General features: G+C 40.0%; 1 protein-coding gene across 2 annotated transcripts; it reads right to left on the bottom strand.

Annotated features, from left to right (window-relative positions):
* Positions 1-31,267: 31,267 nt before the first annotated feature.
* Positions 31,268-33,127, bottom strand: LOC110785804 (14-3-3 protein 4-like). 2 transcript variants are annotated; one of them, XM_056830608.1, is made up of 4 exons: positions 32,971-33,127; positions 32,624-32,702; positions 32,324-32,514; positions 31,268-31,527 (listed from the first exon to the last, which is right to left on the bottom strand). In XM_056830608.1, coding segments are annotated over exons 1-4 (339 nt in total). In that variant the 5' UTR covers positions 32,973-33,127; the 3' UTR covers positions 31,268-31,460. The 2 variants fall into 2 exon arrangements, with proteins under 2 accessions (XP_056686586.1, XP_056686587.1); XM_056830609.1 differs by having other exon boundaries at positions 31,268-31,548; positions 32,392-32,514.
* Positions 33,128-56,525: the final 23,398 nt, after the last annotated feature.

Genomic DNA, 56,525 nt, shown 5'->3' with positions numbered 1-56,525 from the left:
ATCTCAAGACGGATCTGAACGTGTCGGTGAACCAAATAGAGGAACGACAGTTGGAGTTCTTTGTTCGTGTTCGTGAATCGTCGAACTAGGGAAAACACGCTTTGAATGTAATCCTTAATCTGTACTTTATACATGCTTCCTGACTTTGGGGATTGTTCCGCTATGTTGAGTAATGTCTTTATAGACACTAATGTTTGATGTTCAATACCTATATAAATCGTATAAGGAATAGAATTCAACCAAGATAGACACATAGATATATTGAGGAATGAAAACTATGAAGACTTTGGAAGTGCTTCAAGAACATACGACTTACAGGTTAGCTACGACGAATTAAAATTCCCAAGTATGGTTTGAGGCCATCAGAAACATAAGTATGGTTCGAGGCCATATAAAATGGTTTGAGGCCATTTTATCCGAAATATCTTCATCTTAAAGAATCAAATCTATGATTTGGTTGATTTGCACAAAGGGTTCACTCCCATTAGTTGCAAACATGTTTTCTAAATATACAACGTTGATTTGCATAAAGGGTTCACTCCCATTAGTTGCAAACATGTTTTCAAAACATACAAAGATGATATTGTATACACATACAAAAGAAAAGATATATTGGTGGTTAAAGAGTATAAACAACTTCACGGCGTCGATAATGTTGAAATCTTTTTCACCAAGTCGGAATGCTTGAACTATTTTGGATAAATCTAGCAATCATTTGAAGGAAATAATGCCCTTGGTCCAAGTATGCATATAATACTAAGTCTAATAAATGCGGTTCAGTATTAATTAACAAGTTAATAATTCAGTGAGATCAAGTGAGCTGAATGCCTAGCTAGAGGCCGCTTCAGTTCAAGTGGAATTAATTATATTAATCCAGAACTTACTCTTGACTGAACCCGTAGGGTCACACAAATAGTACGTAAACGGATCAAGTATTTAATGGAATTAAATACTCCATCTATGGATATTCGGAATCGACGGATCTTGGTTTCAGTGGGAGCTGAGATCGTCACAAGCAAGAAATGAATACTCCGGAAACGATGATATTGCCGGAAACGGAAATATGGATCGTATCGGAAATATAAATATTATCCAAGTCGTAGATGTTGCCGGAAACGGAAACATGGTACGTATCGGAAAATATTATCGGAAATGGAAATATTGCCGGAATCGGAAATATTGCCGGAAACGGAAATATTGTCAGAATCGGAAATATTATCGGAATCGGAAATTAATTCCGAAATCGGAAATATTAAATATTGGTCGTATCGGAAATGAATTCCGGAACCGGGAATTTAATCGGAAGCGCATCGTACGAATTAGCATCGGACGAGGCTTGCTAGACGAAGGCCCAACACGAAGCCAGGCCCACGCCCAGCAAGCCGAGCGCCCAACATGAAGGCCACAAGCCTCGCCAGACCCAGCGCAAGGCCAGGCCCAGCAAGGCTGCTGGTGCGCGCGCTGAGCGTGTTCGTGGGCTGCGAGGCAGCGCTCATGCGTGTGGGCCGCAAGGCCTGCGCGGTGCGTGCTTCCCTCGTGGTTGTGCGACGTTCGTGTTCGTAACGAATCCTAATCCTATCGGAATTCGTGCATTGATTAAATCCTAATCCTAAAAGATTAAATTTATTATTTAGAGTTCTAATAGGATTCTAATTAATAAATCCATATCCTAGTAGGATTATAATTCCTTTCCATAAACTCTATAAATAGGTGCCTAGGGTCACATATTTACATCGAGATTTGAAGTATTCAAAAGGTAAGATTTTCAAGCAAAAATCAGCCAAACACTTGCAACCCATATTAGCCAAAATTCCTAGTAACCTTAAGGGCGATTCTAGTTGGTCAAGCTTAAGGCGGATCCGGACGTGCTGTGGACTATCTACGGAGGGACGACACTTGGAGTCCTAAAGACTTGTTCTTGTTCGGTTCGGGCGCAGCTAGGGAGGGCACGCTACAAAGTGTATGCATCTAAATTATGCTATATGATTATGTGTAAATAATATGTTTCCTGGCTTTATGGTTTTTCCGCATGATTTATGTTTATTCATATGTATCATAACCTAACAGTGGTATCACGAGCCTCTTATTATTTTCATAATCTAAATTGCATGAACATGGTTAAATTTTACAAATTTGCAAAGAATTAAAGGGGTGATTATTTTTGTAATTAATTGCAAATTGCGTTTATTTAATTATATGTACGCAGTTTTTCGGAAGTTTCTTTGTAACTCATCCAACTCGAGTGATTTTTGTGTCAATTCCGCATGTAAAAGGCATTCTAAAATTTTGACAAAAATAGTAATTTTCGGCCGAACCCAGAATTACCAAATTCGAAGTCTAACTATGACTTTTCGAAGGTTTTAGTTTTTCGAACGCAAAAGTTTGTAAATTTAAGGTGTTAAATTAAGTAATTGCGTTTCTTGTTGATAAATCTTGAGTTTTTGATTGACCTACAGTATATGTTTAACAATTATGAATGCCTAGACTTGTTAATTATACAACCTAATTTGTAATTTTGATTAATTTGTTGAAATTCGAATAATTTAGAATTGATTTGATTTTCATAATTAATTAATAATTTAATTAGGTATCCATGATTAAAATCCACCGTAAAAATTGTTAATTTATGTTAAATTTTTAATTTTTATGACCTAGATTTGAATCCATGTTAATCGGAAATTAATTGATTAATAAATTTTCGATTTTTCGCCCTAAAATTATGAAATTAATATGTTTTATTAATTTGTCATTAATTTTAAATTAAAAATTTTAAAATTTTATGAAAACGCTCATGAATGTTGCACGCACAAAGCAATGGAAGTTACGTGTTACCCTTAAGGGGTGTTGTATAGTTGTGAGGGGGTCGAAAAAGCACGAGGCTAATGCGTGACCTCGTCCCTCGTGGGCGTGATGTTTCTTTTTGTCAAATCAAGTGTAATTGGATTTCCTGTGAGTTTACACCCAATTGACTAGTAATATAGGAGTCGCCATTCAGTTTTTAACGACAATGAGAAAAACTGACAAAACCCGGTTATCGTGACATAAAGGGAGCGCAATTATGTTTGACCACGACGGCCATAGGTTCCCTTGTGATCCCTGGTGTGGAGATCGCTCAACGTACACCCGCAGGGTAGAGATTGAGGGTTCGGGGGACTGTAACTACCGAGAGGAGTACTCGCTCTTCGATAACTCCAGAGGCAAGATATCCTTACTAGCTCAGCATAAATAATTGAAGGGACATGCGTTAACTATTAAACTAATCTGAATTGGTTTTAACAATATGCAACACATAATACTAGATCGATCGTGATTATCTTGTTTAGATTGATTTAAGGGACCTAGCATGATAGTTCAATTTCCCAAGATATTATCTTTGTTAGGCGTGATAGAACAATCAGATTAATAGTTAAAATTTTTATAAAAGGGCGAGGAAAGCGATTAAATCATGCGGAGGGACACATTACGACGCACCCTTGAGAGGTGCGTCATGGTTCTCTGAAAACTAACCACTTTAGCTTTGCTATTTCTCCTTTTATTTAACGAATCTCAAGTTTCCGGGCTTAATCCTTCAGCTACAAGGGACAGGATACGTTATGTTCGATTTTTGGATCGATTGCGACAGAACGCGGGATCAATTTCGCAGCGTGAGGCTTAGGCTTAGGGGTTGGAGTCAATACTCAGAATATGAGTTGTGTGTGTCCTTTTCACGTCGAATTTGGGGCTGTATTTATAGGGAAGAGTTCGTGGAAAGATAGAATTTTAGAGCACTAATCCAAGAAGAATTAGGAGAGAACACGTACCCGGGTAATTTCAGCGCCCAGGGCTGGGCGCCGAAGATTTCGGCGCCCAGAGCCAGGCGTTGAAAATAGGGTCTGGGCCGTATTTCCTTGTCAGATTCGGACTCGTGGAATACGGAGTCTTTGAGACTTATCCGAGTTTTTTATTGCGTATTAACTTTATGACGGAATGCGTCTGGGCCCGTTACGAACTCTAGGTTCGTTAGGATTTTAATTAATACGTAACTCTTATTTTCGAATTATACTAGGAATAGGATTCCTCTTGCAAATTCTATCTCTTTTAGGATTTATGTCGGAGTGCAACACCGAATTCTGACAGGTTTCTATCTTTTATGTCTTTCCACTTTTAGCAACTGCCCGTTACGGCAGTTACTATTTTTAGCAGGTTTCTATAAATAGCAGTTTTGGTCGAAATGAAAAGGGTGATTGAGATTCGTTATTTTATAGGAGATGCGTTGCCAAGTGGAGAGTTATGTTCTCATCATCGAACCTTCCCTTTCGGGAATGGGGACAAAAGTAGGTGTCTACAGTTAGCCCCCACTTTGACTGAGTCTCGGGATGAGACGATGGTCAAAGTACTAGACGGAGTGCGTCACACAAGCCGTAGTGTATGTGACTTGTTTTGCGAGGGTCTCACGAGCCCTCGAGTGATAACATTTGACTTAAGGGTCATCACTGGAAGTGTCGACATATCCCTCACGTGTCATTGGGATTTGTCAACGAATAGTATAGAAACTCCCTCACTTTGTCATTGGAAGTATCCAAAGATGTGTAGAAACTCCCTCACTTTGTCATTGGAAGTAGCTACAGATGTTTTCGAAATCAAAGCTATAAAGTGTAATTGGGCCTGGCCAAGCCCAATCACGAGGTAAAAATGTTTTTAAAGATTCTCATTTTCAGGGTTAGCTAAACGAGAAAACCCCCTTGTTTTTATGGGACGTAAAACGAAGGAAAATCCAGCACATTGTTTTTTTTTGAAAAACGAAAAACCAATCCTTTAATTTTGGAAAAAAGGGAAAACCGAAAAAAGTTATCGCTACGGCGACTAAGGACCTGCGCGGTTAGTGGCGCAAACCCCGCCGGCTAAAGATGGCGAGCATGTCCGCTGAGGGCGGACGCCCCGTCCGATAGAAGTGGACGAATCTGTTTTGAAATTTGAAAATAAGGACCTACGCGGTTTGTGACGTAGACCCCGCCGGCTGAAGATGGCGAGCCTGTCCGCTAAGGGTGGACACCCCATCCGATAGGAGTGGACGAATCTATTTTGAAATTTGTTTGTGTTGTTTTGAAAATAAGGACCTACGCGGTTTGTGACGTAGACCCCGCCGGCTGAAGATGGCGAGCCTGCCTTTTGTTTTTGAAGATTTTTTCGAAAACTGAGGACCTGCGTGATTAGTAACGCAGACCCCACCCGCTGAAGGTGGGCGAGCCCTGTCCGCTGAGGGTGGACGTCCCTGAATTCGTTTTTTTCAATTTGGAACTCGCATGGTTCGTGACGCGATCTTGCCTGCTGAAGATGGGCAAGTTCCTATTTTTTTGTTCATCGTGATTTCTTTTGAGAATTTCTTTTCATATTCACTCTCGCAGGAGCGAATTCTTTCGAGGGATGCTCGGACTTAGTTGCAACCTGAATGTGGGTTGACAACGGGCTTAGACGGACCTTTGTCTCGGGGTCATCTCATTTTGTGGTTTTGAGCTAGTCTTTACGGCTCGATTTTGCCACCACTTGGTCTTTGATCAGAGGACCGTGTACAAGTATCAACGGCGATCTTTACTCTGAGATCGAAATCCGTTTCTTTTTTTTTCTTGAGATTATCCAAACATGGGACTGTGTATAGCGTAGTCCGGGAATATGATTTTAACTTCGCACATCTTCATGGGAGTATATATTTTCTTTCGAGCCCCCAAGCGCTCGGGCTTGACGGTCATTTCTTGCCAAGAGAGGTACGTATTTTATAACGTCCTTTAATCATGTTTGGGATCGTGCATGTATGTGCGAGCGACCTTTATAGTGGTATGCTATTTTGACGAAGTCGTGGAGTGCGACTTCGTTTTACGGGCGAAAACGTTTATTTTTCAATAATATCAGGCTTAGTTTGGCCTGGATTAATCTTTTGACAAACAAACATTTTTTATTTGAGAAACCAACGACTTAATAATATCTTTTGGTGTTTCGAAGAATGACCTTGATATTTATTTTGCTTATATTTGTTTTGAAAAAATGTACACATATATTCCTTGAGACGAGTCTAAGTTTCGACAAGTTTTAATATTCATTTTCACTATTTGGGTGCTAAAGGTGCTTTTGGGCTTGATCTTGATTTCAATAGGGCCTCGTGTCTACCAACACGGTTTTAAGTCCTTTCTTGTTCCACGTTTTGTGAGATCCGGGCCTTGGGCTGCATTTTCGGCGCCCAAGGCTAGGCGTTAATCATTTAGGCGCCCAGCCGTGGGCGCTGAAAGTTTTATCCTGGCAATTTTTGGTTTTCGGATTTCTTAACGCGTTTCCGAATGGGATCAGGATGTCACTTGATGTCTTCAGCTATATACAGGGTTTAGATACGTCCTTCTTTCCCATCACTCTCAATCTTCTTCTCTCTTGAGGTTGCTTAGCTTTAATTCTTCCTTTCTTTTGTCATGTCGATTCCTCCCTTCTCCTTCCAACGAGCTGTTAGGCGTTGGCTAAGAGCCCTTACTCCTACAGAAAAGGCTTTGTTGAAAGAATACCACTTAGAGGCACTTTTCGGCTTACAATAAATTAATATTGATTATAACTTTCTGTATGCAGCCCTGAGCTTTTGGGATTCTGATCACCATGTTTTTGTGTTTCGGGGCAATGAAATATGTCCTTTGCTAGATGAATTTGCTGCGATCCTTGGTTATCCTACTAATGCTACTCCTGCCACCCCTGGCACCATTGAAGAGGGTAAAACAACCATAGGGGGTTTCCTAGGACTAGATGAAGGAAATAATGCCCTTGGTCCAAGTATGCATTCAATGATAAGTCTAATAAATGCGGTTCAGTATTAATTAACAAGTTAATAATTCAGTGAGATCAAGTGAGCTGAATGCCTAGCTAGAGGCCGCTTCAGTTCAAGTGGAATTAATGATATTAATTCACAACTTACTCTTGACTGAACCCGTAGGGTCACACAAATAGTACGTAAACGGATCAAGTATTTAATGGCATTAAATACTCCATCTATGGATATTCGGAATCGACGGATCTTGGTTTCAGTGGGAGCTGAGATCGTCACAGGCAAGAAATGAATACTCCGGAAACGATGATATTGCCGGAAACGGAAATATGGATCGTATCGGAAATATAAATATTATCCAAGTCGTAGATGTTGCCGGAAACGGAAACATGGTACATATCGGGAAATATTATTGGAAATAGAAATATTGCCGGAATCGGAAATATTGCCGGAAACGGAAATATTGTCTGAATCGGAAATATTATCGGAATCGGAAAATAATTCCGGAAACGGAAATATTAAATATTTGTTCGAAACGGAAATTAATTCCGGAATCGGAAATGTTAAATATTGTTCGTATCGGAAATGAATTCCGGAATCGGAAAATTAATCGGAAGCGCGTCGTACGAATTAGCATCGGACGAGCTTGCTAGACGAAGGCCCAACACGAAGCCAGGCCCACGTCCAGCAAGGGAAACGCGCGCCACAACACGCCAGCCCAAGGCTGCGCCAGGCCCACCGCAAGGCAGGCCCAGCGCGCGCCCAAGGCTGCGGCAGTCGTGGGCTGCGATGCTCGGGCTGTGCGCGCGCGCGCATGGCGCCCCTCGTGGGCTGCTGTGCGTGCGTGGGTGTTTGTGTTCACATACGAAACCTAAAACGTACAGGATTCGTTTAATGATTAAATTCCTAATTCTATTTGATAAATTAATTAAATAAGAGTTTCATTAGGATTCTAATTTAATTAATTCGTATCCTAATAGGATTCCAATTCTCTTTCCATACCCCTATAAATATGTGGCCTGGGTTCACAATTTATAACGAGTTTTCAAGTATTCAAAGTGAGTTTTTTGAGAGAAAAATTCAGTCACATTCCTTGCTCAAAAGTGCCGAAACTTTTAGTACCTTAAGGGCGATTCTAGTTGGTCAATCTTAAGGCGGATCCGGACGTGCTGTGGACTATCTACGGAGGGACGACACTTGGAGTCCTAAAGACTTGTTCTTGTTCGGTTCGGGCGCAGCTAGGGAAGGCACGCAACAAAGAGTATGCATCTAAACTATGCTATATGATTATGTGTAAATAATATGTATTCCTGGCTAAATGGTTTTTCCGCATGATTTATGAATTGTCATATGTATCATATCCTAACAGTGGTATCAGAGCCTCTTATTATTTTCATAATCTAAATTGCATGAACATGGTTAAATATTACAAATTTGCAAGAATTAAAAGGGGTGATTAATTTTCGTAATTGTTAATTAATTGCAAATTGCGTTTATTTAATTATACGCACGCAGTTTTTCGGCAGTTTCTTCGTTACTCATCCGAATCGAGTGATTTTTGTGTCAATTCCGCATGTAAAAGGCATTCTAAAATTTTGACAAAAATAGTCTTTTTCTGCCGAACCCAGAATTCTCAAATTCGAAGCCTAACTATGACTTTTCGAAGGTTTTAGTTTTTCGAATGCAAAATTTCGTAAATTTAAGATGTTAAACTAAATATTTGCGATTCTTGTTGATAAATCTTGAATTTTTGATTGACCTACTGTATATGTTTAACAAGTTTGAATGCCTAGCCGTGTTAATTATGCAATCTAATTTGTATTTATGATTAATTTGTTGAAAATTAGAATAATTTAGAATTAATTTGATTTTCATAATTAATTATAATTTAATTAGATACCTATGATTAAAAACCACCATAAAAATTGTAAATTTATGATAAATTTTAAATTTTTATGACCTAGACTTGAATCCATGTTAATCGGAAATCAATTTTCGATTTTTCGCCCTAAAATTATGAAATTAATATTAATTTATTAATTTGTCATTAATTTTAAATATAAATTTTTTAAATTTTATGCGATTCGTTCATATAACTTGCACGCACAAAGCAATGGACGCTACGTGTTACCCTTAAGGGGTGTTGTATAGTGCGGGCATGCGACGACGAGCAAGGGAGCTCGTCGCCCATGCGGCACGAATGCAATGAGCAAGGGCATGGTGCACGAGCACAAGGCAGCAGCCCTGCCTTGTGTCGTGGGCTACGAGCAATGGACGAATGGGCATGGGCGAAGGCAAGGCACGGCAGTCGCGTGTGGGCAGCAAGCGAGCTGCGCCACAACGCGCACTGCCTCGCGCAAGCTCGCGTGCCACGAGTGCTGCGCCCAGCGTCGATGCCTCGCGCAGCGAGCGCTGGCTCGCACAAGCGAGCACAGGCGAGCGCGCGCAGCGAGCGCTGGCGAGCGCGCACAGCGAGCGCTGGCGAGCGCGCACATCGAGCGCTGGCGAACGCGCACAGCGAGCGATGGCTCGCGTGCATCGAGCGCTGGCGCGCGCGCAGCGAGCACCAACTCGCGCGATTGCTTGCGAAGGGTAGAAGCAGCAGCTATGCAACGCAACGCATGGGCTGCGCGCACATGGCCAGCGATGGCTGTGTGCGTGTGGCCCATGGGCGTGCGATGCGTAGGGTGTTTGCGTTGCGATTAGATCGTTTTGAATGTTTAATTTGAAATTTCCAGCTTACGTAATTTCAATTAATTTTAAAATTAATAATTTAAATGATTTTCTTGGATTTTAATTTTGAATATTGTAATTATAATAAATTTTATTTATTCTAATTATTTTACTAAAATTAAAATCATGAATTAATTTAAATACGACTGAAATTAAATTAAACTTTTTGGATTCAATTATAAATTTATATGAGCTTTAAATTTTAATTAAATTTGTATGTTTCCGGTTAGACTAGAAATACATTTTTATGTTTAAAATTAGTAAAGCATATAAATTTATTGGTTTGAGTGGGAGCCCCTTTTAGTCATAAACTCTTGATTAGGTCTACAAATCCTTAAGGTTAAAACAACTTGATTAATTAGAATTAATAAGGACTGAATAATTGGTAGATTATTGGTGCCCTTGATTAATTGTTGCAAATGTTTACGTGATGCATAATGTGTTTTACTAACCAGCTATGTGGGCCATTCATGATAATGAATGGGTGAATGGTATATATTGTATATGTACTGTTTTGCAGGTTATGAAGTGACTAGTATGGCCCAAATAGGATAGAAAATATGGTCTGCGTACCATTAATTTGAATGTAATTGGTCTAAAGTACCAAAGTTGTTTTTCAATTCAAATATGGTCTGCGTACCATCAAATAGTTGTAATTAGTTTTAATTATAGCTTATCCTATTTGAAGAAAATGGTGCCTCCCACGGAGATTTTCAAGACGGACTTTGAAGTTAAAGCTTCAAGATGAAGTCGGGCCATACTAGATCACATTTATCTTATGCATGTTTTAAAATATGTCTTAAAATGCATGAGATCATAAGCTTGATTATGTTGCATGATTAAGGATTTTAGTTCACTTAAAATCTAACCAACATAGTAAGAGCCTTAAGTTCCAAACTTAAAAATTGAGTTAATAGGTGCCATGCCAAAATATACACTTGCTTGGATATCCTTTACATCAATCTAGTAATAGTTTTCGCTCAGCGAGGTGTTACTTATTGGTCCTAAAGGGGCAAGGTACACAAATAATTGTGAGTACATGTTAGTTTTGGTGAAACTCAACGATATAAGTAAGGAGTCCTTTTATGTCGTGGCAAAATCGATAGGTTTACCTAATAAGTTCTTAGACGTACCTATCAACCAAGAATAGTTTCTAGACTATTAGCAAAAGGCTTTTGCTTACCTAAGATGTTTTAGGATTAAGTCGACAAACTGTGCTTAGTTCTTCAATGATTTTAGGATCTTGGAATCATTTTATTCACACCTGCCGGAACACATAACTTGAATAAAATGCTTAATAAACATTGAATTATGCATGTATGCTAGAATTTAAGTTTATTAAGAGAAACTGTGAATGGTTATTTATTTGTTTATTCTTTTCAATTGTAGTTTTTAATATGGCAAACAACAATTCATTCAACATTCGATCAATTCTCGAAAAGGAGAAGTTGAACGGGAAAAACTTCCTTGACTGGAAAAGGAACTTGCAAATAGTTCTTATGCAGGAAGAAAAGGAGTATGTCCTAGAAGAGGCGATGCCCGAAGCCGCAGGCGACGGGGTCACTCAGGAAGTCCTCAATCGTTGGATTGATGCCAACAAGGATGTGAAATGTCTAATGCTCGCCACCATGAGTGCGGATCTGCAGAAAACGTTCATCAACTCAGATGCTTTCACAATCATCAGTGAGTTGAAGAACATGTTCCAAGATCTGGCTCGAGTCGAAAGATTCGAGACTCATAGGCAAATTCTTGAGACCAAGCTTAAGAAAGGCGAGCCCGTAAGTCCACATGTTCTCAAAATGATTGGACTCATTGAGAATATGAGTCGGAAGGATCAGCAATTTTCTCAGGAAATGGCTATAGACACCATCCTCCATTCTCTTCATAGCGGGTATGATCAGTTCAAACTGAACTACAGTATGAATAGTCTGGACAAAACGCTCACTGAGCTTCACGGTATGCTGAAGACCGCTGAAAAGACGCTCAAAAGTGACAAGCAGGATGTGCTTATGGTGCGTGGGGGCAAGTTCAAGAAATCTGGAAAGAAGAGGAATGCTAAGAAAGGTGGCAACAAGGCCAGCCCAACTAAGCAAACTGGCGCCAAATTTGTAAAGAGGAAGGTCAGTCAACCCACTTCTGAATCCGAATGCTTCTACTGCAAGAAGAAGGGGCATTGGAAGAGAGATTGCTTGAAGCTAAAGGAAGATCAGAAGAACGGAACAGTCGTTCCATCTTCAGGTATTTTCGTTATAGACTGTATACTTGCTAATTCAACTTCTTGGGTATTAGATACAGGTTGTGGCTCACACTTATGTTCCAATCCACAGGGACTAAGAAGAAGTAGAAAGTTAAGCAAGGGTGAAGTCGACCTACGAGTGGGAAATGGAGCACGGATTGCTGCATTAGCTGTAGGAACTTACTATTTGTCGTTGCCCTCCGGGCTAGTTTTGGAACTGGAAGAATGTTTCCATGTTCCAAGTCTTACTAAAAACATCATTTCAGTTTCTTGCTTAGATGCTAAGGGATTTTCCTTTTTAATAAAAGACAATAGTTGTTCGTTTTATTTTAAAGAGATGTTTTATGGATCTGCTAGATTAGTCAATGGACTTTATTTATTAGATCACGACAAACAAGTATATAACATAAATACCAAAAAGGCCAAAAAGGATGATTCAGATCTCACCTATTTGTGGCATTGTCGATTAGGCCATATAAACTTGAAACGCTTAGAAAGACTTCAAAAGGAAGGAATTCTAGAACCATTTGACTTAGAGGATTATGGTAAATGCGAATCATGTTTACTTGGCAAAATGACAAAGCAACCTTTCTCTAAAGTTGGAGAAAGAGCAAATGAACTATTGGGTTTAATCCATACAGATGTATGTGGACCAATGAGTACAAATGCTAGAGGTGGTTTCAGCTACTTTATCACTTTCACTGATGACTTCAGTAGATATGGTTATGTCTACCTAATGAAGCATAAGTCTGAATCCTTTGACAAATTCAAAGAATTTCAGAGTGAAGTAGAGAATCAATTAGGCAAGAAGATTAAGGCACTGCGGTCTGATAGAGGCGGTGAATATCTGAGCTATGAATTTGATGACCATCTGAAAGAATGTGGAATTCTATCAGAATTGACTCCTCCTGGAACACCACAATGGAACGGTGTGTCAGAACGGAGGAACAGAACCTTGCTAGACATGGTCAGGTCAATGATGGGTCAGGCCAAACTTCCATTAGAATTTTGGGGACATGCACTAAATACAGCTGCACTCACTATAAATAGAGCTCCGTCTAAAGCTGTCGAAAAGACTCCATACGAATTATGGTTTGGAAAGCCTCCAAATGTGTCTTTTCTTAAGATTTGGGGATGTGAAGTATACGTCAAACGATTAATTTCAGACAAACTTCATCCAAAATCTGACAAATGTATCCTTGTGGGCTATCCAAAGGAAACAAAGGGGTATTACTTCTACAATACATCTGAGAACAAGGTGTTTGTTGCTCGAGATGGTGTCTTTTTGGAGAAAGATCACATTTCCAAAATGACAAGTGGGAGAAAAGTAGACCTCGAAGAAATTCGAGTCGAACAACAAACTCTAGAGAATGCTCAAGATGACATTCAGGATGAAACTCAGAGATCTTTAGAAGAATCTGGTGAGAATCATGGTCAAACTAGAAATGTTACCCCGCGTAGATCGCAAAGATATAGATCTCAACCGGAAAGGTACTTAGGTATTTTGACGAACGAGAGCTATGACGTTCTATTACTTGAAAGTGATGAACCTGCGACTTACAAACAAGCTATGACGAGCCCTAGCTCCAAGCAATGGCAAGAAGCCATGCAATCTGAATTAGACTCCATGTCTGAAAACCAAGTATGGGATTTGGTCGATTTGCCAGATGGTTACCAAGCCATTAGGAAGAAAATGGGTTTTCAAACTGAAAAAGGACAAGGATTGGAAACTTGAAGTTTTCAAAGCTAGATTGGTTGCAAAAGGTTACAGGCAAGTCCACGGTGTGGATTACGATGAAACCTTTTCACCAGTTGCAATGCTAAAGTCTATTCGGATAATGTTAGCAATCGCTGCATATTACGATTACGAAATATGACAGATGGATGTCAAAACTGCTTTCTTAAACGGCGTTTTAACAGAAACTGTGTTTATGACACAGCCTGAAGGTTTTGAGGATCCAAAGAATGCTAAAAAGTTATGCAAGCTAAAGAAGTCAATCTACGGATTGAAGCAGGCATCCAGGAGCTGGAATATACGTTTTGATGAAGCAGTCAGTGACTTTGGTTTCATCAAGAACGCAGACGAATCTTGTGTATACAAGAAGGTCAGTGGGAGAAAAATTGCTTTCCTAGTATTATATGTCGACGACATATTACTTATCGGAAATGACATTCCTATGTTGAACTCTGTCAAGATTTGGCTTGGGAAATGTTTTTCAATGAAAGATCTAGGAGAAGCACAGTACATATTGGGCATCAAGATTTACAGAGATAGATCTAAAAGGATGATTGGACTTAGTCAAAGCACTTATATCAATAAGGTGCTTGATAGGTTCAAGATGGCGGACTCCAAGCGAGGCTACCTACCCATGTCTCATGGAATGACTCTAAGCAAGACTCAGTGCCCAAAAACACTTGATGAGCGTAGACGAATGAATGGGATTCCATATGCATCATTGATTGGTTCAATAATGTATGCTATGATATGTACACGCCCGGATGTTGCGTATGCACTCAGTGCTACGAGCAGATACCAGTCAGACCCAGGGGAGGCGCATTGGACTGCTGCCAAGAATATTCTGAAGTACCTGAAAAGGCACAAAGATGACTTCCTGGTCTATGGTGGAGATGATGAATTAATTGTTAAAGGCTATACGGACGCAAGTTTCCAAACCGACAAAGATGATTTCAGATCACAGTCTGGGTTTGTCTTCTGCCTCAACAGAGGAGCAGTAAGCTGGAAAAGTGCTAAGCAAAGCACCATTGCGGATTCTACAACTGAAGCGGAGTACATTGCTGCACATGAAGCAGCAAAGGAAGCTATATGACTAAGGAAGTTCATAGGTGAACTTGGTGTAGTCCCCTCCATTAAAGGACCAATAGCCCTGTATTGTGATAATAACGGAGCCATTGCACAGGCAAAGGAGCCTAGACACCACCAGAGAGTCAAGCATGTACTTCGTAGATTTCACCTTCTACGAGAGTTTGTTGAAAGAAAAGAAGTCGAGATAAGCAAAATTGGAACTGATGACAACATATCAGATCCATTGACTAAACCTCTGCAGCAGGCGAAGCACAACTCGCACACTGCAGCTATGGGAATCAAGCATATTGGAGAATGGCTTTGATGTCTCTGTTTAATGTTTTAAAGTTTTAGAGTTTAAATCTTTGTAAAACATTATTGGTTAATCATTCACAATAAATGAAAAGAATTCATTTTTCTATTTAATTTATGGTTTATTAAATGATGAGTCCCTTCAATTTGACGATATATTCAAGATAGACTGTCAGGACCAGTCCTGTGACTAAGAAATGTCTATCAAGTGAACTTGAATGTCAAAGGTTGAAAATGGTCCCTAGTCGGAGTTTTCTATAAAATTGGACGCATAGAAAACGTTAGACGATTAGAATGCAAGATGACTAGTAGTTCTGTTTCTTGAACTATGTGGACATGGCAATGTCATAATCATTTGCATAGATACTTACTTTGGGAAGACTAGTATCGGACAAGACCTATGAAACTTTACTGTAAGAGATGAAAATCTGTCATAAGTAAATTTCATTAAAATTATTAGACACTAAATCCTCAATACCTGAGTGATTTGAGATTACTTGTTTGAGAACTGGTTGCTTTGACGTTCACCAACCGTCGCACCGTAAAAGGAGGCTATAAAGGCAACGCTCAGGTAATCACCTATCAAACGAAGTCTAATCTCAAGATCGCAAGATTGGGATTGTCCTCCCATAAATCGGGATGAGATGCTTAAAAGTTGTACAAGGCCACTCGGAGAGCTAGAAACTGTGAAATGCATGGCCGTGCTCGGATGAATCATAGGCTATGATTATCTGTTTATTTGATCAGTTGAACTCTGAAACCGAGGAACACCTCTGGACATAATAAGGATGACAACTCTTACCTTATGTTCAAGAGCAAGCATCGAGCGACAAAGGAATTAGGAAATGCACACTTGTCCCTAAGGACAAGTGGGAGACTGAAGGAAATAATGCCCTTGGTCCAAGTATGCATTCAATGATAAGTCTAATAAATGCGGTTCAGTATTAATTAACAAGTTAATAATTCAGTGAGATCAAGTGAGCTGAATGCCTAGCTAGAGGCCGCTTCAGTTCAAGTGGAATTAATGATATTAATCCACAGCTTACTCTTGACTGAACCCGTAGGGTCACACAAATAGTACGTAAACGGATCAAGTATTTAATGGCATTAAATACTCCATCTATGGATATTCGGAATCGACGGATCTTGGTTTCAGTGGGAGCTGAGATCGTCACAGGCAAGAAATGAATACTCCGGAAACGATGATATTGCCGGAAACGGAAATATGGATCGTATCGGAAATATAAATATTATCCAAGTCGTAGATGTTGCCGGAAACGAAAACATGGTACATATCGGGAAATATTATTGGAAATAGAAATATTGCCGGAATCGGAAATATTGCCGGAAACGGAAATATTGTCTGAATCGGAAATATTATCGGAATCGGAAAATAATTCCGGAAACGGAAATATTAAATATTTGTTCGAAACGGAAATTAATTCCGGAATCGGAAATGTTAAATATTGTTCGTATCGGAAATGAATTCCGGAATCGGAAAATTAATCGGAAGCGCGTCGTACGAATTAGCATCGGACGAGCTTGCTAGACGAAGGCCCAGCACGAAGCCAGGCCCACGTCCAGCAAGGGAAACGCGCGCCACAACACGCCAGCCCAAGGCTGCGCCAGGCCCACCGCAAGGCAGGCCCAGCGCGCGCCCAAGGCTGCGGCAGTCGTGGGCTGCGATGCTCGGGTTGTGCGCGCGCGCGCATGGCGCCCCTCGTGGGCTGCTGTGCGTGCGTGGGTGTTTGTGTTCACATACGAAACCTAAAACGTACAGGGTTCGTTTAATGATTAAATTCCTAATTCTATTTGATAAATTAATTAAATAAGAGTTTCATTAGGATTCTAATTTAATTAATTCGTATCCTAATAGGATTCCAATTCTCTTTCCATACCCCTATAAATATGTGGCCTGGGTTCACAATTTATAACGAGTTTTCAAGTATTCAAAGTGAGTTTTTTGAGAGAAAAATTCAGTCACATTCCTTGCTCAAAAGTGCCGAAACTTTTAGTACCTTAAGGGCGATTCTAGTTGGTCAATCTTAAGGCGGATCCGGACGTGCTGTGGACTATCTACGGAGGGACGACACTTGGAGTCCTAAAGACTTGTTCTTGTTTGGTTCGGGCGCAGCTAGGGAAGGCACGCAACAAAGAGTATGCATCTAAACTATGCTATATGATTATGTGTAAATAATATGTATTCCTGGCTAAATGGTTTTTCCGCATGATTTATGAATTGTCATATGTATCATAACCTAACACTAGATGCTAACATGCTCGCTGAGATTGTTGTGGGTGATGAGGTTAATTTGGCAAAGCTTGTAAAACATCACTTAAGACCTAGTAAAAATATGACCGAACAGAAATTGAACATTCGGGCCCTTGTGTTTTGCTTGTTGAATCATTATTTGCTGTCGAATAACAATGGCGAGTTCGGTGACATAAGGTTGATCTCCTTGATTAGCCAGATGGAAAGTTGCTATTCTATTATGCCGTTGGTTGTTGCCGAGACTTTGCTGAGTGCGGATGAGTTGAAGAAGAATGCCAAATCTGAATATTTTAAGGGGAGCCCCCTATTGCTGCAGGTAATCGATCTTTCTTTTGCGCACACATATTTTTTATATTTTTTCGTTCGTCCTGCCTGGAGCTGATTTTCAGCGCCCAGGGCTGGGCGTTAGAGTTTTTGGCGCCTGGTCCTGGGCGTTGAAACTGCGCCCCAGGTTTCGTTTGTTTGTTCATTATTTTTTGATCTGATCGTACCTGTTCCTTTTGCAGATTTGGCTCATGGAACGACTTAGGCTTTTAGAAACTCCTGTCGATCCTAAACATTATCGCCCTATAGCCTTGGGTAACTGAAAGTATTTGCACCGAGGCCAGGACGAGGCCGAGTGGGCCTCCTTTTTCACTCATGGTATTTGTTCTATTAAGTGGGTGGTACCGTGGTGGGGTTTGACTACTATGACGGGGGGTTCTGATGTGTCAGTTTATGTTTCTTTGTTGGGGCTATCTCGGCCCATCTATATCTTTCCTTACCGAGTCATGCGTCAATACGGCTTAAGGCAGACTATCCCATTTTCTGATACAGTACCACCTAAAGTAGCGGCCTTTTCACAAGCACGGGTTCAAGCACGGGCTAAGTATTATGATGGTCTCCCGCGTTGAGCCGTGGCTACAAATGGCTTTGTGGGTCTTTCTGAAAACTACAAGTTGTGGATGAGTTCCGATGATAAAACTGTGAGGACCGAGGCTCGAAATGGGGAGCCGACTGAGCTTTTGATACCTCGTATTCGGGTTAGGTATGAGGGCCGTGATTCTGCCAATCCTCGCACCCATGGTATTAAGACTGTGAAAGCTCGTCCTGATCGAAAGCGAAAGGAAGTTCCTCCCCGTTCCAGTTCTAGGCCTAAGAAGATGCCTAGCATGAAGGGGCCTGCCGTTGCTAAAAGAAATGCAAGCTCTCGCGGAGATCGTCGCCGGAACAATGTATGGGTTAGGAAAGCTCAGCTGCTAGTAGAACCAGTGACTAATCCAGTTGATGTTGATAATCCTTCCCCCACCATTGTTTGTGCCCTTGAGGCTGAGCGGGCTATAACTGTTCAAACTGAGAATGTTTCTGAAGCCTTGGAATCTTTGGAAGTTAGTGTCCAGGAGCCGGTTCTTATGGAGATTGATATAGGGGCAGCGCAGAAACCTGTGGGGGTGGACCCCGCGAATATTTCCCTCTACAAGACTTTATTTGATGATTCGGAAGAACTAGAGTAGTGTAGTTCTTGCTAGGGTGTAGGTGCCCTTTATTTATTTCAGTTGTGTTTGTTTTTTATTCCTTAGCACTTTTGTTTTCCTTCTTATCATTTTTTAATAAAGGCGTGTTTTATTCTTACTTTCATTTTTTGCTTCTCCTCTTTTTTCATTTTTTATATATTTGCTCATGTCTACCACTTTTGCACAACGTATATATTTTTTACCTGATTGGACCGAATCCACAAATAGGATTGCCTACGTATCTTTGTTAAATAATTTTAACTTAGAATCAGGTCACGCGTAGTTCTAGCTAGAATAAATTCTAGGATGCCGAATTTTAATAGATATGCTCTGAGGTGGAAACATACTATTTGATCGGTGAAATGAGTGAAGTTTTATCATTATTTTAATCTGCAGTTTTTGCCGTGAGCCGTGTATCTGCACATAAAAAACGAAATTCCATGTGTTTTTTTGTTTTTTTTGTACGGCTATTTTTGTATGCATATCTGAATACGTGCTGTACCCCCCAAGTGTTCGTTATTTTTCCGTTATGTGCGGATAAAATGACGGGCACTTCTGGGCAAAATTTAGCAGGCAGAGGGTTTCAACGCCCAGGCTGGGGCGTCAAAGATTTCGGCGCCCAGCCCTGGGCGTTGAAAATGATTTCTGGGCGGTCTTTTTTCGACGCTTTGCTTCACATGTTCTTGCATTTATTTCTTTTCTCTTTTTTTTTGTTTTACTTTTTTACTCGTATTGAAATCAATTTTGACGCTATTTCGGAGGCTTTTTTGACTGTTAGCGTGAGTCGCATTTTTGCCCGGATTAATTTTTTCTATTCATGACTCGAAACGGTTTTGAGAATGGGGTTAGTGTGCGGAAGATATAAAGATCTTTGTGTAGGCTTTTTGAGTGGGGCGAGGTGCGTGTTGACGTGGGGGCGGTGTTTATTTTTTTATGATTTTTTTTTGAGCAACATTTGCATTGTTTGGATTTGATTTCCTTTTTGATTTTTTTGGGTTGCATGGGTTAGACCCTTATGTTTTGGCAATATGATAGTGTAACGCCCGACCTCTAATTCAATAATTAAAGCATAATTAGCAGCGGAATTAACCGAATTGGTCGGGACATTACCAGCCGTAACTTCCTTTTCGGAAATTATAAGGCAAACATCAATCATAAGCCTTTAAATACTCCAAAATATATATAATAATCATTTATATTACCAAAATGAAAGTACATATCTTACTAAAAAGTCTTTAATTAAAATTTTTAAACTATTAGAACCGTAAACATAAACTAGGTGGATAATATTAAAGTGAAACTCCTCGCCACTACTCGTGTCCATCATCCCCCGCAGTACCTAAAACGGAAAACAAAACGGTGAGCCGAAGACTCAGTAACGAACTATTCTAGCAGCGTAAATTCATTTCAATTCATTTTATTTAATAACACAGGGAGAATAGAATAATTAAACATTTAATAAAACATCATAATCAATTCATTCATAAACTTTGCAATTTAACATGCTAGTTGTCGGCAAGTACGAACCGTGAAGGAATTCTCCACTGGGCCTGGGCCCATATATTAGAGCCTGGGCTCATCATCGTAACATGGGCCTAGGCCCTGAGCCTGGGCTCATAATGAAGGAAATAATGCCCTTGGTCCAAGTATGCATTCTATGTTAAGTCTAATAAATGCGGTTCAGTATTAATTAACAAGTTAATAATTCAGTGAGATCAAGTGAGCTGAATGCCTAGCTAGAGGCCGCTTCAGTTCAAGTGGAATTAATGATATTAATCCACAGCTTACTCTTGACTGAACCCGTAGGGTCACACAAATAGTACGTAAACGGATCAAGTATTTAATGGCATTAAATACTCCATCTATGAATATTCGGAACCGACGGATCTTGGTTTCAGTGGGAGCTAAGATCGTCACAGGCAAGAAATGAATACTCCGGAAACGATGATATTGCCGGAAACGGAAATATGGATCGTATCGGAAATATGAATATTATCCAAGTCGTAGATGTTGCCGGAAACGGAAACATGGTACGTATCGGAAAATATTATTGGAAATGGAAATATTACCAGAATCGGAAATATTGCCGGAAACGGAAATATTGTCAGAATCGGAAATATTACCGGAATCGGAAAATAATTCCGGAAACGGAAATATTAAATATTTGTTCGAAACGGAAATTAATTCCGGAATCGGAAATATTAAATATTGTTCGTATCGGAAATAAATTCCGGAACTGGAAATTTAATCGGAAGCGTATCGTACGAATTAGCATCGGACGAGGCCTGCCGGACGAAGGCCCAGCACGAAGCCGGGCCATCGCCCAGCAAGCACGCGCGCGCCACAAGCCCAGCCAAGGCAGCGCCCAGGCCTACCACAAGGCAGGCCCAGCGCGCGCCAAGGCCACCGTTGCGTGGGCCGCGCTGCGTGGGCTGCTGCTCGCACGCGCATGGGCAGCCCTTGTGGCTGCCGTGTGTGTGTGAGTTTGTGCTCATGCGTGATTCCTAAATCTACAAGAGTCAGTGTATGATTAAATTTCTATTCCTAATTGGATAAATTAATTAAATAGAATTCATGTAGGATTCTAATTTCAATTAATTCGTATCCTACTAGGATTACGATTCCTTTTCCATAACTCTATAAATAAAGGCCTAGGGGTCATAATTTATACACAAGTTTCAAAGTATTCAAAAGTGAGTTTTTTGAGAGAAAATTAAAACACACATCTTGCTCATAAAGTGCCGAAATTTTTTAGTACCTTAAGGGCGATTCTAGTTGGTCAATCTTAAGGCGGATCCGGACGTGCTGTGGACTATCTACGGAGGGACGACACTTGGAGTCCTAAAGACTTGTTCTTGTTCGGTTCGGGCGCAGCTAGGGAGGGCACGCAACAAAGAGTATGCATCTAAATTATGCTATATGATTATGTGTAAATAATATGTTGTCCTGGGTTAATGGTTGTTTCCGCATGATCTATGTAATGTCATATGTATCATAACCTAACAGTGGTATCAGAGCCCCTTATTATTTTCATAATCTAAATTGCATGAACATGGTTAAATATTACAAATTTGCAAGAATTAAAAGGGGTGATTAATTTTCGTAATTGTTAATTAATTGCAAATTGCGTTTATTTAATTATACGTACGCAGTTTTTCGGCAGTTTCTTCGTTACTCATCCGAATTGAGTGATTTTTGTGTCAATTCCGCATGTAAAAGGCATTCTAAAATTTTGACAAAAAAAGTATTTTTCTGCCGAACCCAGAATTCTCAAATTCGAAGCCTAACTATGACTTTTCGAAGGTTTTAGTTTTTCGAATGCAAAATTTCGTAAATTTAAGATGTTAAATTAAATATTTGCGATTCTTGTTGATAAATCTTGAATTTTTGATTGACCTACTGCATATGTTTAACAAGTTTGAATGCCTAGTCTTGTTAATTATGCAATCTAATTTGTAATTATGATTAATTTGTTGAAAATTAGAATAATTTAGAATTAATTTGATTTTCATAATTAATTGTAATTTAATTAGAAACCTATGATTAAAAACCACCATAAAAATTGTAAATTTACGATAAATTTTAAATTTTTATGACCTAGACTTGAATCCATAACAATCGGAAATCAATTGGATAATAAATTTTCGATTTTTCGCCCTAAAATTATGAAATTAATAATATTTATTAATTTGTCATTAATTTTAAATATAAATTTTAAATTTTTATGCGATTCGTTCATATAACTTGCACGCACGAAGTAATGGACGCTTCGTGTTACCCTTAAGGGGTGTTGTATAATGCGGGCATGCGACGACGAGCAAGGGAGCTCGTCGCCCGTGCGGCACGAATGCAATGAGCAAGGGCGTAGTGCACGAGCACAAGGCAGCAGCCCTGCCTTGTGTCGTGTGCCACGAGCAATGAACGAATGGGCATGGGCGAAGGGCGAGCCAAGGCAGTCGCGTGTGGGCAGCAAGCGAGCTGCGCCACAGCGCGCGCTGCCTCGCACAAAAGCGCGCAGCCTCGCGCGCAGCGAGCGCAAGCTCGCGTGCCACGAGCGCTGCGCCCAGCATCACTCGCGCGCACAGCGCGCGATGTCGCGCGCCCAGCGAGCGATGTCGCGCGCCAGCGAGCGATGGCTCGCGCCAGCGAGCGATGGCTCGCGCGCACAGCGAGCGATGGCTCGCGCGCACAGCGAGCGATGTCGCGCGCCCAGCGAGCGATGTCGCGCGCCCAGCGAGCGATGGCTCGCGCGCCCAGCGAGCGATGTCGCGCGCCCAGCGAGCGATGTCGCGCGCGCGCACTGCGAGCGATAGCTCGCGTGCGATGAGCGCTGGCGCGCGCAGCGAGCACGATGTGTGCGGAGGCTTGCGATAGGGAAGCAGCAGCTATGCGACGAGCGCATGGGCTGCGCGCACATGGCCAGCAATGGCTGTGTGCGTACGGTCCATGGGCGTGCAACGCGTAGGGTGTTTGCGTTACGATTAGATCGTTTTGAATGTTTAATTTGAAAATTTCAGTTCACGTAATTTTAATTAATTTTAAAATTAATAATTTGAATTATTTTCTTGGATTTTAATTTTGAATATTATAATTATAATAAATGTTATTTATTCTAATTATTTTACTAAAATTAAAATCATGAATTAATTTAAATACGACTGAAATTAAATTAAATTTTTGGATTCAATTATAAATTGATATGAGCTTTAAATTTTAATTAAATTTGTATGTTTCCGGTTGGACTAGAAATACATTTTATGTTTAAAATTGGTAAAGCATATGAATTTATTGGTTTAAGTGGGAGCGCTTTTTAGTCATAAACTCTTGATTAGGTCTACAAATCCTTAAGGTTAAAACAACTTGATTAGAATTAATAAGGACTGAATAATTGGTAGATTATTGGTGCCCTTGATTAATTGCTGCAAATGTTTACGTGATGCATAATGTGTTTTACTAACCAGCTATGTGGGCCATTCATGATAATGAATGGGTGAATGGTATATATTGTATATGTACTGTTTTGCAGGTTATGAAGTGACTAGTATGGCCCAAATAGGATAGAAAATATGGTCTGCGTACCATTAATTTGAATGTAATTGGTCTAAAGTACCAAAGTTATTTTTCAATTCAAATATGGTCTGCGAACCATCAAATAGTTGTAATTAGTTATGGCTTATCCTATTTGAAGAAAAATGGTGCCTCCCACGGAGATTTTCAAGACGGACTTTGAAGTCAAAGCTTCAAGATGAAGTCGGGCCATACTAGATCACAAATATCTTATGCATGTTTTAAGTTATTTATTGCTTTAAATATGTCTTAAAATGCATGAGATCAAAAGCTTGATTATGTTGCATGATTAAGGATTTTAGTTCACTTAAAATCTAACCAACATAGTAAGAGCCTTAAGTTCCAAACTTAAAAATTGAGTTAAAAGGTGCCATGCCAAAATATACACTTGCTTGGATATCCTTTACATCAATCTAGTAATAGTTTTCGCTCAGCGAGGTGTTACTTATTGGTCCTAAAGGGGCAAGGTACACAAATAATTGTGAGTACATGTTAGTTTTGGTGAAACTCAACGATATAAGTAAGGAGTCCTTTTATGTCGTGGCAAATTCGATAGGTTTACCTAATAAGTTCTTAGACGTACCTATCAACCAAGAATAGTTTCTAGACTATTAGCAAAAGGCTTTTGCTTACCTAAGATGTTCTAGGATTAAGTCGACAAACTGTGCTTAGTTCTTCAATGATTTTAGGATCTTGGAATCATTTTATTCACACCTGCCGGAACACATAACTTGAATAAAATGCTTAATAAACATTGAATTATGCATGTATGCTAGAATTTAAGTTTATTAAGAGAAACTGTGAATGGTTATTTATTTGTTTATTCTTTTCAATTGTAGTTTTTAATATGGCAAACAACAATTCATTCAACATTCGATCAATTCTCGAAAAGGAGAAGTTGAACGGGAAAAACTTCCTTGACTGGCAAAGGAACTTGCAAATAGTTCTTATGCAGGAAGAAAAGGAGTATGTCCTAGATGAGGCGATGCCCGAAGCTCCTGGCGACGGGGTCACTCAGGCTGCCCTCAATCGTTGGATTGATGCCAACAAGGATGTGAAATGTCTAATGCTCGCCACCATGAGTGCAGATCTGCAGAAAACGTTCATCAACTCAGATGCTTTCACAATCATCAGTGAGTTGAAGAACATGTTCCAAGATCTGGCTCGAGTCGAAAGATTCGAGACTCATAGGCAAATTCTTGAGACCAAGCTTAAGAAAGGCGAGCCCGTAAGTCCACATGTTCTCAAAATGATTGGACTCATTGAGAATATGAGTCGGCTGGATCAGCAATTTTCTCAGGAAATGGCTATAGACACCATCCTCCATTCTCTTCATAGCGGGTATGATCAGTTCAAACTGAACTACAGTATGAATAGTCTGGACAAAACGCTCACTGAGCTTCACGGTATGCTGAAGACCGCTGAAAAGACGCTCAAAAGTGATAAGCAGGATGTGCTTATGGTGCGTGGGGGCAAGTTCAAGAAATCTGGAAAGAAGAGGAATGCTAAGAAAGGTGGCAACAAGGCCAGCCCAACTAAGCAAACTGGCGCCAAATCTGCAAAGAGGAAGGTCAGTCAACCCACTTCTGAATCCGAATGCTTCTACTGCAAGAAGAAGGGGCATTGGAAGAGAGATTGCTTGAAGCTAAAGGAAGATCATAAGAACGGAACAGTCGTTCCATCTTCAGGTATTTTCGTTATAGACTGTATACTTGCTAATTCAACTTCTTGGGTATTAGATACAGGTTGTGGCTCACACTTATGTTCCAATCCACAGGGACTAAGAAGAAGTAGAAAGTTAAGCAAGGGTGAAGTCGACCTACGAGTGGGAAATGGAGCACGGATTGCTGCATTAGCCGTAGGAACTTACTATTTGTCGTTGCCCTCCGGGCTAGTTTTGGAACTGGAAGAATGTTTCCATGTTCCAAGTCTTACTAAAAACATCATTTCAGTTTCTTGCTTAGATGCTAAGGGATTTTCCTTTATAATAAAAGACAATAGTTGTTCGTTTTATTTTAAAGAGATGTTTTATGGATCTGCTAGATTAGTCAATGGACTTTATTTATTAGATCACGACAAACAAGTATATAACATAAATACCAAAAAGGCCAAAAAGGATGATTCAGATCTCACCTATCTGTGGCATTGTCGATTAGGCCATATAAACTTGAAACGCTTAGAAAGACTTCAAAGGGAAGGAATTCTAGAACCATTTGACTTAGAGGATTATGGTAAATGCGAATCATGTTTACTTGGCAAAATGACAAAGCAACCTTTCTCTAAAGTTGGAGAAAGAGCAAATGAACTATTGGGTTTAATCCATACAGATGTATGTGGACCAATGAGTACAAATGCTAGAGGTGGTTTCAGCTACTTTATCACTTTCACTGATGACTTCAGTAGGTATGGTTATGTCTACCTAATGAAGCATAAGTCTGAATCCTTTGACAAATTCAAGGAATTTCAGAGTGAAGTAGAGAATCAATTAGGCAAGAAGATTAAGGCACTGCGGTCTGATAGAGGCGGTGAATATCTGAGCTATGAATTTGATGACCATCTGAAAGAATGTGGAATTCTATCAGAATTGACTCCTCCTGGAACACCACAATGGAACGGTGTGTCAGAACGGAGGAACAGAACCTTGCTAGACATGGTCAGGTCAATGATGGGTCAGGCCGAACTTCCATTAGAATTTTGGGGACATGCACTAAATACAGCTGCACTCACTATAAATAGAGCTCCGTCTAAAGCTGTCGAAAAGACTCCATACGAATTATGGTTTGGAAAGCCTCCAAATGTGTCTTTTCTTAAGATTTGGGGATGTGAAGTATACGTCAAACGATTAATTTCAGACAAACTTCATCCAAAATCTGACAAATGTATCCTTGTGGGCTATCCAAAGGAAACAAAGGGGTATTACTTCTACAATACATCTGAGAACAAAGTGTTTGTTGCTCGAGATGGTGTCTTTTTGGAGAAGGATCACATTTCCAAAATGACAAGTGGGAGAAAAGTAGACCTCGAAGAAATTCGAGTCGAACAACAAACTCTAGAGAATGCTCAAGATGACATTCAGGATGAAACTCAGAGATCTTTAGAAGAATCTGGTGAGAATCATGGTCAATCTAGAAATGTTACCCCGCGTAGATCGCAAAGATATAGATCTCAACCGGAAAGGTACTTAGGTATTTTGACGAACGAGAGCTATGACGTTCTATTACTTGAAAGTGATGAACCTGCGACTTACAAGCAAGCTATGACGAGCCCTAGCTCCAAGCAGTGGCAAGAAGCCATGCAATCTGAATTAGACTCCATGTCTGAAAACCAAGTATGGGATTTGGTCGATTTGCCAGATGGCTACCAAGCCATTGGAAGCAAATGGGTTTTCAAACTGAAAAAGGACAAGGATGGGAAACTTGAAGTTTTCAAAGCTAGATTGGTTGCAAAAGGTTACAGGCAAGTCCACGGTGTGGATTACGATGAAACCTTTTCACCAGTTGCAATGCTAAAGTCTATTCGAATAATGTTAGCAATCGCTGCATATTACGATTACGAAATATGGCAGATGGATGTCAAAACTGCTTTCTTAAACGGCGTTTTAACAGAAACTGTGTTTATGACACAGCCTGAAGGTTTTGAGGATCCAAAGAATGCTAAAAAGGTATGCAAGCTAAAGAAGTCAATCTACGGGTTGAAGCAGGCATCCAGGAGCTGGAATATACGTTTTGATGAAGCAGTCAGTGACTTTGGTTTCATCAAGAACGCGGACGAATCTTGTGTATACAAGAAGGTCAGTGGGAGCAAAATTGCTTTCCTAGTATTATATGTCGACGACATATTGCTTATCGGAAATGACATTCCTATGTTGAACTCTGTCAAGATTTGGCTTGGGAAATGTTTTTCGATGAAGGATCTAGGAGAAGCACAGTACATATTGGGCATCAAGATTTACAGAGATAGATCTAAAAAGATGATTGGACTTAGTCAAAGCACTTATATCAATAAGGTGCTTGATAGGTTCAAGATGGCGGACTCCAAGCGAGGCTACCTACCCATGTCTCATGGAATGACTCTAAGCAAGACTCAGTGCCCAAAAACACTTGATGAGCGTAGACGAATGAATGGGATTCCATATGCATCATTGATTGGTTCAATAATGTATGCTATGATATGTACACGCCCGGATGTTGCGTACGCACTCAGTGCTACGAGCAGATACCAGTCAGACCCAGGAGAGGCGCATTGGACTGCTGCCAAGAACATTCTGAAGTACCTGAAAAGGCACAAAGATGACTTCCTGGTCTATGGTGGAGATGATGAATTAATTGTTAAAGGCTATACGGACGCAAGTTTCCAAACCGACAAAGATGATTTCAGATCACAGTCTGGGTTTGTCTTCTGCCTCAACGGAGGAGCAGTAAGCTGGAAAAGTGCTAAGCAAAGCACCATTGCGGATTCTACAACTGAAGCGGAGTACATTGCTGCACATGAAGCAGCAAAGGAAGCTATATGGCTAAGGAAGTTCATAGGAGAACTTGGTGTAGTCCCCTCCATTAAAGGACCAATAGCCCTGTATTGTGATAATAACGGAGCTATTGCACAGGCAAAAGAGCCTAGACACCACCAGAGAGTCAAGCATGTACTTCGTAGATTTCACCTTCTACGAGAGTTCGTTGAAAGAAAAGAAGTCGAGATAAGCAAAATTGGAACTGATGACAACATATCAGATCCATTAACTAAACCTCTGCCGCAAGCGAAGCACAACTCGCACACTGCAGCTATGGGAATCAAGCATATTGGAGAATGGCTTTGATGTCTCTGTTTAATGTTTTAAAGTTTTAGAGTTTAAATCTTTGTAAAACATTATTGGTTAATCATTCACAATAAATGAAAGGAATTCATTTTTCCATTTAATTTGTGGTTTATTAAATGATGAGTCCCTTCAACTTGACGATATATTCAAGATAGACTGTCAGGACCAGTCCTGTGACTAAGAAATGTCTATCAAGTGAACTTGAATGTCAAAGGTTGAAAATGGTCCCTAATCGGAGTTTTCTATAAAATTGGACGCATAGAAAACGTTAGACGATTAGAATGCAAGATGACTAGTAGTTCTGTTTCTTGAACTATGTGGACATGGCAATGTCATAATCATTTGCATAGATACTTACTTTGGGAAGACTAGTATCGGACAAGACCTATGAAACTTTACTGTAAGAGATGAAAGTCTGTCATAAGTAAATTTCATTAAATTATTAGACACTAAATCCTCAATACCTGAGTGATTTGAGATTACTTGTTTGAGAACTGGTTGCTTTGACGTTGACCAACCGTCGCACCGTAAAAGGAGGCTATAAAGGCAACGCTCAGGTAATCACCTATCAAACGAAGTCTAATCTCAAGATCGCAAGATTGGGATTGTCCTCCCATAAATCGGGATGAGATGCTTAAAAGTTGTACAAGGCCACTCGGAGAGCTAGAAACTGTGAAATGCATGGCCGTGCTCGGATGAATCATAGGCTACGATTATCTGTTTATTTGATCAGTTGAACTCTGAAACCGAGGAACACCTCTGGACATAATAAGGATGACAACTCTTACCTTATGTTCAAGAGCAAGCATCGAGCGACAAAGGAATTAGGAAATGCACACTTGTCCCTAAGGACAAGTGGGAGACTGAAGGAAATAATGCCCTTGGTCCAAGTATGCATTCTATGTTAAGTCTAATAAATGCGGTTCAGTATTAATTAACAAGTTAATAATTCAGTGAGATCAAGTGAGCTGAATGCCTAGCTAGAGGCCGCTTCAGTTCAAGTGGAATTAATGATATTAATCCACAGCTTACTCTTGACTGAACCCGTAGGGTCACACAAATAGTACGTAAACGGATCAAGTATTTAATGGCATTAAATACTCCATCTATGAATATTCGGAACCGACTGATCTTGGTTTCAGTGGGAGCTAAGATCGTCACAGGCAAGAAATGAATACTCCGGAAACGATGATATTGCCGGAAACGGAAATATGGATCGTATCGGAAATATGAATATTATCCAAGTCGTAGATGTTGCCGGAAACGGAAACATGGTACGTATCGGAAAATATTATTGGAAATGGAAATATTACCAGAATCGGAAATATTGCCGGAAACGGAAATATTGTCAGAATCGGAAATATTACCGGAATCGGAAAATAATTCCGGAAACGGAAATATTAAATATTTGTTCGAAACGGAAATTAATTCCGGAATCGGAAATATTAAATATTGTTCGTATCGGAAATAAATTCCGGAACTGGAAATTTAATCGGAAGCGTATCGTACGAATTAGCATCGGACGAGGCCTGCCGGACGAAGGCCCAGCACGAAGCCGGGCCATCGCCCAGCAAGCACGCGCGCGCCACAAGCCCAGCCAAGGCAGCGCCCAGGCCTACCACAAGGCAGGCCCAGCGCGCGCCAAGGCCACCGTTGCGTGGGCCGCGCTGCGTGGGCTGCTGCTCGCACGCGCATGGGCAGCCCTTGTGGCTGCCGTGTGTGTGTGAGTTTGTGCTCATGCGTGATTCCTAAATCTACAAGAGTCAGTGTATGATTAAATTTCTATTCCTAATTGGATAAATTAATTAAATAGAATTCATGTAGGATTCTAATTTCAATTAATTCGTATCCTACTAGGATTACGATTCCTTTTCCATAACTCTATAAATAAAGGCCTAGGGGTCATAATTTATACACAAGTTTCAAAGTATTCAAAAGTGAGTTTTTTGAGAGAAAATTAAAACACACATCTTGCTCATAAAGTGCCGAAATTTTTTAGTACCTTAAGGGCGATTCTAGTTGGTCAATCTTAAGGCGGATCCGGACGTGCTGTGGACTATCTACGGAGGGACGACACTTGGAGTCCTAAAGACTTGTTCTTGTTCGGTTCGGGCGCAGCTAGGGAGGGCACGCAACAAAGAGTATGCATCTAAATTATGCTATATGATTATGTGTAAATAATATGTTGTCCTGGGTTAATGGTTGTTTCCGCATGATCTATGTAATGTCATATGTATCATAACCTAACACATAAACCATGGGAGCCTGGGCTCGTAATCCATGGGTGGACAGATGTCCGTGGTGCATGCATGACCGATAGATAGGAAGATGGTAAATTATATACCGCCAGACCAACCAGGTCTTTCACTTTCATTTATCATGTTTTATGTATTTTTACTAAGCCTTGGCTTGTATTTCAGTTGAAATAACATAATTCTAGTAGAAAAACATTCATTTGAGGCGTCACTTTTATATTCATTTGCGGCGTTTTTGGCGTAGCAGCAAATAGAGTGGCAGCAAATGCATAGGATTGATTTGCGGCGTTAAAAAACGCCTCTAATTAATGATTCATTTGCGGCGTATACGTAGAAAAACGCCTCAAATTAATAGTATTGTTAGGCGGCGTTTTGTACCTAAACGCCTCAAACTTTGTAAAATTTCAGGAGTTAAAACGCTGCGAATAATGTGTAATTTTGTTTTATAAAATAATTTATTTTCTATATTCAATAAGCCAAAAAATGTAGAACCTGTACTCACGCCACATTTATACAATGTCCAAAAGTATCATCAACCACCAATAACTTCCAATAAACTTTGATTTTTACATATAATACCACCATCATATGTTTACAAAAATAAACCAACTAAATAGTTTCAAGTCGATAATAAATATATCTTTCAAGTCGATAATTCAAAATCTCATGCTAAAAATACAGAGCACAATTCTCCATCTTTATCACTGTTGTTCGCTTGATTCACGCTTTCCTTCAGCTTCCTTAATCTCGTCACCACTCTCCTCCTCAGTAGATAGATTTGTGCATGGTCTGTTAAAAAGTGGTGTAATAGTCAACATTGTGATACAAAAACAACAGTACTTCAAAGAGAACCAAATAAAGTGATAGGACAGGTTAACTGCCGTGCCAAACATTCAATAAGCTACCTTGCCATTACTCTGTTTTCCATTTATGAGGCAAATTTTTAGAGGATTCTCAAGCGTAAATAAAATACTTCTACTACAAAGTTTCACAATCACGTGGCATATGGGGGAAAATTGTGCAACTACAATCCCCCCACTGACAGGAGTACAGCACGCTGAGATTTCTCTCTTATGTGACAAAATAGGATAAGATGATCTCATTTCTAAAGCAATACTGCAATAATGTTTGTCTCGCAACGCTGCAAGCCTGTCACTTACTAAGGGACAAATAGGTAGTGGGGTAACACTTCCCTTAAGAGAAGTCATACTACTTTTTATGCCATACTTACTAGGCTGGCAATTTCCATAAGAAGCTAGTGAAAAGAAGAGTACACTGCTATATTTGAAAAGGCGTATAGATGATCCAAAAGCGCAAGGTATGCTATTTAAAGTGCTCAAAGCCTCAGACGATGACTCGGGATATTTTCCACGTGAAACCGAAAACATTTGACAACTTATATAGCAGGGACACATAATCCCAGTATCTTCAGACAAGAAGTTCAATGCCTATTTGGAAGAATATAAATCAGGTTCAAGCAAACCTAAACTCTAACCTAACAATAACTACAAAATGATAAAAGATACTCCTTTAGCATTTTGTAGTTATTGTAAGGTTAAGGTATAGGTTTGTAGTTAATAAGGTTAGGTTAAGGTTAAGGTCTCGCAGAAAGTTAAGGTTTAGTAAAGATACCTGTTTTGTAAGATTGCAGGCACGGTCAGGTGAATTCAAAATCTCATAATAGAACACAGAGAAGTTTAGAGCAAGCCCAAGCCTAATGGAATGAGTAGGGGCCAATTCAGCAAGAGCAATGTCCTTGAACAAAACAAAAAAACTGGAGTCAGCACAACTGAACCACAAGAATACTGTGATAAATGCAGTAGAAAAATATCAATACCAATACATCATGAAATATAAAACCCACCCGAGCAGACTTGTAAGCCAACAGGGTATTCTCAGTAGCCTCCTTATGCTCAACTCTTGTCTTGAACTCAGCAAGGTACCTGTGATAGTCACCCTTCCTGTAAATATGGTATGCCACATCTAAACATAAATTAAGTTTACAAGTCTTGACTCCCTGTATACAACAATCAACAATGACATCAACATCATCCTAATACTCATTAAGTACTGCAGCAACATCAACATTAACATTTTAAAGAGGCAGCAGTGCAGTAACATCAACATTTTAATTTTTAACAAGCAGGCAGCACTGTAGCAGTAGCAGTAGCAGTAGCAGTTTTAATCTATAGTCCAAACAAACAAACGTACATAAGGCAACACCGCAGTAGTAGTAGTTTTAACCTCCTTCACTTTCAACTTGTGGTTTCTTCCCCTGCCTTTTCTTTTTAGCATTTGTTAAATCCTTCACAATTACAGGCTCATCTGAATGACCAGAAAAAAAAAACTGAATTATTTCATTACCCTAAACACAACTTATGGCCAGCAACAGAAAAAAAAGCCTAACTCTTAATAACCAGAAAAAAAAACTAAACTATATGCTGATTCTTGTATTGCTAGTTATCATGTGTGTTCCATTTGCTATTTTCTTTTCTTCTTATTTGATCAGGCAGTTTCTCTAGAGCAGATTAGCAATGAGGAATATCAGAACTAAGTATATTAATCAGATAAAGTGCAGTCACTTGTGTACTGTCATTACTAAAACTATATGCTTAATTGCTTATAGTTCCTTTATGAGTGGCTAGATTATTAATCAAATGCTGTTGAAATGGTAAGTATACAAATTGTAAGTGTATACTCTACTACTCTCGCACCAAAAATCCTTCAACCAACAAAACAACATCTAAATTATTTGAGACAAAAACCCCAGAAGTCAACCAAAACAAATTAATAAATTTGCAGCTATGCGGGAAAATTGCAATCAAATAGAGAAAGGAAAAGAAACCATAAAAAAATCCCTCAAAGACGAGGCCATGCTTGACTTAATAATCAGCGTTTAGGCTCGAGTAAGCTATTTATCTCATTTTTTCCTTACCTTGCTAAATACATACACATCAAGCAGACTACATGAGTTGACAACTTTCCTGCATGACTTGAGATAGTACAATGTTGCATATTTACATTAACTTCCAGGAGCTATAGATTAATTCATATTCAATTATAGATGCAACACTTAAAAAATTCAAAATTCATACAAACACAAATTACATCGCCAATTACAAATTGTAAAGACAACAATCAGGAAATAGGAAATAGAAACTAACATAACTCACAATTTGTCGGAATAAATCATTCAACACATTACTTAAGTTGCAATTATCCAACCTGGAATCACCTGCAGATACAAAACTACCAAAATCAAGTTCAATAATATATCGCCAATTACAAATTGTAAAGACAACAATAAGGAAATAGAAACTAACAGAACTTACAATTTGTTGGAATAAATCATTCAACACAAATAATATTCAACGGAACCTTCCATTATTGTTAATCATAGAAATGACATTAAGATTTGAGAAAAAAGAATATGTATAAGCAATTTACCAACAAAATCGAAATTGCACCAGCAAAAAACAAAAAATTATGAAAAAATAATCAAACAAAAATAGATGATACCGGCAAGTCGAAATTTGACCTAATTTCAACAGAAATCGAGCAATTTTCCATCATATCTTTAAGCTTACGAACTGAGCAGCAAACGAGTTTAGAAAATTCGACCAGTTTTCGACTAAATTAGGGTTTATTGGATAAATGTGAAGGATTTAGGTTCGATATTTCGGGGAGATCGCAATTTGAATACCTAATTAAGTAAAATCTAAACAAAACAACCCTAATGAAACAAACATGGTGATACCTTGAATGATCCAAGTCGAGAAATAGAAAGAATGCGAGCAAAACATATACGAATATTTAAGATTTCAAGCAAACCTTTGAATTCATTAGACGTTTTGATCCGAATCGTAGAACTCCTATTGGAAGATTCATGAGTCGTCGAAGATAGAGGAGATCTTGAGCTTGACGCCTTTGATTGGGTAGTGGTAGTCTGGTACGGGGATGGTGGACAAAGAAAGCGAGGAATCGAAGGGAGTGAAGAGGGTGGCGAAACGGTAGGGAAGAAGAGGGTCTGTGAGATGAAAGAAGGGAGTGAATCAGAAAATTAAAAACCTAGGTTTTGTTTATTTAGCGTATTCGTTTGAGGCGTTTAGAAAGTAACGCCACGGATTAATACTTAATATTGGTTCAAGGCGTTTTCTTTAGAACTAACGCCGCCAATAAATGGTCATTACGCCAAAATGCTAAAACGGGACATTATTTTGAGGCGTATGCAAAAAAACGTCGCAAAGACGTAGCCGCCAATGAATATTTTTCTACTAGTGTAACTCTTTATATCATAAAACATTATTTTGATCCTGGGATCAATATAAATATCATTTCTTTGGTAGCATTGCATAAACATCATTTTATGAGAAAACTCAATCAAATCATATTATAAGAAACAATTCAATCAAATCATATTTCATCCCACAATCCATAAACCACATCAAAACATTTAATTCATAAATTCAATCATAACGTCATAATTTCATAATACATTTATAAGGGGATTGCGGGTACTAGCAACAGCCGTTACCTCACTTCCACGACTTTGCTAAGGGTTTTGCTTTCTTTGGTTCGTTCGTCCCGAGCTCCGAGTCCAATTCTTTCAAAATATTAAATCATTGAATTAGTACTAAATCAATAAATAATTTAAAATCAATATTTTATAAAATCATAAATTTTATAAGTAATGAATTTTATAAATAACGAGTTTTAATATAAATAACGAATTTTAATAAAATTATAATTTCGAAGTTTAACGAAAAAGTTATTAATAATCGAATTTTCAATCGAAATACATATATATTTTATAATCGATTTTCATGTAAATAATATTAAAAATTCCTTTTTGTTAAATAAAACTAGAATCTTTATTCTCATAAAATTGATAATAAAATCTGAAAATAATAAGTAATTTATTAGTAATTAATTAGATTATAAAAACTATTTATTAAAACGTAAATATTATAGAAATTCTGAAAATAATAAACAATTTTTTATTAGTAATTATGTATTTTGTAAAAATTATTAAACCATAAGTATTGACAAATTAAAATTCTGAGAATTCAGATTTAGCCTTACCAAAGGCCCAAATGGAATTTGGCCCAATTATATGGGGGTTTGAGGAGAATAAAAACAAGGCCAAAAATCTGATTTTATTTTGTTTGGTTTTGGTTGAGGCACGAGCAAAACAGAGAAGAAAGGGAGGAGAGGAGGAGGGAGGAAGAGAGCGTGGAGGCTGGCTGGGCGGCTCAGTGAAGAGGTGATGCGCCGGTGAAGGCGACGACGATGGTGACGGTGGTGGAGCGGCGGCGCAGCAGTTAAGGGGGGGGGGGGTGGTGATTTGCGAAACAGGGGAAGCAGGGGAGGGGAAGGTGCGAGGGAGAGGGAGGACGACGGGGTGGTTCTAGGCGGTGGTTTGGTGGACGTGGTTGTTGACGGTGGTCGGAGGAGTAGAGTGGTGCTGGTGGTGTGGTGGTTGTGGTGGTGGCGTGGGGCGAAAGAGGAGAAAGAAAGAAGGAGGCAGGGGACGCGAGAGGAGGAGAGAGCAGGGGAGGGAGTTGTGGTGGGGTGGTGGTGTTCGGTGGTTCTAGGTGGTCGGGAGATGCGGGGTGGTGGAGTGGTGGTGAGGATGGTGGTGCACGGTGGTTGAGATGGTTGTTGTTGGTGGTTGGTTGGATTGAATCACAGAAAAACAAGGATTGTGATTAAGATTGAGATTGAAATTGTTTTTGGTTTGTTGTTGAAATTCCATCCAAAAATTCTGATTATGTACATGAGAAATGTGATGAACAAGCTAGGAATTGTGCTTGGGGTCCAAGTATCTGCACTTGGACTGAATTATGGGAAAGAAGGAAGGAAGTTGACTTCCTGGTTTGAGCGTGGGGAGCAAGGAAATAAAGTAGAAAATGATTTTTTTTTTAAATAAATTCACAATTTTGGCAAAAATTCAGAAATTGTAATTAATTGCTAAAAATAAAAATGTTTAATTAAAATAATTCCTTAAAAATAAATAAATTATCGTTAACGAAAATAAATAATTTCAGTTTATAAATTCGTCGTTTAAAGTAAATCGTAAAAACGATTAAAATAACGAAATTCGATTATTCGTAATTTAATTAAAACGAAATCAAGTTAATAAATATATTTAATTTTAATAAATCGAATTTAAAATTTCGGGGTATTACAGATAGTGTGGTTCATTTTGGGATATGTTTTTTTTTGAATTTCAATGTCACGATTCAAGACCGAGTGGGCCTTGTTTATTGGGCCTCGAGTGGGCCGCTTCTTTGTTTTTGTATTTGCAAGTATGTTTGGTGCTTATTTAGTGTTAGAATAAAAGTTTTTAGGCGAAATCTTACGCCTTTATTAATTTGGAAAGTAAGGAAAACACACTGAAATAAAATTTGCCTATATTCTAATGGGTCTTAGGATCATCTAAAGCCTTTTTTTTTTTTTTTTTTATCAATCTAAAGAACTACTAGGCATTTTTCTTTACTAAGGTGCTCTCTATGGCTCAAGCCTTGGGCTTAGTCTCGTAAAACTTTGGTCCTTCGCCGGTACTCATCTTGAATTCTATTCCCTTTGTGTTGACCCACTGACATGTCTTCACCCATCCGTTCTCGGCCTCTTCTAGTGTTGATGCAGGAGAGATTAACCGGGTTGGATCAAAACCTTCATCTTGTAAAGCTAGGGTAGTCATCACAGTCTCGTCCTCCATAGGCCTCGATTCGTTAAACAATGTCCATAGAGCCTGGTTGTCCAATATTTCAGCTGTTTTGGTCTTGGTGAGGTGAGGTGCCTCATCCAAGGTATGGCAGTCATGGAAAATTTCAAATCCGGGTTTTAGCAAGCCATCCTGAACGAAGGGTTCAGGGAAATCACAGCATGGGTGTTCTTCTCCTTCCCGAACGAACATTCCGTTAAGAGTTCTTTGATACGGGGGAAGAAAGGTGGTTTGTTTGGCCTTAGCTGGGTTAAGGCGTAGCCCAGACAAGCGATCATCAATATCTTCCTCCGTTGGTTCATAGCCTAGGCCAAAGGGAGTAGATTTGTTGGGTAGAGGATGGAACGTGCATTCCTTCTTCCTTATGCCCAATGGGGTTCCTGGGAAATAACCTTGAGCTAACACCATTTTAGGGATGACACGGGATGCGCGTGGGTCTAGAAATGCTGAATCATAGTCCTCGATGAACTGGATGGCCTCATCCATTTGAAAACCGTAAAGGTCGTCTACAGTTTCGGCCGTTCTAACCATAGTACAACTGATGTCGAGAGGAGGGGCGCGGATTTCCAGAATTACCCCGTTATGGTTAAGGTTAACCATTTGGTGCAAGGTAGAAGCCACACCTCCTAAGTCATGGAGCCAAGGTCGCCCCAAGAGGAGGTTGAAAGTGGGCTTGATGTCGATTATTTGAAACTCCGTGGTGGGTGCCACAGGCCCGGTTTGTATTGTAAGGTTGATTTTTCCCAACACAGGCCTTCGAGAGTTATCATAAGCTCGTACTCCTTGCGTGGAGGTTTGGAAGTCATCGTTTCCTAGCCCCAAGCAATGGGCGGTCCGTAATGGGCAAACGTTAACTGCTGACCCGTTATCTACGAGCGCTAGAGGGATGTTTTGTCCCTTGCATCCAACCACTAAATAGAGGGCCTTATTGTGGGCACCCCCTTCTTTGGGCAAGTCTTTGTCAGTAAAAACTATAGCCTTTTCTCCAGCATCTCTTGTGACGTGGTTGACCAATGAGTCAGGTGTGATATCCGTAGGTACTGAGATGAGGTCAAGTGAGCGAATAAGTTTTTCGCGATGCTCCTTTGAAGTACACATGAGATCCCAGATGGTAATCTCGGCCTTAGTTCTTTTTAGTTGCTTCAAGAGAGGATTTTCAATGACTTCTGCGACGGTGGTGTGCCGTCCATTCTCAGGAGTTTGTCTGACTGGGATATCGTCCATGGGAGGTGGGCGAATATCCGGTTGGTATATCCTTCCGGATCGGGTGAGATTGTCGACTTCGGGCTCCTGAGGGGTGGTGTCAATGAGAGCATACCCGGGCCAAGTTTCGGTAAGGAGGTCCTGGCCCGATACTTGAGATAGGTAGATATCTTCAGCATCATCATCCCACACACCGCACACTTCTCTCTCGATTCGATCCATAGGGACCACAGCGAGTGGTGCACCTCGAGGTGTAACGTACACCATAGGGTCGAAGTTCTTATTTTCTGGTTGGTCGAGAGAGATGTGACAAGAGCCGAGTGGGCTCTTGTTGTTGTTGGGTTTGCCAACGTTAGGGAGAGGTATTACTTCATCCTCTATCATGTCCTGGATCGTGTTTTTTAGATTCCAGCAGTTTTCAGTGTCATGCCCATTTCCTTGATGGAATTTGCAGTAAGTACCTTCGACCCAATATTTACTTTTGACAGGAGGGTCACGGGTGGGGCCTATAGGCCTCAACTTTCCTTGATTAGTTAGTCTTTCGAAGGCTTGTACCAAAGTCGACCCGAGTGGGGCAAACTTTCGATCTCGGACCCATCTTCCAGGGCTTCTTCGGGCGGGGGTCTCCTCTACAGCATGGACTTCTTGGGCTTGGGATGTGTGGCCCCTGTTGTAGGTGTTACTTTTGTATGCGGGCTTGCTTTGTATTGTTTTCGCAAGATCATCCTCGATTTTTATACCCACATCATAAACTCTTTTGAAAGTATCAAGGCCCAGGTACCTAAGGTGTTGTCTGTAAGCCGGGTCTAGGTTGTCAATGGATTTTTGGACCAATTCTGTTTCGGGAGGCCTATTGATTAGTTGGGCCGCTTGGTCCCTCCATCTAGCAAATGAAGGAAATAATGCCCTTGGTCCAAGTATGCATTCTATGTTAAGTCTAATAAATGCGGTTCAGTATTAATTAACAAGTTAATAATTCAGTGAGATCAAGTGAGCTGAATGCCTAGCTAGAGGCCGCTTCAGTTCAAGTGGAATTAATGATATTAATCCACAGCTTACTCTTGACTGAACCCGTAGGGTCACACAAATAGTACGTAAACGGATCAAGTATTTAATGGCATTAAATACTCCATCTATGAATATTCGGAACCGACGGATCTTGGTTTCAGTGGGAGCTAAGATCGTCACAGGCAAGAAATGAATACTCCGGAAACGATGATATTGCCGGAAACGGAAATATGGATCGTATCGGAAATATGAATATTATCCAAGTCGTAGATGTTGCCGGAAACGGAAACATGGTACGTATCGGAAAATATTATTGGAAATGGAAATATTACCAGAATCGGAAATATTGCCGGAAACGGAAATATTGTCAGAATCGGAAATATTACCGGAATCGGAAAATAATTCCGGAAACGGAAATATTAAATATTTGTTCGAAACGGAAATTAATTCCGGAATCGGAAATATTAAATATTGTTCGTATCGGAAATAAATTCCGGAACTGGAAATTTAATCGGAAGCGTATCGTACGAATTAGCATCGGACGAGGCCTGCCGGACGAAGGCCCAGCACGAAGCCGGGCCATCGCCCAGCAAGCACGCGCGCGCCACAAGCCCAGCCAAGGCAGCGCCCAGGCCTACCACAAGGCAGGCCCAGCGCGCGCCAAGGCCACCGTTGCGTGGGCCGCGCTGCGTGGGCTGCTGCTCGCACGCGCATGGGCAGCCCTTGTGGCTGCCGTGTGTGTGTGAGTTTGTGCTCATGCGTGATTCCTAAATCTACAAGAGTCAGTGTATGATTAAATTTCTATTCCTAATTGGATAAATTAATTAAATAGAATTCATGTAGGATTCTAATTTCAATTAATTCGTATCCTACTAGGATTACGATTCCTTTTCCATAACTCTATAAATAAAGGCCTAGGGGTCATAATTTATACACAAGTTTCAAAGTATTCAAAAGTGAGTTTTTTGAGAGAAAATTAAAACACACATCTTGCTCATAAAGTGCCGAAATTTTTTAGTACCTTAAGGGCGATTCTAGTTGGTCAATCTTAAGGCGGATCCGGACGTGCTGTGGACTATCTACGGAGGGACGACACTTGGAGTCCTAAAGACTTGTTCTTGTTCGGTTCGGGCGCAGCTAGGGAGGGCACGCAACAAAGAGTATGCATCTAAATTATGCTATATGATTATGTGTAAATAATATGTTGTCCTGGGTTAATGGTTGTTTCCGCATGATCTATGTAATGTCATATGTATCATAACCTAACAGTGGTATCACGAGCCCCTTATTATTTTCATAATCTAAATTGCATGAACATGGTTAAATATTACAAATTTGCAAGAATTAAAAGGGGTGATTAATTTTCGTAATTGTTAATTAATTGCAAATTGCGTTTATTTAATTATACGTACGCAGTTTTTCGGCAGTTTCTTCGTTACTCATCCGAATTGAGTGATTTTTGTGTCAATTCCGCATGTAAAAGGCATTCTAAAATTTTGACAAAAATAGTATTTTTCTGCCGAACCCAGAATTCTCAAATTCGAAGCCTAACTATGACTTTTCGAAGGTTTTAGTTTTTCGAATGCAAAATTTCGTAAATTTAAGATGTTAAATTAAATATTTGCGATTCTTGTTGATAAATCTTGAATTTTTGATTGACCTACTGCATATGTTTAACAAGTTTGAATGCCTAGTCTTGTTAATTATGCAATCTAATTTGTAATTATGATTAATTTGTTGAAAATTAGAATAATTTAGAATTAATTTGATTTTCATAATTAATTGTAATTTAATTAGAAACCTATGATTAAAAACCACCATAAAAATTGTAAATTTACGATAAATTTTAAATTTTTATGACCTAGACTTGAATCCATAACAATCGGAAATCAATTGGATAATAAATTTTCGATTTTTCGCCCTAAAATTATGAAATTAATAATATTTATTAATTTGTCATTAATTTTAAATATAAATTTTAAATTTTTATGCGATTCGTTCATATAACTTGCACGCACGAAGCAATGGACGCTTCGTGTTACCCTTAAGGGGTGTTGTATAATGCGGGCATGCGACGACGAGCAAGGGAGCTCGTCGCCCGTGCGGCACGAATGCAATGAGCAAGGGCGTAGTGCACGAGCACAAGGCAGCAGCCCTGCCTTGTGTCGTGTGCCACGAGCAATGAACGAATGGGCATGGGCGAAGGGCGAGCCAAGGCAGTCGCGTGTGGGCAGCAAGCGAGCTGCGCCACAGCGCGCGCTGCCTCGCACAAGAGCGCGCAGCCTCGCGCGCAGCGAGCGCAAGCTCGCGTGCCACGAGCGCTGCGCCCAGCATCACTCGCGCGCACAGCGCGCGATGTCGCGCGCCCAGCGAGCGATGTCGCGCGCCAGCGAGCGATGGCTCGCGCGCACAGCGAGCGATGGCTCGCGCGCACAGCGAGCGATGTCGCGCGCCCAGCGAGCGATGTCGCGCGCCCAGCGAGCGATGGCTCGCGCGCCCAGCGAGCGATGTCGCGCGCGCGCACTGCGAGCGATAGCTCGCGTGCGATGAGCGCTGGCGCGCGCAGCGAGCACGATGTGTGCGGAGGCTTGCGATAGGGAAGCAGCAGCTATGCGACGAGCGCATGGGTTGCGCGCACATGGCCAGCAATGGCTGTGTGCGTACGGTCCATGGGCGTGCAACGCGTAGGGTGTTTGCGTTACGATTAGATCGTTTTGAATGTTTAATTTGAAAATTTCAGTTCACGTAATTTTAATTAATTTTAAAATTAATAATTTGAATTATTTTCTTGGATTTTAATTTTGAATATTATAATTATAATAAATGTTATTTATTCTGATTATTTTACTAAAATTAAAATCATGAATTAATTTAAATACGACTGAAATTAAATTAAATTTTTGGATTCAATTATAAATTGATATGAGCTTTAAATTTTAATTAAATTTGTATGTTTCCGGTTGGACTAGAAATACATTTTTATGTTTAAAATTGGTAAAGCATATGAATTTATTGGTTTAAGTGGGAGCGCTTTTTAGTCATAAACTCTTGATTAGGTCTACAAATCCTTAAGGTTAAAACAACTTGATTAGAATTAATAAGGACTGAATAATTGGTAGATTATTGGTGCCCTTGATTAATTGCTGCAAATGTTTACGTGATGCATAATGTGTTTTACTAACCAGCTATGTGGGCCAATCATGATAATGAATGGGTGAATGGTATATATTGTATATGTATTGTTTTGCAGGTTATGAAGTGACTAGTATGGCCCAAATAGGATAGAAAATATGGTCTGCGTACCATTAATTTGAATGTAATTGGTCTAAAGTACCAAAGTTATTTTTCAATTCAAATATGGTCTGCGAACCATCAAATAGTTGTAATTAGTTATGGCTTATCCTATTTGAAGAAAAATGGTGCCTCCCACGGAGATTTTCAAGACGGACTTTGAAGTCAAAGCTTCAAGATGAAGTCGGGCCATACTAGATCACAAATATCTTATGCATGTTTTAAGTTATTTATTGCTTTAAATATGTCTTAAAATGCATGAGATCAAAAGCTTGATTATGTTGCATGATTAAGGATTTTAGTTCACTTAAAATCTAACCAACATAGTAAGAGCCTTAAGTTCCAAACTTAAAAATTGAGTTAAAAGGTGCCATGCCAAAATATACACTTGCTTGGATATCCTTTACATCAATCTAGTAATAGTTTTCGCTCAGCGAGGTGTTACTTATTGGTCCTAAAGGGGCAAGGTACACAAATAATTGTGAGTACATGTTAGTTTTGGTGAAACTCAACGATATAAGTAAGGAGTCCTTTTATGTCGTGGCAAATTCGATAGGTTTACCTAATAAGTTCTTAGACGTACCTATCAACCAAGAATAGTTTCTAGACTATTAGCAAAAGGCTTTTGCTTACCTAAGATGTTCTAGGATTAAGTCGACAAACTGTGCTTAGTTCTTCAATGATTTTAGGATCTTGGAATCATTTTATTCACACCTGCCGGAACACATAACTTGAATAAAATGCTTAATAAACATTGAATTATGCATGTATGCTAGAATTTAAGTTTATTAAGAGAAACTGTGAATGGTTATTTATTTGTTTATTCTTTTCAATTGTAGTTTTTAATATGGCAAACAACAATTCATTCAACATTCGATCAATTCTCGAAAAGGAGAAGTTGAACGGGAAAAACTTCCTTGACTGGCAAAGGAACTTGCAAATAGTTCTTATGCAGGAAGAAAAGGAGTATGTCCTAGATGAGGCGATGCCCGAAGCTCCTGGCGACGGGGTCACTCAGGCTGCCCTCAATCGTTGGATTGATGCCAACAAGGATGTGAAATGTCTAATGCTCGCCACCATGAGTGCGGATCTGCAGAAAACGTTCATCAACTCAGATGCTTTCACAATCATCAGTGAGTTGAAGAACATGTTCCAAGATCTGGCTCGAGTCGAAAGATTCGAGACTCATAGGCAAATTCTTGAGACCAAGCTTAAGAAAGGCGAGCCCGTAAGTCCACATGTTCTCAAAATGATTGGACTCATTGAGAATATGAGTCGGCTGGATCAGCAATTTTCTCAGGAAATGGCTATAGACACCATCCTCCATTCTCTTCATAGCGGGTATGATCAGTTCAAACTGAACTACAGTATGAATAGTCTGGACAAAACGCTCACTGAGCTTCACGGTATGCTGAAGACCGCTGAAAAGACGCTCAAAAGTGATAAGCAGGATGTGCTTATGGTGCGTGGGGGCAAGTTCAAGAAATCTGGAAAGAAGAGGAATGCTAAGAAAGGTGGCAACAAGGCCAGCCCAACTAAGCAAACTGGCGCCAAATCTGCAAAGAGGAAGGTCAGTCAACCCACTTCTGAATCCGAATGCTTCTACTGCAAGAAGAAGGGGCATTGGAAGAGAGATTGCTTGAAGCTAAAGGAAGATCAGAAGAACGGAACAGTCGTTCCATCTTCAGGTATTTTCGTTATAGACTGTATACTTGCTAATTCAACTTCTTGGGTATTAGATACAGGTTGTGGCTCACACTTATGTTCCAATCCACAGGGACTAAGAAGAAGTAGAAAGTTAAGCAAGGGTGAAGTCGACCTACGAGTGGGAAATGGAGCACGGATTGCTGCATTAGCCGTAGGAACTTACTATTTGTCGTTGCCCTCCGGGCTAGTTTTGGAACTGGAAGAATGTTTCCATGTTCCAAGTCTTACTAAAAACATCATTTCAGTTTCTTGCTTAGATGCTAAGGGATTTTCCTTTATAATAAAAGACAATAGTTGTTCGTTTTATTTTAAAGAGATGTTTTATGGATCTGCTAGATTAGTCAATGGACTTTATTTATTAGATCACGACAAACAAGTATATAACATAAATACCAAAAAGGCCAAAAAGGATGATTCAGATCTCACCTATCTGTGGCATTGTCGATTAGGCCATATAAACTTGAAACGCTTAGAAAGACTTCAAAGGGAAGGAATTCTAGAACCATTTGACTTAGAGGATTATGGTAAATGCGAATCATGTTTACTTGGCAAAATGACAAAGCAACCTTTCTCTAAAGTTGGAGAAAGAGAAAATGAACTATTGGGTTTAATCCATACAGATGTATGTGGACCAATGAGTACAAATGCTAGAGGTGGTTTCAGCTACTTTATCACTTTCACTGATGACTTCAGTAGGTATGGTTATGTCTACCTAATGAAGCATAAGTCTGAATCCTTTGACAAATTCAAGGAATTTCAGAGTGAAGTAGAGAATCAATTAGGCAAGAAGATTAAGGCACTGCGGTCTGATAGAGGCGGTGAATATCTGAGCTATGAATTTGATGACCATCTGAAAGAATGTGGAATTCTATCAGAATTGACTCCTCCTGGAACACCACAATGGAACGGTGTGTCAGAACGGAGGAACAGAACCTTGGTAGACATGGTCAGGTCAATGATGGGTCAGGCCGAACTTCCATTAGAATTTTGGGGACATGCACTAAATACAGCTGCACTCACTATAAATAGAGCTCCGTCTAAAGCTGTCGAAAAGACTCCATACGAATTACGGTTTGGAAAGCCTCCAAATGTGTCTTTTCTTAAGATTTGGGGATGTGAAGTATACGTCAAACGATTAATTTCAGACAAACTTCATCCAAAATCTGACAAATGTATCCTTGTGGGCTATCCAAAGGAAACAAAGGGGTATTACTTCTACAATACATCTGAGAACAAAGTGTTTGTTGCTCGAGATGGTGTCTTTTTGGAGAAGGATCACATTTCCAAAATGACAAGTGGGAGAAAAGTAGACCTCGAAGAAATTCGAGTCGAACAACAAACTCTAGAGAATGCTCAAGATGACATTCAGGATGAAACTCAGAGATCTTTAGAAGAATCTGGTGAGAATAATGGTCAATCTAGAAATGTTACCCCGCGTAGATCGCAAAGATATAGATCTCAACCGGAAAGGTACTTAGGTATTTTGACGAACGAGAGCTATGACGTTCTATTACTTGAAAGTGATGAACCTGCGACTTACAAGCAAGCTATGACGAGCCCTAGCTCCAAGCAGTGGCAAGAAGCCATGCAATCTGAATTAGACTCCATGTCTGAAAACCAAGTATGGGATTTGGTCGATTTGCCAGATGGCTACCAAGCCATTGGAAGCAAATGGGTTTTCAAACTGAAAAAGGACAAAGATGGGAAACTTGAAGTTTTCAAAGCTAGATTGGTTGCAAAAGGTTACAGGCAAGTCCACGGTGTGGATTACGATGAAACCTTTTCACCAGTTGCAATGCTAAAGTCTATTCGAATAATGTTAGCAATCGCTGCATATTACGATTACGAAATATGGCAGATGGATGTCAAAACTGCTTTCTTAAACGGCGTTTTAACAGAAACTGTGTTTATGACACAGCCTGAAGGTTTTGAGGATCCAAAGAATGCTAAAAAGGTATGCAAGCTAAAGAAGTCAATCTACGGGTTGAAGCAGGCATCCAGGAGCTGGAATATACGTTTTGATGAAGCAGTCAGTGACTTTGGTTTCATCAAGAACGCGGACGAATCTTGTGTATACAAGAAGGTCAGTGGGAGAAAAATTGCTTTCCTAGTATTATATGTCGACGACATATTGCTTATCGGAAATGACATTCCTATGTTGAACTCTGTCAAGATTTGGCTTGGGAAATGTTTTTCGATGAAGGATCTAGGAGAAGCACAGTAAATATTGGGCATCAAGATTTACAGAGATAGATCTAAAAAGATGATTGGACTTAGTCAAAGCACTTATATCAATAAGGTGCTTGATAGGTTCAAGATGGCGGACTCCAAGCGAGGCTACCTACCCATGTCTCATGGAATGACTCTAAGCAAGACTCAGTGCCCAAAAACACTTGATGAGCGTAGACGAATGAATGGGATTCCATATGCATCATTGATTGGTTCAATAATGTATGCTATGATATGTACACGCCCGGATGTTGCGTACGCACTCAGTGCTACGAGCAGATACCAGTCAGACCCAGGAGAGGCGCATTGGACTGCTGCCAAGAACATTCTGAAGTACCTGAAAAGGCACAAAGATGACTTCCTGGTCTATGGTGGAGATGATGAATTAATTGTTAAAGGCTATACGGACGCAAGTTTCCAAACCGACAAAGATGATTTCAGATCACAGTCTGGGTTTGTCTTCTGCCTCAACGGAGGAGCAGTAAGCTGGAAAAGTGCTAAGCAAAGCACCATTGCGGATTCTACAACTGAAGCGGAGTACATTGCTGCACATGAAGCAGCAAAGGAAGCTATATGGCTAAGGAAGTTCATAGGAGAACTTGGTGTAGTCCCCTCCATTAAAGGACCAATAGCCCTGTATTGTGATAATAACGGAGCTATTGCACAGGCAAAAGAGCCTAGACACCACCAGAGAGTCAAGCATGTACTTCGTAGATTTCACCTTCTACGAGAGTTCGTTGAAAGAAAAGAAGTCGAGATAAGCAAAATTGGAACTGATGACAACATATCAGATCCATTAACTAAACCTCTGCCGCAAGCGAAGCACAACTCGCACACTGCAGCTATGGGAATCAAGCATATTGGAGAATGGCTTTGATGTCTCTGTTTAATGTTTTAAAGTTTTAGAGTTTAAATCTTTGTAAAACATTATTGGTTAATCATTCACAATAAATGAAAGGAATTCATTTTTCCATTTAATTTGTGGTTTATTAAATGATGAGTCCCTTCAACTTGACGATATATTCAAGATAGACTGTCAGGACCAGTCCTGTGACTAAGAAATGTCTATCAAGTGAACTTGAATGTCAAAGGTTGAAAATGGTCCCTAATCGGAGTTTTCTATAAAATTGGACGCATAGAAAACGTTAGACGATTAGAATGCAAGATGACTAGTAGTTCTGTTTCTTGAACTATGTGGACATGGCAATGTCATAATCATTTGCATAGATACTTACTTTGGGAAGACTAGTATCGGACAAGACCTATGAAACTTTACTGTAAGAGATGAAAGTCTGTCATAAGTAAATTTCATTAAATTATTAGACACTAAATCCTCAATACCTGAGTGATTTGAGATTACTTGTTTGAGAACTGGTTGCTTTGACGTTGACCAACCGTCGCACCGTAAAAGGAGGCTATAAAGGCAACGCTCAGGTAATCACCTATCAAACGAAGTCTAATCTCAAGATCGCAAGATTGGGATTGTCCTCCCATAAATCGGGATGAGATGCTTAAAAGTTGTACAAGGCCACTCGGAGAGCTAGAAACTGTGAAATGCATGGCCGTGCTCGGATGAATCATAGGCTATGATTATCTGTTTATTTGATCAGTTGAACTCTGAAACCGAGGAACACCTCTGGACATAATAAGGATGACAACTCTTACCTTATGTTCAAGAGCAAGCATCGAGCGACAAAGGAATTAGGAAATGCACACTTGTCCCTAAGGACAAGTGGGAGACTGAAGGAAATAATGCCCTTGGTCCAAGTATGCATTCTATGTTAAGTCTAATAAATGCGGTTCAGTATTAATTAACAAGTTAATAATTCAGTGAGATCAAGTGAGCTGAATGCCTAGCTAGAGGCCGCTTCAGTTCAAGTGGAATTAATGATATTAATCCACAGCTTACTCTTGACTGAACCCGTAGGGTCACACAAATAGTACGTAAACGGATCAAGTATTTAATGGCATTAAATACTCCATCTATGAATATTCGGAACCGACGGATCTTGGTTTCAGTGGGAGCTAAGATCGTCACAGGCAAGAAATGAATACTCCGGAAACGATGATATTGCCGGAAACGGAAATATGGATCGTATCGGAAATATGAATATTATCCAAGTCGTAGATGTTGCCGGAAACGGAAACATGGTACGTATCGGAAAATATTATTGGAAATGGAAATATTACCAGAATCGGAAATATTGCCGGAAACGGAAATATTGTCAGAATCGGAAATATTACCGGAATCGGAAAATAATTCCGGAAACGGAAATATTAAATATTTGTTCGAAACGGAAATTAATTCCGGAATCGGAAATATTAAATATTGTTCGTATCGGAAATAAATTCCGGAACTGGAAATTTAATCGGAAGCGTATCGTACGAATTAGCATCGGACGAGGCCTGCCGGACGAAGGCCCAGCACGAAGCCGGGCCATCGCCCAGCAAGCACGCGCGCGCCACAAGCCCAGCCAAGGCAGCGCCCAGGCCTACCACAAGGCAGGCCCAGCGCGCGCCAAGGCCACCGTTGCGTGGGCCGCGCTGCGTGGGCTGCTGCTCGCACGCGCATGGGCAGCCCTTGTGGCTGCCGTGTGTGTGTGAGTTTGTGCTCATGCGTGATTCCTAAATCTACAAGAGTCAGTGTATGATTAAATTTCTATTCCTAATTGGATAAATTAATTAAATAGAATTCATGTAGGATTCTAATTTCAATTAATTCGTATCCTACTAGGATTACGATTCCTTTTCCATAACTCTATAAATAAAGGCCTAGGGGTCATAATTTATACACAAGTTTCAAAGTATTCAAAAGTGAGTTTTTTGAGAGAAAATTAAAACACACATCTTGCTCATAAAGTGCCGAAATTTTTTAGTACCTTAAGGGCGATTCTAGTTGGTCAATCTTAAGGCGGATCCGGACGTGCTGTGGACTATCTACGGAGGGACGACACTTGGAGTCCTAAAGACTTGTTCTTGTTCGGTTCGGGCGCAGCTAGGGAGGGCACGCAACAAAGAGTATGCATCTAAATTATGCTATATGATTATGTGTAAATAATATGTTGTCCTGGGTTAATGGTTGTTTCCGCATGATCTATGTAATGTCATATGTATCATAACCTAACAGCAAAGTAGGTTGTGAAACCTTCATTTTTCTTTTGGAAGAGGACTTCCAGTTCGCGCATGGTGACTTGAAAATCCATGATCGAGGAGTATTGCTTGATGAAGACATTGACAAAGTCCTCCCAGGTGGGGAAGAGCTTAGGGTCCTGGTGGTAGTACCATTTGAGCAGCACCGGTTCCAAGGACAAAGGAAAGGCAGGCAGATACATGGACTTGTCCACGCCTTTCAAGTTCATGGCATTCACGAAGCTCAAGAGATGGTCACGGGGGTTGTCCGTGGCTTTCAACTTGGGTAAGTCAGATGAACCAAACTTTTCCGGTAGTTTGCCAGGAAAAGGTTCAGGATCGAGGGAGAAGTACTTGCTCCCCATGGTTGCTGTAGAACCATTTTTTCAATCCTCTTCTCGTTATCGAGGTCGTTTTTGGCTTGCGCAGCTGCTAAGGCTTCGTTTTCCATTTTTCAGTTGGCTCATAAGTTGGGTCATTTGGACCATCCGGTCTCGCAATTCTTCGATGGACATGTTTGAGGGTGCGAATCGAGGTTGGGGGAGCGGAGATTCTTGAAAGGGGGAATGACGGACGGAGCTTGGAGTTACTAAACCTTGCATTGGTGATGTAGCTTCGAGATGCACTAACCTTTGATTTTCAGATCGGCACCAAGTGGCAGGACCAGCCCTATGCATAAGATAAGCTAAAGTTTAGGCCTTAAGTTTCAAGCATTACTTAGTCTAGACTTTTGACTCTTCTCTATTGGTTTTTTCCTTTATTCTCTCTTTTGTTGGTACACTCTTTGGTTTTTTCCTTGGTCATTCTTTGGATTTTCGAAACACTTGCCCGTGTGACATTCACAGCTATTAGCATGCTCGTTTTTGGTGCCGAATATTGTCGTCGTAGGAGGCCTAACAACGACACAAAGAGTTATTTATTATTTTTTAGTCGCTTTTAGAATCGAGTGCCTTTTCATACGCCCTCGCAACAATTTTTTTTACGAAAAGTTTTTTTTTTTGCTACGTATTTTTTTATGCGCGGGCACCGAGACTGCTGCGCCTGACCAAAAGGCCAGGCAGCAACTTTAGCGCCCAGCGAAGGGCGTGAGAAATATTGGCGCCCAGCCAGGGGCGCTGAAAACGCGTCCCTGACTGGTACTCGTATTCTGTTCGCGTATATTTTTTGTATATGCGACTTAATTTTGCGTGCTTGCCTAATAACGTCCTTTACGCTTGTTGGTTTTCTAGCATTATTTGTCACACACAATCACATAATTCGCTACACATAACTAACATTACATCATGAGGCAAAATAATAATATGTCATGTAGTTTATGATAGACTTCTATGGGTAGTCTTTGCGCCGGCTTGGTACCGCTTCTATCGCATATCCAACACATGCCCCGGTCGAGGTAGTGCCTTCAACAGACGAATTTCGCCCAAGAGGCCAATCACGATGTAAGCCAAGGGGGCATGCACCAATGAGAGGGACCTAGTGGGCGAGCGATTGGGTTTGGGACGGGTGTACTACTAGCGAAAGTGCCGAGTGGATAACATTCGAAGCGTATGCACCCCCCGGTTGGCGATGGGTATCCATAGTCCCAACTCCCGAGATGAAACATCCAAGGGAGCCAAGATTCGTTATGCGGTTCTGTCCGTTCACATTAATATGCTGATTTTCAGGTCGTCCCAACTTGATGGGGAAATAAACGCGGGGTAGGATCGTTTCACCCTTCGACTATTTTGATTACCTACGAGCACGAGTATTTCCTTCACTATCCCCAGTGGAGTCGCCACTGTGAGGGGGTCGAAAAAGCACGAGGCTAATACGTGACCTCGTCCCTCGTGGGCGTGACGTTTCTTATTGTCAAATCAAGTGTAATTGGATTTCCTGTGAGTTTACACCCAATTGACTAGTAATATAGGAGTCGCCATTCAGTTTTTAACGATAATGAGAAAAACTGACAAAACCCGGTTATCGTGACATAAAGGGAGTGCAATTATGTTTGACCACGACGGCCATAGGTTCCCTTGTGATCCCTGGTGTGGAGATCGCTCAACGTACACCCGCAGGGTAGAGATTGAGGGTTTGGGGGACTATAACTACCGAGAGGAGTACTCGCTCTTCGATAACTACAGAGGCAGGATATCCTTACTAGCTCAGCATAAATAATTGAAGGGACATGCGTTAACTATTAAACTAATCTGAATTGATTTTAACAATATGCAACACATAATACTAGATCGATCGTGATTATCTTGTTTAGATTGATTTAAGGGACCTAGCATGATAGTTCAATTTCCCAAGATATTATCTTTGTTAGGCGTGATAGAACAATCAGATTAATAGTTTAACAATTTTATAAAAGGGCGAGGAAAGCGATTAAATCATGCGGAGGGACACATTACGACGCACCCTTGAGAGGTGCGTCATGGTTCTCTGAAAACTAACCACTTTGGCTTTGCTATTTCTCCTTTTATTTAACGAATCTCAAGTTTCCGGGCTTAATCCTTCAGCTACAAGGGACAGGATACGTTATGTTCGATTTTTGGATCGATTGCGACAAAACGCGGGATCAATTTCGCAGCGTGAGGCTTAGGCTTAGGGGTTGGAGTCAATACTCAGAATATGAGTTGTGTGTGTCCTTTTCACGTCGAATTTGGGGCTGTATTTATAGGGAAGAGTTCGTGGAAAGATAGAATTTTAGAGCACTAATCCAAGAAGAATTAGGAGAGAACACGTACCCGGGTAATTTCAGCGCCCAGGGCTGGGCGCCGAAGATTTCGGCGCCCAGAGCCAAGCGTTGAAAATAGGGTCTGGGCCGTATTTCCTTGTCAGATTTGGACTCGTGGAATACGGAGTCTTTGAGACTTATCCGAGTTTTTTAGTGCGTATTAACTCTATGACGGAATGCGTCTGGGCCCGTTACGAACTCTAGGTTCGTTAGGATTTTAATTAATACGTAACTCTTATTTTCGAATTATACTAGGAATAGGATTCCTCTTGCAAATTCTATCTCTTTTAGGATTTATGTCGGAGTGCAACACCTAATTCTGACAGGTTTCTATCTTTTATGTCTTGCCACTTTTAGCAACTACCCGTTACGGCAGTTACTATTTTTAGCAGGTTTCTATAAATAGCAGTTTTGGTCGAAATGAAAAGGGTGATTGAGATTCGTTATTTTATAAGAGATGCGTTGCCAAGTGGAGATTTATGTTCTCATCATCGAACCTTCCCTTTCGGGAATGGGGACAAAAGTAGGTGTCTACAATAGTGCGGGCACGCGACGACGAGCAAGGGAGCTCGTCGCCCGTGCGGTACGAAAACAACGAGCAACAAAGCGTGGCGCGCGCGCGAAGAAAAGGAGCTGGCCGTGTGTGCCATGTGATGGGCGAGCGCGAGGGGCAAGGCATGCGGGCAGTCGTGTGTGGGCAGCAAGCGAGCTGTGCCACAGCGCATACTGCCGCGCGCAGCGAGCGCTGGCCCGCGTGCAGCGAGCGATGCCTCGCGCAGCGAGCGCTGGCCCGCGTGCAGCGAGCGCTGGCTCGCGTGCAGTGCCTTGCGAGGGTGAGCAGCAGCAGACGCGACACAGCACAGAGGCTGCGCGCATCGTGGCCAGCGATGGCTGCGTGTGCGTGTGGCCTATGGCTGTGCGTTGCGTGGTGATGTGCGTACCTTGTGTTACGATTAAATCGTTTTAAATTTTAATTTGAGATTTTCAGTTCATGTAATTTTAATTAATTTTAAAATTAATAATTTAAATTGTTTTCTTGGATTTTAATTTTGAATATTATAATTATTATAAATTTTAATTTATTCTAATTATTTTACTAAAATTTAAAACCTTGATTTAATTTAAATCCAACTGAAAAATAAATTAAATAAGTGGATTCAATTATAAATTTATATGAGCTTGAAATTTTAATTAAATTTGTATGTTTCCGGTTAGACTAGAAATACATTTTTATGTTTAAAATTAGTAAAGCATATGAATTTATTGGTTTAAGTGGGAGCAATTTTAAACTCTTGATTAGGTCTACAAATCCTTTAAGGTTAAACAACTTGATTAGAATTAATAAGGACTGAATAATTGGTAGATTATTGGTGCCCTTAATTAATTGCTGCAAATATTTATGTGATGCATACAATGTGTTTTAACTAACCAAATATGTGGGCTATTCATGATAATGAATGGATGAATGGTATATATATATATATATATATATATATATATATATATATATATATATATATATATATATATATATATATATATATATATATATATATATATTGTATATGTACTGTTTTGCAGGTTATGAAGTGACTAGTATGGCCCAAATAGGATAGAAAATATGGTCTGCGTACCATTAATTTGAATGTAATTGGTCTAAAGTACCAAATTTGTTTTTCAATTGAAATATGGTTTGCGTACCATCAAATAGTTGTAATTAGTTTAATTATAGGTTATCCTATTTGAAGAAAATGGCGCATCCCACGGTGAAATTCAAGACGGAGTTTCCAATCCATTTTCAAGACGGACTTTGAAGTTGAAGCTTCAAGATGAAGTCGGGCCATACTAGATCACATTTATCTTATGCATGCTTTAAGTTATTTATTGCTATTAAATATGTCTTAAATATGCATGAGATCAAAGCTTGATTATGTTGCATGATTAAGGATTTTAGTTCACTTAAAATCTAACCAACATAGTAAGAGCCTTAAGTTCCAAAACTTAAAAATTGAGTTAAAAGGTGCCATGCCAAAATAACACTTACTTGGATATCCTTTACATCGATCTTAGTAATAGTTTTCCGCCATAGCGAGGTGTTACTTATCGATACTAAAGGGGTAAGGTACACAAATAATTGTGAGTACATGTTAGTTTTGGTGAAACTCAACGATATAAGTAAGGAGTCCTTTTATGTCGTGGCAAAATCGATAGGTTTACCTAATAAGTTCTTTGACGTACCTATCAACCAAGAGTAGTTTCTAGACTATTAGCAAAAGGCTTTTGCTTACCTAAAAGATTTTAGAATTGAGTGTAAATACATAATGTGCTTAATTCTTCAATGGGTTTTAGGATCTTGGAATCATTTTATTCACACCTGCCGGAATACATAACTTGAATAAAATTCTTAATGAACATTGAATTATGCGTGTATGCTAGAATTTAAGTTTATTAAGAGAAACTGCGAATGATTATTTATTTGTTTATTCTTTTTTCAATTGTAGTTTTAATTATGGCAAACAACAATTCATTCAACATTCGATCAATTCTCGAAAAGGAGAAGTTGAGCGGGAAAAACTTCCTTGACTGGCAAAGGAACTTGCAAATAGTTCATATGCAGGAAGAAAAGGAGTATGTCCTGGAAGAGGCGATGCCCGAAGCCGCAGGCGAAGGGGTCACTGAGGCAGCCCTAAATCGTTGGATTGATGCCAACAAGGATGTGAAATGTCTAATGCTTGCAACCATGAGTGCAGATCTACAGAAAACGTTCATCAACTCAGATGCTTTCACGATCACCAGTGAGTTAAAGAACATGTTCCAAGATCTAGCTCGGGTAGAAAGATTCGAGACTCATAGGCAAATTCTTGAGACCAAGCTTAAGAAAGGCGAGCCCGTAAGTCCACATGTTCTCAAAATGATTGGACTCATTGAGAATATGAGTCGGCTGGATCAACAATTCTCTCAGGAAATGGCTGAAAACCGCTGAAAAGACGCTCAAAAGTGATAAGAAAGATGTGCTTATGGTGCGTGGGGGCAAGTTCAAGAAATCTGGAAAGAAGAGGAATGCTAAGAAAGGTGGCAAGAAGGCCAGCCCAACTAAGAAAACTGGCGCCAAGTCTGAAAAGAGGAAGGTCAGTCAACCCACTTCTGAATCCGAATGCTTCTACTGCAAGAAGAAGGGGCATTGGAAGAGAGATTGCTTGAAGCTAAAGGAAGATCAGAAGAACGGAACAGTCGTTCCATCTTCAGGTATTTTCGTTATAGACTGTATACTTGCTAATTCAACTTCTTGGGTATTAGATACAGGTTGTGGCTCACACTTATGTTCCAATTCACAGGGACTAAGAAGAAGTAGAAAGTTAAGCAAGGGTGAAGTCGACCTACGAGTGGGAAATGGAGCACGGATTGCTGCATTAGCTGTAGGAACTTATTATTTGTCGTTTCCCTCTGGGCTAGTTTTGGAATTGGAAGAGTGTTTCCATGTTCCAAGTCTTACTAAAAACATCATTTCTGTTTCTTGCTTAGATGCCAAGGGATTTTCCTTTTTAATAAAAGACAATAGTTGTTCGTTTTATTTTAAAGAGATGTTTTATGGATCTGCTAGATTAGTCAATGAGCTTTATTTATTAGATCACGACAAACAAGTTTATAACATAAATACCAAAAAGGCCAAAAAGGATGATTCAGATCTCACCTAGCCTATATGTGGTTATATCAATGATGGGTCAGGCCGAACTTCCAATAGAATTCTAGGGACAT

Source organism: Spinacia oleracea, chromosome 6, assembly GCF_020520425.1.
Source record: "Spinacia oleracea cultivar Varoflay chromosome 6, BTI_SOV_V1, whole genome shotgun sequence".
Lineage (NCBI taxonomy): Eukaryota > Viridiplantae > Streptophyta > Magnoliopsida > Caryophyllales > Amaranthaceae > Spinacia > Spinacia oleracea.
The sequence above is the reverse complement of the archived record's forward strand: the minus strand, read 5'-3'. Positions and strand labels throughout refer to the sequence as shown.

Excerpts from the sequence above, each read along its gene's own strand:
- LOC110785804 (XM_056830608.1), bottom strand. Across the intron at positions 32,515-32,623 it reads TGGCTTACAAGTCTGCTCGG|GACATTGCTCTTGCTGAATT; the intron begins GTGGGTTTTATA and ends GTTTTGTTCAAG. Across the intron at positions 31,528-32,323 it reads ACCTTATTAACTACAAACCT|TGAGGAGGAGAGTGGTGACG; the intron begins ATACCTTAACCT and ends AAATCTATCTAC.